This window comes from Aplysia californica, unplaced genomic scaffold (assembly GCF_000002075.1).
Source record: "Aplysia californica isolate F4 #8 unplaced genomic scaffold, AplCal3.0 scaffold00025, whole genome shotgun sequence".
Taxonomy (NCBI): Eukaryota; Metazoa; Mollusca; class Gastropoda; order Aplysiida; family Aplysiidae; genus Aplysia; species Aplysia californica.
In genome coordinates, this window is record NW_004797295.1 from 2,236,558 (window position 1) to 2,308,646 (window position 72,089).

The following is a 72,089-nucleotide window of genomic DNA, read 5'->3' on the forward strand; positions in this document are numbered from 1 at the left end:
CCTCTGTTGTAAAGCCATGTCCTGTCTGCATCCTCTGATATCCTTTAGAAAGCTGCATGCTGGAGGAAAAATGCTCACTCACCAAGTTTCCGGTTTTATTCGTAAGGCTCATTAGCATCTCGCTCTTCCTTTCTCTTGCTTCAACATCAATTAAAGCACCAACACTATCCATTACTCTATCCTTTTATCGATTCAGGGTAGTTTTCATAATGGCCGAGAAAAGAAAATAATTTTGAGTTACTTGAATTACAAATGAGTCAAACAAATATGTCAACTCCCTACATGTTCAAGATATCTGTGTTCTACTGTAAAAAGAAATGGCTTCTGTAGTGTAGCTATTTGAGAAATTCTTAAGTACAGATCATTTCAGTTTACATGATCCTGAATGGTTTGAATCCCAGCAATAGGAGTTTGGGGCCTCAAGAGTGCCAGTTATACTTAAGTTTACTTTATTCTTCCATTTACCTAGCATGGAAGTTCAGTTCATTCTTCTTATTCTTTAAACTCAAAGTTGGATTTTTTACATTAGAGTCAACTGTTTATTTTTTTTCTTGTCTTTTTTCTCTGTTGTTTCATGTATGGCTCAGTCATTTCAAATATGAGTAAAAGTTATCCCGAGCTGACAGCAAATGTTGGAGAGAGCTTTCCATCTACAGGACATAGTGCTGGATACCAGCAAGGCACCAAGAGAGTTTCTGTAAGTATACTCTGTGCTTGACTTTCTTTCTTTGTGAAAAGTTGTACCTAATCTCATTGCAGAACAATATCTTATATAACATGTTAGCCTTGTCAAAGGTTGGAGGTGAATGTGAATTTTTGGATGTCTGTGCTGTTTTGTTTTGTTTTGGCTGGCACTGGTAAGGACAGATGTGGACAAAAATACCTCCCAAAAAGAAGAAACAAATTTTCTTAGATTTCTCCCTGCAGCAGCTCAATATTACACTGAGCATGTTTTACCTTTCCCCTTCATATCTTTGTTTGTTCTTGTCTATCAATTTTTCTCAACTGGTTCATGCTGTTGATATTGTGACGGGTAGGGAGGCAAATGCAAATGGTTTTAAAATTAATCTTTGAGAAAGAAAATGCTTGCTTCTCATACCAAAATTCATGGTATGTATCCTTTGTATGTGCAGAGATTGTCAGTGTATCACTTACTTTATTCTCAAGCTGTTGTATGCCTCATGTCTGAGTAGGAGAGATCAACTAGTTTTACTGGATTGAGTTTTTAAAAAATCCAGAGGTCTGATGTGACATTGCCCAATTAAAGGTGTCCTGGCATATGAAAATAAAAATAGAGCAAGTCTGTCCAGGCTGCTGTGGTAGCAAAATTTCCATTTCAACTACAGCTGATACCTGAAGAGGGATAAAGAGGAAAAAAGAGGAAGACGATGACATGCTGAAAAGAATTACCAGTTTACATTCCTCTCTCTCTCTCTCTCTCTCTCTCTCTCTCTCGCTCTCTCTCTCCAGCCTCAACCAATACGTGCAAGTCCGAACCCGCAAGAGACGGGGACAGCAGAGTCCTCCGTGTTGACGTACCAGACAGCTGGCAGTGTGGTATCCTCTCCCAGCAGCCCGGCCAGCTATCGTCCTCAGAATGTCTTCCTGAAGACCTCCACATGTCGTTACTCCCCCTACACCATACACACAGCACAGGTGTTGCCTGGAGTCACTTTGGTGCTTTTGTCTCAGGTACCATCTCCTTAAGTTTCCTAATTGTAGTGTCCAAGTAAACTTTGTGTACTTTCTGTCTCAGGTAAATACCACTGTGGTTTTTTGTGATTCCAATTTCCTGTATGCTACTTGTGGTATGTCGTGAGTATGTATTTACCTTTTTGGAGTCTGTGAGTGGTTGGCGGGTGCTCTGGTGTGGTTTGCTTCTTTTTTCCTATCAAACATCTATCATCCTTATCTCTCCTCCTTCTTTTTTGTGTTTGTTACTCTCTTGTAACACCTCTAATATTCAGCACTTTTTTGACCTTATTGTGTTTCAAGTGCTGTAAAACACTTACTAAAACTAAAACTAAGTCTGTCCTGGTATAACACTTATCTTCTAACCAGCAGAGAATTTTGTTATCTCCGACTTCTTAATTTTCACTGTGGATGTCCACATTCCACCAAGTTCTCTTTGATTCCAAAGGTCTTTTTTTAATCTTTGAAGTTACCGAGAATGTAGATTTTGCTCATTAATCACCTCACTACACTCAAAGTATAAAACTTGTGTGTGCCAGATTGAAGCCTGCGTGAGTAAGTTACTTCTTTTAAAAGATGTTATTTATAAAATGCTTGACTTGTTCTGGAAAAATAATAAATTTCTTATCGTATGAACTCAGCTTAAATCTTCAAAGTCATCCATAACTGTAGCTATAATTTGATGCTAGTAACAGGGAGTTATAAAACCTGTTCTACAGCTCTTTTTATGACGATATAATATAAAAGTTAGCGTCATTGCTCAAGCCCGTTGGTAATTTTTTTCAAGTTTTGAGAAAATGAAATAAAAAGAGAGTGCTTAAATCTGAACTGTGACCTAGGTACTTGTTATTTTTCAGTAGAAAACTAAGACGGAAATCACGAAACAGAAGCAAACTTTATTGTAAGATGCCTCTTGATGTCGTTATTAATGAATTTCAATGTGGAAAACAAAATGTTTCAGGTGTCAGGTCTGGAGAAAAAGGGGTTGGTAAAACTGATTCTGTGTCACTCTCTGATGGGTGTGCAGAGTGTTGTTCAATGGTAGAGCGTCCAGCAAAGTCGTAAAGTCGTAAAAAAGTCGTAAATTCGGCCCCCTAGTCGTAAAGGTCGTAAATGGTAGTAAATTTGCCTTGAAGGTAGTAAAAATTTGGCAAACGGTCGTAAATTAGCCTGCATACTGAGTGGTGAAGCCAGCAAGACTTTCCAGTGAACCCTAGCCGCGGTACATGACTCAGTTTTTGCCGGTCGCGATTGTGATATAATTATTCGTTCACCTTTTCCCCCTCCGAGAGTACGTTTCACGCAAAAAGCCGGCTATGGCGGCAGGTAGAAGTGTATGTGACGCCGAGGCTCGATTGGGAAAATCAAGATCTACTTTCGCTTTCGTTACCACCCTGAAATTTGGCGTAGATAAACTGATAACGCAACATTTGTAATATGCAGGTTGTACAGTATACCCGCTTTGTCGCCGTGCAAATAAAATCAATAATTACTCGGACTCTTCACCGTGCTGTCACTTGTGGGGGTGGGGGGTGAAAAGAAAATACAAGCTTTGTCCGATTTTTAGATTGTCGGGTTCGCCAGCGTGACAGGTCAGTGAACCTTCGCGCGAGGCACTACAAGGTACGGCATCGGTGAGCACCGGCGTTTGTTGGGGTCGCCAAAGTTCATTAAAAAGTTGAGCGTTGCGAAGTATAGGACTACGGAGTAGGGCAGGGATTATTGACTTTTTAAAAAAAAGAGACACTTGGGGGAGGGGGGGGGAGCGGATGAAGGCAACACCAGAGGACAAAAACTGTAAGCAAATTTCAGAATTTTGATTAGATTTAGAGCCCTCTACGAAGCGCGCGTTGGTGCAGGCCTTGTGTGGAATCGGGATCCTTCATACCTTGTAAGCCGTGTTATTGTAATAAAGTGTTCGCGTTTCATTTGTTGAGTGATAGTAAATTAGAACAATATTGTAGCTTTCTGTTCAAGTCTGGCAGATTTTCAGTGTCACTGCCTCTTGCCCTCTCACAGTTCTTACACCTCTCACACTGAATAGGTTTACTCGAGTCATTACGTGTGTGCGCGTTGTTGTGTAACATGGCCCTGGACAATGGAGAAGCCGGTTTGGCAGTCACCCTGTGTGTACACATTAGGTATAAATCTACCCCCCTCCCCCTCCCACCTCCACCAGGGCAGTGCTACTGACTGAAACGTCTTTAGGCCATTCCCAAAGGGAGGATATTAACATGCTCTTATGCACAGTAGAAATGTAAATGGGCTGATTTATCAATGTCATGCTCATACTGTGCTGGACCAGCGTAGGGGGAACTGCTGCGTTTTCTGTCCTCTTCTTTACTATCGTCATTTTCCTCTACTTCTTTTTTATGTTTGTCACGCTTGTGAACTACTATTTCCGGGGTGCCTTGATAGTCGAAGCTTGATTCCCTGTTTGGACTTCTCTGTTGACATCCACCCCTTGTCGCTCATATCACCTATGCAGTTGCGAGTGCCGTAAAAACCTTACTACAACTAAATCTAGCTGCAAGCAAGCTTGCGATCGTCTGTCTATCCTCCATTTTGTCGACTGGACTTTGTTGTGTGTTCTTTTCGTTCCATATGTTATGTAATAATAATGTATATTATGTTATTGATGGCGCAAATTAACTCCCTTTTTCGAGCTGGTGTGGGGCTTGATTTGCTGGGTAGTAAATTTTTTTTCCAGGTAGTAAATTTGTTCAGGAAATATAGCTCAGGAAATATAGCTTCAGGACATATCCCTGTTATGGTATAGTGTCATGATTCAGTTATCAGTCTCCTGACATCCAAAGCTTGTTTTGTTTTCATCACACTTCTTTTTTCAAATGTGGCAATACTTGCAAGAAATAGTGTTGGTTTGCAGGCTGTCCTTGGGATATTACAAGAAATTTGACACATTTCTGAGTATTTTCAATAAAACCCAGTCTCACAGGATACCCTGAACTTTGGCTCATAAACAAAAAGTGTTGACGTGTCTTGAAAGAGGAAAAACAATTTGAAGTAAATGGAATCAATTTCATACGCTACCTTTAAGAATGAGAAATCTCAGTAGGAAATAAATGAAACCTAAAGTAACTCGGATGTGTGCCCACTGCTATGTTGAGATTTTCCTTTTGTTTAGGGATGTGGAAATTTGGTGAAAAGTAAACCAGATACCTTGGCATGGATTGGATAAATGTTCATTACATGATTTTATGACATCTTTCAACAAAAGGCAAGCCTGGCAGCTTGTTGGTAGCACTTGTGTTCAAATCATAGTCCATTTGTAGAACATTTCCAAGGTGGGGGATATTAACATGTTCTTATGCTTAGTAAATTTTTAATGGACTGATTTATCAATGTCATGCTCATACTGTGCCGTAACAACGTAGGGGGAACTGCTGCTTTTTCTTTCGTCATCTTTACTATCGTCATTTTCCTCTACTTCTTTTGCATATTTGTCACTCTGTTGTGAACTGCTATTTCCGGGGTGCCTTGATAGTTGAAGCAGACTTTGTGCTGTTGAGGCTAGAGAGGTGAGCAGAGTTAGCCTGATTCCCCATTTGGACTCCTCTGTTGACATCCACCCCTTGGCGCTCATATGACCTTTCGCAGTTGTGAGCACCGTAAAACCTTACTAAAACTGAAAGCAGTTTGTAGAAGACTGCCCAAATGTTTGTGAATTTTTTCTGTAAAAGAGTCAAGAAACTCACAGTTTGGAATATCTATCTATGGCTACTTTTCTTAAACATTATATTAGATTGCTGAATCTTTACTCAAATTTTAATGTTCCATTTTTCAGGCTCCAAGACATATATTTGCTGACTACTTGTACCAAGTGATTCACAATGTTCAAGATCTCTTGTACGGCCGTAGGAGTGAGTTACCTCGGTCTAGGAGCTTGTATGTCTATGATATCATCAATTCACAACTGGCAAAACTGCACAACAACTTGAAAAAATTCAAGGTAAGGTAGTTAAATTGATGCTTATTAAATAGTGACAGCGACAGTAAAAAGTTTTATACAATACATGAAATATCTACAAAGAAATTTGTTTTAAGGATTTAGTAACATATTTACCTTCTGACATGTCATCAGGGGGCTCTCATGGCCTAGAGGTTAAGGTGTTCGCCTCTCATTCAGTAGGTCATGGGTTTGAATGTTTAATTTGTCCCACACGCTCATATCACCTTATGCAGTTGCGAGCGCTGTAAAAACTTACCAAAAAAAAAGAGGGACATGTCATCAGAATAAATGCATCATTGCTTCAAGTGGTTGGGGGGGGGGAGGGGGTGAGTGTGCTCAAGTATTATCTGCTCTATGTACACATGGTGTTACTGCTGTCTTAATCTGTTCTTGGCTAATAATAGTATTGGTTATCATGCTTACATGTCATGAACTACAACTCAGTGACTTAACAACATGTATGTCATTGGCAGAGAAAGTTACGAATCTGCTTACACCCTTACTTTCAGTATGACTCTTTCAATGAAGAGGCTGTACGTATATCTCTTAAAGACTGACAAACAATTGTCATTTGTTTATATTGTGAGAGACATGAGCTCAAAATCTTTGTGAACCTGTTGTTGATCTTCAGGGCAAAGTGAGGAACCTCAGCTATGACATTCATGCTCGTTGGGAAAAAGAAGATCTTAAACGCAAGTTGCTGGACTTCCTAGAGAGAGACAAGAGGACGCCCATACCTCCAGAGTAAGTTAAATATCGCCATTACTGTGCTTATTCATTGTGAACAATTTTTTTTGGTATATTTATGTACAGACAAACACGGGTAACTCGAATTCGTCAAGGATTGGAAATAGTGTTTGAGATTTCCATAATTCATCATGTCTGTGAAAGCACCGAATACAAAGAAATAGAGAAAAAATCAAGGGAGGTAAACAAGAACATAAAAACAATTAATGTGGTTAGCTCCCTTGATTAAGGAGTTGACGGTGTGAAAGCAAGAAGGTGAATGAAAGTGGAAAGCAGAAAATCTCATTTGTGCACAGCCGGGTCCTACGTCACTACTTTTCTCTCATTTCATTGGCTTACAGAAAGTTACGCCTCTTGCCATCCGCACCGTGCTTGTCCCACAGCGTGATTGCACGCGTGATGAACCAGTCATTCGAAGCGGTCAACATCTCTCCCCAACTTCCTTTCCCCCTACCCCCTTCCTCCAGCCTCTCATGGTGAGACAAGGACTATGTTTTGGCTGTAGCAATAACTAAGAAACACTTACCCGCAGCCAGAAAGCCGTTAAGCCGGGTCTTTAGTTGAGAATGTGAAGTGGATTCGTTCGAGATTTGAGTGTTGTGTGTTTGGGAACTCCCTGAAGTCAATACAAAGAAAACATAAGGACTGAGGAATATGGTTGGTGCCTTTCATTTTGTTTCTGTTAATGTAGACCATACATATGTGTTCCATTGTGACCAATGCTCTTTACTGTGATTCTTATATTCCACTTTGTCCTATTCTGTCCCAACATGACCTCGTACCTGATGTCAGATCCTTTACTTTCAATGTTTCTTCCACTCTTTCCTTATTTGCTAAATGGTTATTGTGCTGATGCTGACAATCAATATGAAGCAATATTGAAAGCACAGCTTTTGTAGGTGGGTATCCAGTTGAATGAGTTTTTAAATAACCCTGCAACCACCAGCTATGGTTTTTGTTTTATTTTTATTTTAAAATAAAAAATTGCTTAAATTAATTTTTAGATTAAAATTTTTATTTTAAAAAAAAAAATTTTTTGGGTGGGGAGGGGGCATTAGGATTAAAATATTATGTGGTGTGTTGGAACTTTAAAAAGTTTTGTATCCGTGCATAAGCCTTTGTACTCCTTCATTACTAAAGGGGATAAATGAAAGGTGTCTTGTTTGCTAAATTCAGAGGGCTAAGTGGACTGAAAAGGTAATTTCACTTCATAGATAAATTTGTCTTTGACTATAACAGTTGTTATACTTGACCTTAAAATTCCAAATTAATCCAATTCTGTGGAGTCTCCTGTATAACAGACTGGTGTAGAATAAAACATTTGTCACCAAACTGTAGCTCCAACCCCTATTCTATTTTTTTGTAATCAGATAGTTTGGTGACCTCTCTAATATGGTCTGTACTTTCTTCTTACTGTTACCGTTGTCTCAGCTTGTTCCTTGCAACACAAGGCCATCATGGGGTTGGCTTGCCATAAACTGCAACTGGGCTGTCTCTTTTTGCATTGCCATTGAAAGAGTTTGAATAATCATCATTAAAAAAGATATCTATGTTTATTTTGTGTGCAATTTTAATGCTGTCAAACCTGCTCTAACATCCACCTGTCCAAAACAATCATCTGTACTCGTGACTACTTCTCATTTCCCCTTTTACTTTTTTTGGGGGGGCATTATATTATGATTTACACTGTTCAAGATGACCACATGTCTTAGACAACCACTCTTCTCCTCAAAAAATGGGTGGCCATCTTGGACAATTTTGAGTGTACGACTAGTCGAGTTTCTGCATTGTGTTGTAGCTTTATTGTCTCGAGCTCTTCCTGTGTCCCCCAGACTGGAATCTCCTCTGTTGGAACTGTACAAGAGGCTGAAGGAACTCTTCTCTTGTCTTTTCCTCTACCCCATCCCAGAGACCCCACAGTTGGCTGTGACCCTCTCTCAGCTAAGAGTAAGTACCCTACTATGATGGGATTTTCTGTCAAAGAGCATATTGTTAGGCTGTGTATAGATTTCATGAAATTTCAGTGGCTTCTCCTATGTGTATAACTGGCTATGAGATAAAATTCACTTTTTATCGTTCACGAGGAAATTTCCCCAAAAGGGAACTAAGATGCTTTTTATAGGACTGTGACATGTTTTGAATGGTTTATAGCCATACAACAGAGTTGCACGTCTTTGTGGTAAATGTATGGTTTAAGAAACTATTTCTTTTGTCTTTAAAAAGTGAATTTAACTCTATCTGTACGTCATGTTTTACTATCATATCCATACGACGTGGGGAACTGTGTGCCACCACTTTCGAAAGAGGAAATTCACTTGTTAATCCGATCTGAACGCTTTGCATAGCAGTCTGTCAAAATGATTTTTTGAGAAATACTGAAAGTTTCAAAGAGATCTTCGCACTAGAAATATTCTAAAATGTGAATGACCCCAGGCATACGGATAGGGTGAAATAGTTTTTTGCTCGTTATTCTAACAGAGTGATATTTGCATATTTTTAAAAATCATGATTTGTTTTCACTTCTCCTCTTATTTTGTTCCCCAGGTTCGTGTTAATGCTGAACTTCTGGACTATCGGGAGTATCTGAATGTGAAGGCTCAGCGCAACATCACAATGACGAGCTATATCGATGATTTTCCTGGTCTCATTCACTTTATCTTCATTGATCGTCATTTCCACCAGATTACTGCTCCTTCGCTTAACATTTCAATGAATGCAGGAGAAAGTATGAATGCCACAAGTTATTTGAAAGAAAAGGTACAGTGAAATTCATCATTTATTTATCTTAACAGCATCGAGTTCTGTTGATTTATCACACCACAAGTAGATACCTCTTTGTAACTATGGTTAAGACATTTTTTTTTTAAGAGGCCACATGACTGTGAGTTATGTCATAGATGTATGACAAATTTAAAGAAAATGAATAGCTGGGTAAATTGTAAGAAGTCTTAGTTAGGAATACTACTACTTTTTGGATTGTTTTTGTTTTTTTAAATTCAAACAATGGAAAGTGGTGATGACTCTCATTTGAATACACTAACAATTTGAAAGACCTGAACGTCAATACTGGCTCAACTACTACAGAAAGAGAGACACGGAAAAGGGCAAAAGATGAGGTACTTGGAGAATTACCTTGTGTGAAGAATTGTTGTTTGATTTTCATTTCTGTTCTGTTAATGTTCCTATGGCAGAGAGCTTGTCAGCTGATTCTCGACTGTCCTCATTTTGGCAATCTGACATCTAAATTATTTTTCTGTTGTTTCTGTTCAGATCTGGCAGATGTACCAGTGCATGATGAACAAACTAACAGAAGGCTACACCACTGTGATGATGCGGGATGGAGACTTCTACTTCTCCTATTTCCTCTGGTTTGAGGACTATGCAGTGAGTATGAGTATGAGCTCCCTTTGGAAAGAATAGATTCTACTTCAAAATTATATGCAATCACATTGAATTACTAATTTATTTTTATATCACCTTGCATTATAATATATTCACACAACAAAAAATCTTTTAATAGTCAATATTAGTATCTTATGGTGTGCAACTTCACATTTTCATGGTGTCATAACGGTTAATCTTATTGATTGTGTATAATTTATCAAGGACTACCATGTATTGTTTAGAGAAATATTTGTAATAAAAGGCAAACTTGCTCTTGTAGGTTTGGCTTTTCAGGTTTGTAAAATTTGAAAGTTTTCATTTACAGTATTCGTTACCTCAGTTTACCTGAGTGCAGCTCACAGTCATAAGTATTTTAGGCTGCGAGTCCTGCATTATTCCAAAGCTCCACTTTGCAATTAAGGCACTAACATTGTAACTGTAAATTGTTTACATGTGTAGGCCTACTTTGTGCAGTAAAGGTTCTTCTATCACTTTCAGCTTTCTTACATATTGTCTGTTCTAACTTTTGTAATCTTATGATTAATTGGTACCAACCTGAAATAGGTATATAGCATTTTGCAAAGTGCAGAAATCTGTCGTGTATGATACCAGTCTTCAACTTTCCTAATTTTATGTTATCTTGTAATTAATGCACTTGTCTTCTTTGGTGACATGTACAATATTGGTATGATTGGGCAAGTTCTTTCATGCCTGCTACATTTTTGTCTGTTGTCATGAAATATAGCTGTAATGATGAACTTTATGAGGCTGTACAAAATGTAAGCAATGATTAATTTACCAATCATCCTTCAGATGTCTACAAAAGAAATGTCTGTGTAAAGTTTTAAAGTTTTAGACAAAAAAAATCAGCTGTGGAATACTGAGCAATGAGGTTAAAGTTCAGTGCAACCAGTGCTCTGGTGAGGGAGAACAATCTGCATCATTGATAATAGTGGCTGTTTTTGTCAATCAGGACAACAGTTCAGTGACTGGAGAGTGGGAATAAGAGTCATCAAGTGATGATCATTTCTAAATCAATTGTTTCTCCTCTCTTTTGCTACTTGGATATTTATTCCATTTCAAGATTGACAGGTAGTGAATTATTCTCTTTTAAAATTGAATTAGCCTTCTCGAATTACCTTTTTTGTTGATGGTTTAGGGGCTCTACTGGTAAGTCCCTCTTATTTTATTTCCTTCTGTTGTTTCTATCTGTTGTGTCTATTTTTTCCCCAGCATTAAGTGACCATATCATGTGGATGTGCTCCCGTTTACTCAAACTATAAACAAATTACCTTTCTTAACTCGTCATTCAGAGGCCTTCTGGTCTGTAGCCTTCTATGACAGCTACAGTAAGTTGAGTAACATGGCCATCTTCTTATCTTTAGGGGAATGCACTGCCTGTACAAGAGAGCTTCAAACCATCTAAGGCACTGCCTTATCCAGGAATACTCAGTGGCTCCTTCTACAGGTAACTCGCAGCTGTCTTTTGCAGGAGGCTGTAAAATGTTATTGTAGTGGTCTAAAGGAAAATGTAATCCCTGCAAACATTACCTAACCTGACATTTCTGGCAAACTTCAAATATGCAATGACTTAAATTTTATCATGCAATTTCAACGACAAAGTTTTGAATTATTTTTGTAACACCCTGGGTGGTAAGCCAGATCCTATCTTAGATGTTGGTGCATATTTGCATGTTCTTTATACTCTATTCCACTACACAGATAACTATGTGTATGTTTTTGATGCATAATAATGATGTGGTTTCGTTTGAATCTTAGATTTTGAGACTAATGTTCCTTTTCTTACAATTGAAATTATAGCCCAAGTGGTAATTACATGTCATGTAAGTAAGTTGTTTTATTCTCTTAGTCTTATTCTGAAAGGTAAAAAATCAAACCTTGGAAACATATTTAGCTCTATATTAGATTGGCACGCTCACTAAAAAGTAAACTCTTGTATAAATGTTTCTGCTTGTAACAGGCGTGTGGTGATGTAATTACCAACATTTAATAGTTCTTGCTTAGTGTTCTTCATCAGATGTTTTTGCAAACAGTTTATATCAGACAATGATGGAACAGATTCTTGCAGAAGTATTTTCCAACTCTTGTTCTTATCCTGAGAACGGTTCATTTACTTTTCTTCAGGATAGTGATAAGCCTACTTTTGTTGTGTTTTTAGGTTTATTTCTAGTCTGCATTAATTGAACGCTTTTCATTTCCTATTTTGCAAGGATGTCACTAGTAGATTCTGTTTCTTTTCAACATGTGGAATTTTTCTGCTTTACCCGGCTTTTACTTTTATGATTAACTTTTAAAGATGTTTCTCTTTTTATCTCAAGGCTTCAAAGAATTCCTCCCCCTTTCTGTCATTTCACACAATTGTGATATGTCTTTCCAGCAAGCTGTTGCGCTACTGCTTCCCCCAGGCCATCCACGGCTCGGTCCGCTGCTTCGAGATGTTCCTGCTCCACGTGGGTAGTGTCCACCCCCAGTATGTGGCCGCACATTGCAAGAAACTGGCAGCCAAAATGTGGGAAATGACTGGAGAACCCTACACCACTGCTAGTCTCTTCTAATGTATTTCTAGAGGTGTTCACCATCAGTTGTACCTGATCTATACCAGAGACTTTTCCTTATTCCATTTTCTAGTCATAGGAATAAAAACAAATTTTACAAACAAAGCTGTTGTTTTTTAAATACAACTTAGCATTGTTACAATTCAGTTTTAACGTTTCTATATTTTTTTCAAGCTCTCCAGTGCTTTTATGGTGGCTGTTTACTCAGGACTAACTCTTCTTTTTTTTAAACATGACCATTCAGAAAGACCTGAAGTTTTTTGTGCAGTCGTTCTGTTTGAACACTATGGCTGCTTACAGCTTTCACTCTTTGTTTTTATTCAATTCTAAATATTTCGCACAATTTCCAAACCTCACAGTGCAATGTATACACTTTGTATAAAGGTAAATGACAAAGATGTTTCTAAGTCACTTTAAATTGAAAGACAGAAAAATTGTGCTTAATAGTAAACAGACCCCCCCCCCCCTTCCAATTGTTTTTTGTGTTGTTAACCCACCATGCATCACTAACAAATAGCCTGTAGTGTCAGGGGAAATCATAGGATTTCACGATATAGTTTGGAAAATACTGGAGAACAGGCAAACCAAGCAAGTAAAGGCCATAAACCTATACATTTATGAAAACAAGGATGTAAATCGGAAATTGAGCTAATTTGTGAAGAAATTGAAATGTTTAACAATATCAAAGACAGGATATGAATGAATGGAAATGGCAACTCAAATTATGGCCAATTAAATAAATTGGCAGCGACACCATAAAGCAAAACCTCCAGCCAATTTAATTGGCCATTGACTCTTGAAGGATTAAGGCTAATCATATCCTCAAGGTTCTCATTCTCATTTTCTTTCAAAATTAGCATAGAGCCTAAAGCTATAAATAACTAAAAGCTTTGGTCTATTTGTTCTTGGGCCTAGCAAAGATGACATCAGCATCAGTTCAGTAATGTACTCAAGGAGCCCTTAAAGTGAACAAAAACATAAATTGAATTCTGTAACGGCTGTTTGAAATCAAGTAGATCTAGACAAATTAACATGTATACTCGTATGTACTTAAATGTCATCAGAACCAAAGTACCTGAATAATGAAAGGAAAAAAGAAAGAGTTATGGATTTGATAATTGCCAACAGTGCACTTCTTGTCTTGTAAAATGACTTGTGATGGAGAAAAGTTTGCAGAAAAGTTTGTGCCTAGCATGTCAGTTACCCTCTGTGAGTTACTTTGTTCTGATGGCTTCAAATCCTGCTTTTATTTCAGTTTCATGTTTCTGCAGATAGTAGTGTCTGCACCGGTGCTATCCAGATGGCTGTGCCTGCACAGTTGTGTTCTTTCCATTCCACAATGTCTTAAAATGTGATTCAATGTTATAATTTATGTTCTTAATCAGGAGCCATGTGTCATATGTCAAGAACTTTGATCAAATAAAGAACTCTGTAATATTTCAATCTTTATATTTGTTTTGTTATTTTGGTGGTCTAAGTTGTTTCACAACAAAAAAAGGTTGTATGTACCATCACACAGTTATAAGATTACAATGCAGAAAAAAAGCCCCATGTTCTGTGTGACTGTGGATCAGCATTGTGTAGTGGTTTTGACACATGTATCTTAATCTGGAGGTTCCCCATTCGATTTCCTCTAGAATCCAACAAACTTTGTATGTCAGGGTAATCCTATTTTATTTCTATATCCTACTGCACTGCAATTGAAAGTTTAATGTATGTGGTTCATTGTACTTCTAAAAGAATCAACAGGGCTTAAAAAGTACATTGAGCACTACCAAAATCATCATAAAATCTTATGCGACCTGGATGCCCAGACAAAAGGCCATAAGACTCTGAATAATGAAGCAAAAAGGGGCTAAACAATGTAAACGTAAACTAAGCCTGAGCACTTCTAGACACCACAAACTTAAGGTGAGGGGGAAGTTAGGGAGAGAGAGAGAGGAATATCAACTTCTGAATCACCAGCATCTATGGTGCAGCAGTTGTGCGCTTTACTTTGCTGTCCCACCCACAAGACCCAAGTTCAATTCCCAAGTGGGGATACATTTTTTATCAAGTATCTCCGTCTTTCTGCTGGGATGGTGTATTAGAAAAAGACTTCTGAATCTATAGAATAGCCTTGAAGAAGCAGGATAATTCTCTTGCAAGTAATATAAAGTAACATCCCATATAGCATCATTGTGATACTAAACTTTTCAAACAACAATCAAAACTATGATCAGGAAAGGTAATATCACTGCTAATCGCAACCCATGTACATTATATTTCATTCTATAGAGATTTCTTTCATTAAAATTTAAAAAGCTGAGTGCACATGTACCAGGCTGAAATCAAATTTTACAGAATATAATGCAAAACTGATTCTTATTGTAATGACCTCTGTTACCGCTTCTCAATCTGACTAAAATTAACAAATAATGCTCATTTTAAAAAATTATTAAAGTTCAAGTTATCTGTCAGTAGTTTGGCTTTACCTTACTTCAACAGAACTATCGAAACGGTGCATTACAAATCTTCAGGTTTGCATTTTTTGACAGATAGTATGAGGGAAATATGCAACAATTGCAACATCGATCAACGAAATGCCTTCAGTTTCAAGACTTATTCTATATGTTCATTTTCAGAGCTCGGAAGCCCACCTTTAATAACTATCACACACCACCAGACAAAATGCTATCACGGATATTCTATTCCTTTCGCACAATTAAGCTTACTTCAGATCCCGAAGAACGGTTCCAGCTTTACTCACAGAACTTAGACCAACACAGTGTGTTTGACAAGCAAAAGCAAAAGTTCCAAATATGAATGACAAACCATTGCTCCTTGCATAAGAGCAACATCTTTCACCTCTTACACACCACTGAGCCAAGGAGACAGTAGAGCAAAAAAACAAAAAGTCTTGCCGTATTTGATTTTTCCTCTAGCTGTGATTCAGAATAATCTCGATGAGAATATTCTATTGAGCATGAACTCGCAAAAACTATGATTACATGTACTTATTTGGAGCTAACTATGAGAATTCTTGCCAGAACGGCTCCCACCCTCACACAAACGACAGATATTCTCCCATTTTGTTTATTTTGTCCCTGATTTTAAAAAAACTGTTCCAAGTTCAAACCAAGTGACTTGGCCTAGGCCTGATGCATTATGGTGATGGTGAAGGAGACATTCTTACATAATAGATATGAGCCTGCAGTCTTTGATTTGATGAGAAATTTTGCATTCAAAATGTTGGTCCACTTTTATTTGAAACCTGCAACTCCAAAGTGTTATAAGAATAGAGAAGTTACAGATGTTATCTTTGATTCTGACCCAGAAACTCATTGTAATAGTGATAGTTAATAAAGAGAGAAAACTAGACCAATACATTCTGAGGGTGACATTGAAAGGGGGGGGGTGTCAGCTTTGGACACCTTTTGATCTCCCATTTACAGGTGACAGTGGGATTTGTGTAGACTGTATCAATCACAATGCACTAAATGCTTGGATTATTAGACTTGGACTTTCATTAACCCCTTCATTACGTTATGATGTACCTGCTACATCATGAAAATGGGTAATTTTTAGCGCTGTGCCATACCATGTACGTCATGGAAGTTGGCAAAATTTGCCACTCCTGGTTGCCTGATTACATGCACAGCATGCTAATCACCCGGCTTCCTTCCTTCCTCTGGCTGGCCTCCGTTAAGAGGGCGGCAGTCTGCTGCAGGCAGACAGGTGTAAGAGGCAACCTCGTGTGGCCTCGTCCAGAGTACATGAATAATCACCTAGCTTCAATTCTTCTGTACAGAGTTCAACCACAAGCTCTGCATGGATTCGTATTTGTGTATAAAAGATGCAGTACCACATTTGCTAATATTACTTCACTGCTAGGTTTGCAAGTGATCGATACACCCAAATCTAGGCTTGTCAGCGGCAGTGTAAACACCAAAATGACTTTAACCCCTTGACTGCTAACTATAAGTCCACCACGTCTGCTAAGGAAATTTCCACTGTGGCTGTGTATGACACGGTCTGCTTTTTGAATGGCTATAGCTCGCTTACTATACTATAAGCACTAGATACAGCAAAGTCTATGTCAAATAAAAGAGAGATGAACATACAATCCAATGGCGCTACAAATTTTTAGGTATAAGTATTCTGTAGAAGAATTTGGCAGGTGAAAATGAGATTTTTAAAATTCCATCTCCACATTCTAGATCTCTGTCATCTCGGAGATAAGATTTACGACAAAAACTTTCTTTGGATGAATTGAAATCTTCATCATCACTGTCTGTATTTCGATAAATTTCTGCAATAACCTGATCCATAGACCTAGTCAACCTTTGCGAAGCCATCCTGGCGAAAGTAGGCTGCACGCAAAAACCTCAGAGAGGCAGACTGACTTCGTCATTCACGCACAACACTACACACCATGTCTCTTTGTTTTAGCTACTACATTCGAATCCTGGGACTAGTAGCTTAAAATAGGCATGATCGCATCGGCAAGTGGACAGAGAATGCACGGATGTAACTCTTGTTATTCAAAACTGTGTAGAAGTGAAGATATGCACAAAACAAAAAACTTTCAGGCGTACCACATAGCGCACACGGGAGTAAATTATTAGGGCGTACCAGGTACACCGACAGAGCAGGCAAAGGGTTAAAAAGGCCCCAAAAAATCACCTTTTGACTTAGATTTGAAAGTTATTTGAAATTATGGGGGGGGGGGGGGGGGGGGGGGAATAAGGAATGACAGAAGTGAGAAAAGTGACTGACATAATGGAAGACCTGAAGACTGCTGAAATATGTCATGAGTTGGCTAGATCTTGACTGTGCGTTTTGAAACAAGCTCAGCTGAAAACTAGTGCCGACAGAAGGAACATATACCCCCAGGCAACAAAAGAGTAAAGCAATGAAAAGAAGAACTGCATCCCAATTGTGTTTAGAGTTTTTGTTGCGCATTTTTTTCCCTGAGAGTGTAACTATAAGTTTCTTTAACAGAACTGCCCAGTATGGGAGGGAAGTTTGTCACCGTAAATCTCCGCATTCATTGGGTTAATGACTGTAGACTTTTGAAAATGACTACAATTCTATAGCACTTACAAACAGAACCAAAAGACTTGCATATGGAATTTATTGTACAAAATATAATCGTACAATTTGAGTTCATGGCATAGGCTGAAAGCCACAAATGTGACTCCTTTTGTACATCAAAGGCAGCAAAAAGTTGTTCATCTCTAAATAAAGAATACATTTCAAGAAAAATATAGTGGTGTAAGGAGTGAAAAGAAGAAATACTTTAACAGAAAAATGTGTGTACAGTTCCAATGGATACATTTTATTAGCAGTCATTGAGAAACATTTTAAATCAGCTCTTGAAATGTACAACAACATTCAATCGATGACAATTGTAATCCAAAATGAAGTAGAACAGAAAAAATAAAAAAACTCAATAAAATTGACACAAAGAAATTACTCCAATCAATTGTTTAAAAACATAATTCCCAAGAGAATTCCCATTGCCGAAAAGCCACTGTTTGAAAGTGTTTGCCTCTACACTTATGCTTCAGTACTATAGAGTAGTTCATTGGCACTGATGAATTTTTCTCTACATTCTTAAAAATCTGTCATTTATTCACCCTTCTCTTGATATCCCAACAATCACAATGCAGCAAACCACTGAAAAGGTTGGCCACAGCCAAATTTTGAGGTGATCACATAACAAGTATAAATTCAACCTACTCATTTAACGCAGACATACATGGGTTGGAAAGTATTAGCCTACATTCCACACTGATGTCTTTTTCCTACAGTTTTTAACTTAAGACATAGAATTCACGACTGACTTTCGTTAAAACCTTTAGAAACTTCACAAATTTTCATTATGTGCAAGGAACATAAATTACGGTGATATGCAAACCAACAATAACATGGCCGACTGTAACATTGCTTACTCCAGCGGTTTCAAAGCTAATTCTGAGCGGCAGGTCTCTCGGTAAGTACAGAAAAATTGTTCAGCAACTATTACTATTAACTCCGTCTTTTGCAAACAAACCATAACCTGTGAGAGTAATAACAAAGTAAAAATAGATACAAAAAAGCCATAAATTATCTATATTCATAAACTCCCTTGAAGATGGAAGCACCAAAGAGTCCAGAGATCAGACAAACAAGTAATCCACAAAAGAAAAAAAAGGAGAAAAAGTGGTTTCCAAAGATCCCAGCAAAAGTCAAAGGAAGCCAAAAATGTAATATCATATCATGTACTAAGTTGTTTCCTCAGTGTAGATCATAAAGGTTTCCCAACAAGGAAAAAAAATTAAAGACACTTTCAGTTTAGCTGCTCTCTAATAAGAGTTAAAGGAACGTCTCTAATGAGTATTCCTGTATTTTCACTTTGATTAATCTAAATGCAGTGTCATAACAGAACAAAAGCTGTGCTTCTTTTTAACATAACATCAAGCTGATCAATGTTTCTAACTACTGATCCTCTGAAAGATAAGATAGGAAAGAGAGGTGCACATAAACTCTTTCCATGCTACTTGCTGCACACTGCACCACCAAACTATATGTGAGGCAGCGTGGTGAAATCAGGTGCTTGTCAAAATAATGAAAGTGAAGAAACTGGCATTTTTTCACAGGTTTGGGAATTTTTATAGAATTTTTGTTTTTTGGCTCAACACCTTTTATGTCCTTTAAAGAACACATTTCTGTATGGATTTTATTGAAAAACATTGATTGAAGGCACAAAAAATGCAAATTCTAAAAGTTTTCACCAACTCTCAAGGTATACAAATAACTTTGGCGGTCATTTTCTCTCTAATTTTACCTCTGAAACCAGGTGACCCCCATCTCCTTCAATCACCAATTTTTTTACTTGTACCCAACCTACCAGCTCGCACCCCTCCTATCTCATCCAAACATCTCCATGGACACAAAGAGACAGCTTATCACATCAGTATTCATACCTATATCATGTTACCCCAGTGCCAGACCTGGACATTAAGTAAAACCCATGAAACAAAATTAAATGTCTCTGCAAAACCCTCAACATCACGAGACGTGACAGGCAGAGAAATGAAGAAGTAAGAGCAGTTATCGGCATTGAGTCCTGCCTGCGTTACATAGAAAGACAGAGAATAAAATGGTTTGACCTGTTACGTTTGTCACCTGGCCAGCCAGCCTCAAGAGCCTACAATACCAAGCACTAAGCCTATAAAGGAAGAGGAAGGCCACGCAAAAGGTGAATCAAAAGTGTCAAGGAAACCCTGAGAAAACATAACATCACAACTGAAAGAGCTGCGGAGCTGGCCAACCATAGAAAACTGCATCTCCCCTTGATGCTTAACGGCAACGGAGGATGAAAAAGTAAAAAGTAAGTAATATCCAAGATAAATGGATATATTTTCACCAAAAGCAAGACAAATTAACAAGCTTTAAGATGATACCAATAACTCCACATGCGCCAAAATTGACAAGCGCCTGATTCCACCGCATCATGACACATATAATACATGGAAGGGAGAAAATAATTGCGTCTGGAAAGAGTTAAGAAAAGTAGAGAGAGAAATGGCAGTAAGAAAATAAAAGGGAGCAGAAAATATACTCAAAGACCTGGCACAAATCAACATCATTTTCAACATCCATATATATATATATAACACTGTTTTTGGTGTGCAGTTATCCTGTAGTCTGAGGGCTTTCAAAACAATTTAGTTAATAAGCTCCACATAGTTGGCGGGGAACATGCCATAGGAGCCGTCGGGGGCAAAACCTTGCCACCAGCCATCATCTATCTTCTCGATATTTGTGATGATCTCATCTGGGTCGAAGGTTATCTCGGTGTCATCCGCTGAAACAACAAAAAAATAGACCGCCCATTAATGGTAGCAAGAACTTAAAGAATACATTGAACAGGTATAGAACAAAAGTGTTGTTTCCTCTCACATGATCAGAGTTAGAATTTCTGCTCTTCTCAGAAGTAATAATAATATAAATAATAATAAATAGTATTTGTATAGCACATATCCAGGCTGGACAGCAAGCTCTTTGCGCTTTACCTTTACCCTAAGTTATTACCCCAGCAGACCATAGAACACTGAGAAACATTCTCAGCTTACCGGGAAGCATACAGTGCAAGCAGTTGATTAAGCGCTCAAACACTAACAAACAGACAAGATCTTTCACTGTCTAAAGTAACAAACAGAGCACTCAATTACCCCTGAGGTAAAGGGTTCCCACCTGTCAAACCAAAGAATCTTTTTAATTCCCAGTCCATACAAGCAAGACAGAAACTGAAATCTGAGACTTTTCTGCAACCTTGATTGTTGATAGGTGAAATGGAGACTATCACAGATAATGACAAACACTGAACTAGTTCAAAGACAAATAGAGTCAGCCTGTCTCAGAAAACTTCAAAATTTACCCCTATCCAAACTATAGTAGATTCTCATGAGTATATGTCTAACTTCAGAAACAGCATAATACTGCCTGCAAGGCAAGAAAAAAAACCTATATGTTTTTATTTATTCCACAGAAAGTAATATCACTCTTTCACGCACTGTATACTGTAAAAAAAAAAGGATATTTATACTTATTTTGACTTAATCTTTTCTTGCAAAGAACAGAACAAGTATCACGTAACAGAACGATGACATCGAAACTTCTTTATGCACCTTGGGTATTAATGCTATTCGTGAAAATAAAGTAACTTCGGCAAATACGTAGCACAAGCAAGTATAAAACAGAATTAACTAATTTTTGGTTTCCTCACCTGCTTGGTAGTCGTACAAGGCGCGAGCACAAAGTCCCTGGTCTGCTGTGACTTGGGGGGGTGGGGCCGCTGCCTCCTCCTCCTCTTCCACCTGCTCCTCCTCCACAAAGTGCTGTGTGCTGCTTATGCGATGGGACTGGCTCTCTGCACTCTGCTGCTCTGCAGAGTAGTCCTCATGGAAAGAGGGAACACGGTTTTCCCGGAATGTGTAATCTTCTGTTGATGGCTCTGGTTTAAAAAAAAAAAAGAAAAGAAAGAAAAGAAGTAAGATATGTTTCTAAGCTTAGTTTTGAAAAACGATATATTTCACGATTATCACTGACTTTTTAAATTAGATAACAGCATGCCTGAACACCCTTTACTAAAATTAGAGTAGATTTGACCTAATGAACCAAGAACTTGCTACTATTACTAATACAATGAGCTTCTGGGTCAGAATCAAGGATAACATCTGCCATTCCATCCCAGGATCAACACCTTGACATTTGCCAGAGCCTACATACATCTACCATTGACATCGATTACAATCCCTGTGCCATCGATACCCAGAAGTATCCATCCATGACTAATGTTCTTGACAATCCATCAAATACTGATATCCATTACGATCCATCCATTACTGATATCTATCGTATTGATCTATGACTGATATCCACGACTATCCATCCATCTATCCACAGCTGATATCCACTACTGTCCATCCATTACTGATATCCACAAGTACGTATCCAGCACTGACCGTCCCAGTCCTGGCCCTCTTCCTCAGCGTCAGAGTCGTTTCTCTGCGGCAGGCCCTGTCGGAGCAGGTCTCGGGTCACGGGGGACGTCGGGGATGTCGGGGACAATGGGGCTGGCTCAGCAGCAGGCACGGGCTCTGGTTCTGGTTCTGGCTCCGGCTCGGGAACCTGGAGGGACGAAGAAAACATGATGAACTTTTTCCATTTCTTCACCCATCCCTAGCTAGCACACCTCTCACTGTGGGACTACGGAGCGGACGGACCTGGTTCGAATCCCAGACACTAAGCACTTTTTGGGGGGTAAGTGTTTTACGGTGTTTGCAACTGCATAAGGTCATATGAGCATGCAGGACATGTTAAACATTTTCAGTTAGTAGGAAACTTTTTATTTTGCCCGGGTGGCGGCTGGAGCCTACTCTTATCGATTTTTGACCACCAAAGGATCTTTAAAGTGCACAACTTGCACACTGGACCTCCGAGATTTTTTGCCCTTGTTCGAAAAAGCTATGTGTAGAGCTTACCTACCATATGATCAGGGGTGTGGCTGAAAGACAGCAGTAAGAAGGAGCCAAGGAGTAGCAGTAGAAAGGCGGCAGAGAGAGTCAGGAGCCTAGAGAAGGGGGGCAAAAGAGGTGAGGGGTGGGGGCAGAAAGTGGATACGAAAGCAGGTGACAGAACATTGTTAGAGAGCAGGACAGGATGTGAAAGGAGAAAATTTTAGAGAAGATTTTGTTTTAGTAGGTTTTACTGTGCTCGCAACTGCATAAGGTCATATGAGCGCCAGAAGATTTGAGGTGTTACAAGAGAGTAACAAACATAAAAAAGAAGAAGGGGAGATAAAGACGATAGATGTTTGATAGGAAAGAAAAAGCAAACCACACCAGAGCACCCGCCAACCACCCACACAAAGACAAGTTTGAGTCGAGGTAAAAAAGAACAGTGAACTATTACTTCAGCTTCAGTTTATCATCCTATATCCAGTATGAAATTATTTCATTACGTTCTTTCCTCTGCAAAAGAGTCAGCACATTACAGGCCAGGTTTCACCAGGAACAGACACAAACCACAGAATCACTGACAATATGAAGAAGAGAAAAAAATAACCTGACACTAGAACAAGATCAACCATATGAAGTGTTAAATTTACATGATTTCAATAATGCTCTTGAGTCTCCACTCACCATCTCAGGCTCTGGTTCGGGTTCGGGTTGTGGTTCTGGTTGCCTGGCAGGTTTGGAGGGTGGTGCCTCCTCTCTGGGCAGCTGGATGGGCTGTTTGGGGGCTTGGGGCTCTGGCTGACTGCTGGCAGCTCCAAAACTGTGCTGGAGTTTCCTGGATCAACACAAGACTATGTTAATAATAAATAGCATTTGTTTTGTGCACACCCTGCTCAACAGCAAACTCTGTGCCATTTACAATCGAGGCAACTCCCCCAGCAGACCCTAGAACACCCAAAAAAATGTTATAAGAAAATAATATGTTGACAAAGAGGGAGGGGGGGGGGGGGCTGAGCATCGTAAAGACTTGTAATCAATGTTAAAAGTTTACTGGAGGCAGCTAGTTCAGTATACATCTGATGATTTGCTAACCACTTTTGGAGAAAAAATATTAAAGATTTTTGTCAACATCAAATGACCTGTAGTTCAAACATGCCATAATTACCATTATAGACGGTTAAAAGAGGAATAATAGTTGACCACAGCCTTGAGGGAATAAGATTTATTTTCTGTTTGCTTTCTTTAAAAGTCTAGTATAACTATAGTCTGTTTAATTTGACATCTCTCCTAAGTCCGTAAAAGGAGGGACCAAGAAACCAAGACACCTTCAATCGTTTGCAACCATCATACAAAATAAAGTCAAACTATTGTCAGCTAAACCTTCAATCGGTCCCGGCAGTACCTGGGAGGAGGAGGGCCTCTCTTGGCGGCAGATTCTGGACGTTCCACAGACTTCTGCTTAAAGAAATCTCTGGCACTGCTGCTGCTTTTTGACACCAACTGAGCTGCCTCCTGTATATGACATGATGAATGCTTAGACTCAATTGTTTCAACTATGACAAAGAACTGAGAAAAAGAGCAGTTAAAGTTAAAATGTGTGCACCAATGATAAATAGAGAAAAACGAGTGCATTCTAATTTAGTGAGGTAAATTTCTTGGAAAGCAACACAAGTCACAAGTGAAGTAGTAGGATTTATCTCAACGTTTTATAGCACACGTGCAACTCAATCTTGTGAAACACACAAAGCATAAAACAGTGTATATTAGCACAGATAAGATTACCTATCTTTTTTTCAACCCTTCTTTAATTACAATTCTGCACTTAAAACACAAGACAGTAATTTCTTCAGATATTATGTCGAGCAAACATTCTAGATCAAAGATAAGCAGGATAGCTGGGGAGAAGACAGACTCACTGCAGCTCTTTCTTTTCTCATCTGGTCACTGCGATGACCCCGTTCCTCTTCATCTATGCTGGATTCCTTCTGAATTTGAGCCTAGTGAGGCAAGGAGGGGATATGGAGGAAACCATTATTAGCAGCAAAAGGCAATAAGACACAGTATGCAACTGGACACAGTTAGAAATAGAGTGCAGCACTTTGTATGCCGCAGTACAGTACAGGTGCCAGTCTCCTGGAGAAGATCAGAGGAGTGGACAACTCATCTACAGCATGGGTCTTCACATCTTTTCAGTTTCAATTCAGCATCAATCTTATGACCTGCTTCAATAATACTTTTCACTTACATTATCATCTGCTCATTAATTCAAGGTTAACCTAATCTTTTGACAAACTGAGCGAAAGAGAAGCACACAGTCAGAATGACAGTGTTTTAAAAAGATAACAAACTGATTTTACTCCAGAAAACAAAAGTTAGATGGACCGGTCAGTAGTGCACTCTAATTAATCACTGTGGAAACACACGTGAAGACATCATTGCAACAGCATTGTTATACATTTTCACTGTGGGATTACAACTAACAGTTAGGTTGATTTAACAAAATTACCGACAATTCTGTGCTAAAAAAAGCCAGCTGAAATCAAAACCATTAATAAAAATATAATCTCAATGAATCCAGTGAACAAAAATTCCATGATACTCCCACCTCGAAAAACAAAGTGACTATGATACATTTTACACATATCTGTAGTTATAACTGTGGTAACAAAATGGAATTCTTAAAAAGTCAAGTCAGTTCAAAAGAGATGTCCGGTGCTTTACACAATGTGAAATATAACATTAAAACAAAGTTACATTTCCTCCCGCTACCTGTTGCTATCACTTGTCAGTCACTTTGAAATACATTCACCTCTACCCTGAGAGAAATATGTATTTTTCATTAAAAAATATTGAAGTGTTTGTAAAATGATGATTAACACACAGCTTTGGTCCTTTTTTGTGAACAACATAAGCATTTAAAACACAGATTCTATTCTAGTACACATAATGCTACATTTTTTTAATAAAACAATAGTTTATAAACAACATTTCTTTAGGTGTCTATGGAAATCTATGAGTAAAATCCATTAAATCATCATCTTATTAACAGGACAATTATTTTTTCCCCCAAAGCGTCAAACAACCACCTAATACAAGTACATCAAAAAGGCCATTCATTCTATCATTTATCTCACCCACAACTGTGTACATTCTTCACATTTTACAACTAGTAAAGACAGAGAGAGCTTAAGTAAAGAGTAATGAGAAGCCTTTCTTGACTGATCACAGTGGCATAAAGCCAGGACATGAGGCAGCAAGGTTTTAGAGAAAGTGTTTGTAAAGCAGAGACAGACAGAGAAACAAACAAAATCAAGACAGTCAAATTCTGACATTGACACTGGCCGGCCACAAGTGTTCTGTTTGAGGAAAATACTTCATAAAAAGAATAGCACTTGAAGGTCTCAAGTGAAGCCGTAAGAAGGATTAATCAATTAACCACATCTTTAGGCAGTTAAGTGCACCACTTTAGCAAAGGAAAAAGGGCTGATATCTGTGGAATCTTTAATTTTCTCTCTTTACAATGCTAGCTACTCAAGGTCTAAAACTTCTCTAGCTCCTTGGATGTTAAAGGTAATCATCACTTCATGATGGACGAACTATTATAAAGAGGGAGCATTTGAAATATATTTCTAATCTTATAAGAGCACTGTTTAAGTTTACCGAAATACACAATAAAGCATCCTCTTATTCGCTAGATTATCAGTATTCAGTCTAGATGAAATATTAAGTGTAAATTTTATCAGCACTACTTGACAGAATAAATGTTCCAACAGCTTCATCTTTGTGACAAAATATTCAATTGCTTCTAAATTGAAACTTGCAACATGGTGTAACACAATTATAAACACAGACAGTAACAGACAAACAGGGATGGGTAGGGTGAGATAAAGGATGACCAGAGGACAGAAAGTATTACATGCTCCTGAAAAAATAACATTTAATGTATTATTAAAACTTAAGTTATATAATTATCGGATTTGCACAGTCAGTACCTATACACTCTGTTATAATAAGCACCTCAATTTACTTGATGTGAAAGAAAATGATTTTAGACTTGATATATTTTCTAACAGGATTAATATTTAAAAGAGCTGACAAGGAACATTTTATGCTAAATAAAAATAATTTGAATCACAAAGAAATCCTATGTAGAATGTTAATGGCAAATTATCAGTTGTGTTGGGCTGAACAAAAAAAAGTCCCTAGCCCCACACTGGCAATGGCCACTCTAGAAGTGAATTTATTTCAATTTCTCAACTAATTCTAATACAAATTTCTTTGAAAACTTCTTGTAATACAAAGTCATTATTTGGTCACTATTGTTTCTTGTATGAACACAAAAGAGGGAGTCTGGGAACAATGGCAAACACACAATGAAAAATAGATGTGAAACTGTTGGACAGGTGCAAGATTGGCATGAGCATGGACCACTGAAGACATAGTTGACAGGTTCACACTTCCATGAAGTTTAAAGGATGGGATGCACTCAACAATGATTGGGGAAAAGGAAAACAAGGGAACAGACAGACATATATGCCTGCAACTCAAAACAATAACCTGAGATGTCACCCAGAGTGTGAACTATACTCTTCCAAACATGTATTGCAAAGAGTGAAAAAAAAGTGGATCTGAAATGCTCAGCAGCTCAAGAAGATACTGGAGAAAAAAAGAAGTTTGCTTTCAGTAAAAATCAATTAATCACAAAAGCTAAATTTTGTACAGCTTCTCGGTCTAATTTAAACCCCATGTAATGAAACTATCAAAAAACGTTGACACATACACATAAACTTATTGGCCAGTTTATGAAATAACCTTCCAACAGGATTCTTGGGGTAAACTCAAGAAGTCACAACATTGGGTTTTTTTGTTTGTTTTAGAAGAGGTTTAAAGGCGCTTGCAACAGTCACAACATTAAGACAGTCACAAATTAAATGCTAGCAAAATATGTCAACCAACATCTGAGTACACATTACACAACTGATGAAAAGTCAATAAAATAATGATACACTTTGTCACTATGTGTTAATCAGGAAGACACAGAGTACTCAAGACACAAGAAGACAAATGATCTCTCTCGGCTACCCAACACAGTTCAACAATGGAATTACTGAAAACATTGACAAACATTCCACACCACTTTCACACAAAAAAACTAAAAACCACGCACGAGTTTCTTACCCATTTTTGTTTCTCCATTTCTTTATTCTGTTCAGCAGCTTTTTTCTCGGCTTGTCGCTGTTTGCCCACGTCCCTCATGTGCTCTGAAATGCGCTTCTCACGTTCTTTTGTTTCTCTTGTCTGATTACAACAGCAGATACAAACAGATAACCATGATGAATGTGCTGACAACTGATAGGGAATGATCAAGAAATTTACACACAAACTTCAAACAAGCAAGGCATCCAATGTGGGGAAGGAGAGGAATAGGGGGTTTGGTGAAGGGCAAGATGTGAGACTTGGGTATAATAAGGACTGAAATGTGGGTCTGTATACTTTTATCATCCACAAAATATAAGCTTTTGACATTGTTGATAAAAAAAAAACATTATAAGCTGTATTTGAGGAGGGTTGAAGCATGGACACAAAAACATTTTTTTTCTCGTTCAAACAAACTAAAAACATGGCAAGGATGTGGGAAGGTGGAAGGGCATTCAAAGTTAAGGCTTCCACCTCTGGACTTGCTTCTTGGGGTTTTGCTTCCTCAGTCACCTGAAATTTCCGCGACATAGCTGCTTCAATTTATAACATTCAAAGGCTGACACACACAGGCATATGATAGATAATATATTTTGAAAATATCGTTAATGAAAAAGCTTTAAAGAACAAAACAACTGCAGTCTCAGGCTAAAACTTTAGAGGAAAGAACCTAGCACACACAAATAAGAATTCATCTACCATATCAACTTATCACATGGTAATTAGCAAACTTTATAAAAAATCCAACTGCTATCGCCTACTGAACAACATGGCTACATGCACAAGTAAATAAGGAATTTTCCTTTCTACAATTGCCATAGGCTTTAGTTGTTAAAATAAATCTGTAGCAAAAGGATCATAACCATCTTTCCCACACATAAGACAACACTATCAACCTTTGTTGAATGGAGTAACACAAGTCTTCAGGCCACAGGTTGAACAGAATTGCACAGCCTAGGTCAGCTGAGTCTTATTTGTTCAAAACAATCAGAAACAAAAATACACACAAGTACAACCAAAAAGGAAAAATAAGGCATTACACTTCTCAAACATTTGGCTTTCCATCTTCAAGAGTCAGAATAACAAGGGACAATGATAATATTGTTGCTGTTGCTACTGATCACATTATGCCCAAGCTTTCACTCCTTGATTCATTGACACTAAATGACACTTGCAGGTTCTCTTCAATTGTTTAGTAGTTTGATTGGGAGCACTCTCTGGGCCTGATAAGCAAAGGAGCAGGGAAGCTCCCAAATAGAATAGTACTAGACCAAAAAAAACTGAGAACCTACATGAGTATTCTCAAAGCAGGAAGATTATATATTCGCTTTGAATGTCCAACCTTTCAGAGAAAAACTGCAGCAATTACTTTTGAAGTACTTACCTCTCTTTCTTTCCTCTCTTCCTCTAACTGTTTCCTTTCAGCATCAGATCTCGATTTTTCTGCTTGCTGTCTTGAAATTTCATCTTTCTGAAACAAGATTTCTTCAGCTAGGATTTACAACATAAATCTGTCGTACAGGCATCAATGGTAGACTGTAATAACAGCTTGATCATAAAAAGAGGGGGAAAGATTAAATACATTTGAGCACCCATCAACGACTAGCCTCTAAACTGACATTCAATAACAAAATAGTGTTGTCAATAAAAATGCCCAGACACAGCAAAAATGGTATTAAACTGATAGTGTTTTCTTACATAACACTCTCTCACAAAATGACATAACATGCAAAAAGAGTTACCAAAAGCAATCATAAATTATACCCTTTAACCCTTTGAGCCCTGATCTCCTGAAGCTACCATGCCTCTCTGCCTGAACTCCTGAGCAAATATTACGAATATATATTCATATGATGGTGAGATCTCATTCCATTATATCCCACTCAGAGTAGTCCTCGTCATTACCAGCATCTAATTTAGAAAGAACTTCAAAATTATTAATAAATTCCTGTGTAGTAAAGTGCGCGTTTTGTCACAGGCGAGCTGGTTTGGGGAGAGGGTCTTGCCCACTGCTGTACCAGTGGCTAGGTATATGGGCAATTTTACGCTCCACTGGTGCTCAAAGGGTTAAGGCCAGATGAGTAAGACAACCAGTCCTGAAAGGTGCTGTTACTAAAGGACTGAAAGCAGCAGACAAACTAATCAGGATAATGCCTTAACGTAAAAGTAAAAAGTAATCTACACCACGAAGAAGGAGAAGAACCAAGTAAAAACATGTTAAGTAGATAGATCTCTTTAGCACACTATGCAAACAATATATCAAGCACATTTAAGTTATGTCTACCATACCATAATGTCTATTCAAGCTAGAAAATCTCAATTACTAAAATTAGAGACAAAACATTAACAAATTCTCCATCAGGGTAAAAAAGAAAAACAAAGCAAAGAATTATAAGTGACAAACCTCTGCCTGAGCCCAGAACTGGTCTCTATTGTTCATGTTGATCTCCCTGGTAGGAATGATTCGTTTGTAATCAGTACCCTGTAGACAAAGAGTTTCAAAGCTTTAACACGAAAATGTTTCACAACAACTCTTTCTTTCAAGTATGAAAAAGTATTCAGTTGAATCGGTAACCTATATATAGGAACAATGTAGAACACTTTTAGTTAACCTTACCATTTATAGATTAAAGAAACATGTCTTAATGTGGCTTTATGATTAATCCTGAATAACATACTTGTCTATCCTTGTGATAAGAGGGACAACAACTAAGAAGAATAACAAGGAGGAGGAGGTGAAAGAGTTGGAGGAGGAGGAGGTGAAAGAGTTGGAGGAGGAGGAAGAGGACAAAAAGGAGAAAAAATTAACTTTTACCAACCCCAAAGTCTTTTTTCTAAGGATCACTGTTAAAGCTACCATGTCAACATCTCCCTTGCGATATCTATATCCGTGCTATGAACATATCAGATCTGAGTCAATAAACTACAAACTACTCACCACTAGATCTGGAGCTTGCTGAGGCCTGGCCTTCTCTTTGTGGAAACTGTAGTTTGCCCCAGATGATTTGGCCACTCTCTTCATGATGTCATCAACATCAATGTCCTCTTCACAGCGAGCAGGCACTGTGATGTGAATACCCTGCACATTGAATTAGAAGGAACATCTTACATTGCAGGATGGTTTAAAAGAAGACAGCCAAAAGTTTCTGTAAAATAATAAAACAAATACAATGTATATCTTATTGTACTATTTCATTTTTGCATGACTGTAATTATGCTCTAATAGACAAAGTAAGGTCATGTTAAAGGTGAAGTACACTTGGCCTGGTGGTTAGAGTAAAAGAAGTAGAAAAGAATGAAAGCAAAGATCTCTCTCTCTCTCTCTCTCTCTCTCTCTCTCTCTCTCTCTCTCACATTCAATCAGTCAATCACTGACACTCACTGACACACAGACAGATATATATAATATTATATATATATATATATATATATATATATATATGTGCGTGTTCCTCAAAAGCCTTACTGCCACACATCACAGCTTTACACCCCTATGATCAGTCGAGACACAGGGTTTTTCCACTAATCCACATCAATGGAGCAATCTTTCAGAGAGTTCATGTGTCATAATGTGGTGGAATCAAGTGCTCGTCAATTTCGGAGCATATGGAATTATTGGTATAATCCTAAAGCTTGTTTATCTATCTTGCTTTTGGTGAAAAAAAGTACCTATCTGTCTTGAAAAGAAGTCAAGACATTTGCGATTGAAAGAAGTGGGGGTCGCCTGGTGTTAGAGGTAAAATTAGCCAGAAAATGTCTGCCGTAGTTTAGTGACTTGCAAAGCTTGAGTGTACATGGAAACAGAAAATGTACGCTTTTTGTGCCTTGGATCAATGCTTTTAAGTAAAATCTTACCAGAAATCTGTCCTTACACGGACATAACAGGTGTTGAGCTAAAAATAAAAAAGTATTAAAAACTGCGCTTGGGGCGGAAAGATGTCAATTTGTTCAATTTCATTATTTTGACAAGCACCTGATTTCACCACGATGTGACACACATACCAAAGTAAATCACATAAGGGTATAGTATATAGACGTTCATGGGCATCATTCCAACACTAAAGGGTATGAAACTCCTAGAGAGTAGTAAATACTGCTATAATTAGTATAAAACTGTTATGTGTTCTTGCTTTTTAAAAAGGTGAGAATGTAGTACATACTTCCCTTAGCTCAGACTCCAATTTATTACTTACACAACCAATCTCATCATTCTCTTCTTTAAAAATCAAAAGCTGCAGCCACATATTTCAAAGAAAGTGAAAACAACTACTGAAATTTACCAAGTTCAACTTATCAATATATTATCAATGTCTGTTGGTGGGTGGGGGGGGAGAGTGTTACCCTTCCACTCAGAGCAGTAGTGGCAAGTACTCCTCAATATACATGATGATGGAACCAAGAAGAAACAAAATAAAAAATTAATAAATTGATCCCTCCTACATCTATTCAACCTTCAACCAAAAGGCAGCAGATATCAATAAACTTATACCTATTGTTACGGTGATGCGTGGAAAGGGACATGAGAGAAATGAAATGAAGCTCACTTGGAACAAGCTTGGAAGGATGGCTCAGGACAGAGATAAATGGAAGGAGCTTGTATGTGGCCTATACCCTGCCAGGGGTGAAAGGCATTGATGATGATGATTGTTACGGTAACCAACTTACTCTCAAGAATGCTTGGACATCTCGCAAGTGGGATGTATACTTCAATTTCAAGTTTTCAGGGACACTCTCACCAGTCTGGGGACAAAAGTTGCAAAAACTGTGTCATATTTCATGGGTTACATTCTTTATCATTAAATATAAAAATAACAATCAAAATGTTGATCAATCTGTTGGTAAAAAAGAAGAGCCTGCTGGATATGAAGGTAAAACAAAACAATACAAAAATAACCTAAATATGGCTTCTCCGTTACTATGATAAATTATTTTGCCATTTAACAGGACCTTGGACTTAAAATACAAACAGATAATTGCTACAATTGTAAATTAATATTCTAAATACTAATACTTTTTACACACATGATGCTTCTTTACTGTAGAATCTATTAAATGTTTCAAACAATACACACATACCTTAGGAAACTCGAGATAGTACACTTAAATATGAATGAGACTGAATGAAGCAGGAAAAGTTCCCACAATAAATTGTGTCAGGTATACAAAGAGTAAACTTCCACTAAGACAAAGAGAGCAGAGCAATGCCTATTCTACCAAGGCATTATGATATCTCTTAACAATCTAATACTAATACAATGAAATCATGTTTTTCGAGTCCACTGTATACAACATAAATAATACAAAGTTACAGAAGAATCATCAACTGATGCTTCACACTTTTAAAACTTGGTATTAGTACTCACCCAATGAATGAGCACATATTTCGGCAAGGAAGTATTTGGGTCTGTCACTCTGCAGTATGCATACATCATTTTTCCACTGCTGAGGTCCTCAGCCATTTCTTCGATGCCTCCATCTTTAAAACGAGACACAAAAATAATTTCTGATGAAAGTGAAAAAAAAAAAAATTTTTTTTACACAAATGTTTTTACAATAAAAGAATTATAATCAAACAAAAAGAGTATGACATGGCTCTGCATACTTCAATTGATTTTATTTTTACTTTCTAGCTTAATCAGCTATATAATGCTACATGTTGCACTGGCCACTACATATCAGAGAATGAAGAGCAGGCTGTCAACTGCAACAGCAGAGGTGTAGATAATAAATAAAGTAAGAAATAACAATCAATATGTTGGAAAAGAATAGGAACAGCAATCATTTCAGTACTCACCCCCTGTACCAACAAGTTTCAAAACTGGAGTTTGCCCTTCATATCCATACAAAGCCCTGGAGGAAAAAAAGCAGTTAGAACTGTTTACTCTGTTTACAACACAGAAATGATAAGGCCACAGTAATTAGTCTACTAACAGACATTCAAAGGAATATGGGGAGGAAGAAAACAGGGGGGGGGGGAGGGGAGAGGTCGGGGATTGACTAACTGTCCTTGTAACTGGAACATCTGATCCAGCCTTTTTAAGAGTTCTAAATCATGTAATTTATATGCTGGAAGCAGAAGTATGCATTACTGAACAGTCTAAGTTATGGAGGCAGTGTTAAGAGAGTTCAATGAGACATGTGTTTTATTCAGATATATAACAATATAAGTATGTCACTCTTTAGGAAGAGGCAATCCTGTAATTCTCTGGTCGTCTAGGCATGGTTTTTCAGGCTTTTTACATGCTCCGACGACCACAGAAGTGCCTCGGGACCGGTTGCGAACGACGATAACGATAACCTGTAAGCACACAAGTTAGTCTGCTTTGACTATGAAAGTTAATTTTTACGAAGATTATTGGCCACATTCCTTTCACTGTTTTGAAAATATGATAGCATAGACGTAGGGTAACAAACACACTAACAATGTCATCACTTAGAAGCGGCCCCCATGTGATTTTTCGGCCTACTTTTATTAAATGCTAGGGATGAAGATGACGAATTATTTCCAAATTTTTGGTTACTCTATGCGAGGAGTTGGGAATGAGGGTTGTGTCCTGCCCCCCAGGACAGCCTGGCGGGGATCTAGAGTAAGCACCAAACAAACTTAACACTAAGACTAACACGCATGTCATTTCCTACATAGGAACATCATCATCGCCAACATAAATAATCATCCTCATGCTCACTATCACAATTACCATTACCGTCACCATCGCCAACAACATCATCATCATCAGCAGCATTATCATCATCATCATCATCATTACCGACTCAACAATTCCCCTTTCATATAACAATCTGCACCATTACTTTCTTTTTATGTAACCAACAAAAACGGGCACCAAAATCAGGACACGGGGGAAAAAAACAAAAAAAACACAATATAAGTATGATAATTTTATATGCTCATTTACCTAAAAACCTCTACTTCTCAAGCCTAAATATCCCAGCCTAATTTTGCCCTTGTATAACAGTAAACAGATGGTAAAAATAGACTTTTTATAAAGTCATAATCACTACTTATTTGAAAAGACAAGAACTGGGGTTCAAACAAAGTCATAAAACGGCAAAGTATGAAAATTAAAATTAAGCTCGGTCATCACTCAATTTCGTTTTTTTATTTAGGCTTTTATAAAAAATCAAGTCTTGGTTTTTTTTAATTGGTCTTGCAAAAAAGAGCAACGACTTCGAAGGATGTGGTGGCTTCCACAGTCTAGAAGTTAGTTTGTTACTGGTTTTAGTTTTAGCGTCAATAAAATGGCAGCCTGCGTACTGTACTGTGTATAGTGTATGCTTCAAATGCTTCCCAAGATGTTGAGACTGATTCAGAATGCTATTTAATCTGGTCTACTGTGGTAATAATAGGCCCTATAGACTGTACAGCACATAAATTGCTGTTGAGTGAGTGAGAATTTGCACTATTAGATTTTAAAATGTCACTTGTTATTACTAGATCTAAGTCATGAGTACCCTCAATATGATTCTATGAATTGTTGGCTCTCAGCTTTTTCATATTATGGTCCATAATCGTAAAGGGCGAAGCATGCAGAATTTTTCCATCACACTCAGTGTCAGTGTCATTGAGATTTTAAAATGTCACTTGTTATTACTAGATCTATGTCATGAGTACCCTCAATATGATTCTATGAATTGTTGGCTCTCAGCTTTTTCATATTACGGTCCACAATCGTAAAGGGCGAAGCATGCAGAATTTTTCCATCACACTCAGTGTCAGTATCATTGAGGTAGCAATTATAGATAACATAACATCCAACTCATGGCCATTTTAAAAGGTAAAATTGACATAGATCTAGATCTAGTCTATATTGAGATAGAAATTTCCAAGTTGGACGTACAACTTTAGAATCTGGGTCCGATCTGTTTAGACTTGGCATCATCCACACAGAGTACTGGATATCGATACTGATTTAGATATTATCGATGTTCTATCAGTAGATCTAGCCTACAAATTGAGCAATAAAATTGTACTTGCTTTTAACAAGGCAAGGGGGGTCTTGCCCCCCTGACTCTGACCTAACAAAAACATGGAGGGGGGGTTTGAGGGGGGCATGCCCCCCGGAATGAATGTGACCATAATTTGATGTTTTTCAATTAGGTTTGATAGGTTATCTCTCCATGATATCAGCACGCACATCAAAAAGTAATCGTTTAGAACCAGAAGTAATTGTCATAGGAGTCAAAACTATTATCCTCAAACGGGAACCAGATTCTTAAGTAGAAGGCCCTCCCCAAGGTGAAGAAAAGAAAATGTTTTTTGAATTTGTGTCTAGATCTAGATCTGATACTAATATCTAGATCTAGATCTAGATCTAGCTAGATCAAATCTAAGTCTAAACTAAAGTTGATTTGGATAAACAAATTCTGAGCAGCCATTTTTCAGAGAAAGTGGCTATTCTCACCCGCCCGGAAGTTCTCGCAAGATCAACTCTTCCCCTCTTCTTTCTCTCTCTGTCTCTTTCTGAATACTGTCTATCGGTGTGGACGATCAAATTGACCAAAACAAAGTTAAAAAATGATGTTAAAACACAAAAGTAAATTAATTTGGTTGTCTACAAAGATGCTACGGCTATTTAACTTTTCGAATCGAGCCGAACTACGCGGGTCGCCATTTTGTTTTGCCCCGAAATTCTCGCGCTACTCCTCTCTCTCTTTCTCTCTCTCTGTCCACTGCCCACAGTACAGACAAAATTGTACGCTTTTAGTAGGCTACAGTTGAAATGGAACGTTTGTTCACAGCACAGAATTCTACATTTTTTCCTCACAGTGTAGAATTCTATGGTTTAGGGTGAACGCGCACCGGGTGAGAATAGCCACAAGACTCGCCTGCACTATTCTCACTCCGGGTGAGAATAGAGGTGGCCTTTTTCAGACTGCTAAGCCCTCCTAAGCCCTAAGCTAAAAAACATCAGTGTCATCAGCAATACTCAACAGAAGACAGATAGGCCTATCCGGAAAATGAGACTCTATATATAGATCTATGTCAAAATCATTGGACACAGTCAGCACATTGGGGAACATCAAAGTAAACAAGGAAAGTTTACCAAACCTTAGAACTTAGAAGTCTAGCAGAGTCGTCGGAGTCGTAATTTGGAGGTGTGGCAAGGTGCCGGTTATTTGTTGTGCATGTCTTATTATTATAAACACTAGGGCTATTAGACAAAACAAGTTTATTTACAATCATTAGCTAGGCCATACCAGTCAGTGTCGTCTTTATCATCAAAGACTTGTTCGTATGCCTTGAAAAGGGAATCTTTATTCTTCTTTAAATCCACAGCCATGACTTCCTTGTAAGTACCCCGCACTTCCTATTCGAGGAGTTTGGTAGGAGTAACATTTACGAACGCCCGACCCGGAAGTGGTATAAAAAAAACATGCTAACGACGTCACGAGTATGTGTGTACACAAATAAATTACACAAGGAAGATACACAGAAAAGCTTTTATGCCAATTAGGTCTATTTCCCCCAGCCCTTTACACGACAATAAGCTGTAACTTTTTACATATTAAAAACTCATAGTTACTACTTCAAATCCTCAAAACGTCAAGGTAAACATAAAGTAGCATGATGAGCAACAAAACATTGCATTATATGGTAAACTCTCTGTCCATTTTCCAATTTCTTTAAAGATGAAAAGCTTTCGCGTACCTGGAAAGTAATTTTCGCGAATGCTTGTTGACAAACTGCTTTACGCTTGTTGGGAGAGAACCAGGTGAATTAGGCCTAGCCCTGATGGCTTCTGTTTCTTTCATTGAGAATCATTGGACGTTGTGGACTGAGAGAACTAACGAAAAAACCGTTTCACAGATAAGAATTTTTAAGCCTTAGGCCAATGACTGCTGTTCACCGCTGAAAGGTTTTTTAGTGATGAAATTAATAAAATAGCGTATTTTTATTTGTGCTTTTTTTTGTTTTTATTGAGGTCAGCTGTTTCTTTTGATTGAGTTTGAGAATTGAGGGGTTGATTGTTTTGTTTTTATGTTCCAAGAAATATGCTAGGCTTACATATATGTCATGTCACATGTGTACACAGATAAATCTAGGTCTAGAATCTATTCAATTTTGTTGGTTGTTTTTGTTCCTTTTGTCATTTTTCAATCTTGTTAGGCTATAAAAAGTCCTACCAAGTCGTGTTTGTTGTGTGGTTTTTGTTGTTGTTTTGTTTTTGGTGTTTGTTTGTTGTTGGTTTTTTTTGTTTTTTGTTGTTGTTTTTTGTTGTTGTTTTTTTGGGGGGGGGGGTATTGACGATGTTTCAATTGTCTCTTGACTCTTAGAATGTCCCCATCATGCTCGCAAGCTCCAGACGGCCAGGAGATTCTAGAATGATCTAGTCTGCATTTGTCGCGGCCACGATTTTTTTGGCATTTTTTGTGGTACGCATACGCATATATATAAATATACCAGCCACAATTTTTGCATTTTTCCCCACAAAAAAAACTCATCGCGGTGGAATAAAAAATCCTGCCCCCCCCCAAAAAAACCAACCTTTTTCTCACTTGTTGACAGCTCGTTGATTTGTTATTTTCATGTTACGAATGTAAACAAAAATTACATTACCTAGGCCTACTAGTACTACATGTATTTATAGTGCTGTTTCTCTTTTATTTTTCCCTCTTTGTTGTGTTTTAATTTGTGTGTTAAATTTTTTTTCTTGTTATTGTTCTGATATATATATATCTATATGTTGTGTTTCTATTTTTTGTGTTTACATATCGTAATGTCATTTAATTTGATGTTGTTCCTATCTTTTTTAAAAATACAAATGTGTTATGTTAGAGCGTGTCCCCACCAAAACTGAATACTGACTCGGGCAAGCCCCTTGTATGTGATTCCAAAATTTAATATGCAATGTCCTGTACTTTTTCTTGAATTACTATTACACACGTTTAGGGTTAAAACAGCCAATCTTCGGATAGGTGGATGCATGCCTTTATTTATTAATGTTTGTGGTTGTGTACGTAGATGCTGAGACTAGGTGAGACAAGGTGCCCGGTTACCGTGTATGTAGATAATGAGACAAGGTGCCTGGTTACCCTGTACCGTGTCCGTTATTCTTTTTACAAGTCAAGTGCTTTGTTCACAATTTACTTCTATTGTTTCAGTGATAAATTTTTGTTTTCACTCCCGTACTCAGATGCACTGTTTTGGAGGGTCACAGGGCTTTATTTTTTAATATGCTTAACTTATATATATATTTATAACTATGGCAGTCTATGGCCACTAAGGCTGACACAGTCGCAAATCAGCCTCAATCACCCCCATCCTCCCAATTTCATCAAAAGGGCAAAATATCAGACAATTTTTAGGCTTAGTGTAATAATATATGATTCAATTAAAACCCTCCAATATTTTTTTTAAAACTGATAGTAAAAGACAACATAAAGTCAATATTCATGTAAAATTAATTAAAATGGACAGTAAAACTAGACACTGTACAATACCTGAGCACAAGACAGAAGTGAAAGTACAATATAATACAGTTATTTATAGCAAATCATGCTTTGCTTTTTTTCAGATCCAACTTCATTTAATTGAAATTGATTTGAACTGTTAAAAAGGTTACCTGAATTACTAAAAAGATTAAAAAAACAAAAGCTCCAATAACTCTATATGCTATTTCTGACATGTACGGAGCCGATAATTCAACCCATAGTTATATAACTGTACGTCAGCTCTAGTCATCAGTCTGGTATTTTTTCAAACCAGAAATAGTGTTGTTTTTTGGGGAATTCCATGATGCAAGTTTTAAATCGAGCAACTAAATTTACAGCCGGGCTTCCGCTAAAAAAAATATATAACTTTTTGTGTGGCCGGTGAATACCAATGGTGTGCAAGCAAGAGCAAAATCTTGTTCGAGTAAGTCTAACAATTTCTTCAATGAAAGAACAGTTAAATCTCACTGGAACAGTGGCATGAGACAATTGTCAGTTTGTTGACAGCTACTTGCATGGTCTCTACTAGAGGCCTATTGTAGGGTTAGAATTGCAATAGGTTGAAAAGTTTAGAGTAGCTACTCTGTTTGACACCTGATAAGATTTCCAATTTATATTCATAACAGAATTAACCTAGTGTTGATGGTTGATTATATCAGCTGTAAGTTTCATCCTCTGGTGTTGCAGCAGATTTTTAAATTGGGCATAATTTGAGTTGCTTTTCACGTTTGTTTTTATTCTGTTTTATTATATCACCAAACATTGAGTGGGCTCTACTTCCCATTTACGTTTAACTTTCTAAAAATGTAAAGGTTTATTTGGCCTTTACTCACTTAGTTTGCATGTTCTAGAGCTTTTGCCAACATAATATGGTGAACATATTTTTCCTGACACCACAGCACAGGCTATTGCTAATGGCAAGTGGAGGGTATATTCCTGGATAGCTGTTCGACATACAGTAGCCTCCGTCTAAACGCACGGTGCTCGGAAGAGCTCTTTAGCATGTGTTTATACGGAGCGTGCATTTACATGAAGCTGTGCAAAAGGAGGAAGGGATGCAATTATCTCAATTCCTTGATATTATAGTGTGACCTCCTTTGGAAGTGGGGGTCAGTTTGGCAGAAAATGTGATGATATGTGACTGTTTTGTGAAAGATTCTCCGACTACGGTTAAGAATACAAAGGTGTTGAATGGTGGGGGGGCAAAAAGACAGACTCTATGTAATGATATGCACCATAAAATGTTGGGAACAGATAGCCTAAGAGGAAACTGTTGGTGATAGTTATAGAGATGACAGCACAGCCACGTGGCTATCCAGGCGACTACCCCCGACCATAAATTCATGGACGACATCTGAATCATAGATCTCTACATTTGTGTCATGACGTGGTGGAATCAGGCTCTCGTCAATTTTTGAGCATGTAGAATTATTGATATCATCTTAAAGCTTGTTCATTTGCCATCCTTTTGGTGAAAAAAATATTCATCTATGTTGATTTAAAGTCGAGATATTTGCAATTGAAGGAGATGGGGTCACCTGTTTTCAGATGTAAAATTACGGAGAAAATGGTCGACAAAAGTTTGTTTTTTCCTTAGCTTAAGAGTCCGTGGTAACTGAAAATTTACATTTTTTGTGCCTTCAATAAATGTGAGGTGTGCTGACAAAATGAGTTACTTCTCGCAATCCAAGAATGGAAATATCTGCCAAAAATCGACACTGGGGGTCAGATTTACGGATTTTCAATTGACGCCATTTTCTTCAAGTTTGCAGTGTCTTTTACTATTTCATACTTACAAATTGTACAAACTTCACCTATAAAGTTGATAAATCAATTTCCATAAGGTTGAAATCCGAGAAGTAACTCGTTTTGTCAGCACACCTCACAAATGTTTTTCAGGCAAATCAACACAGAAATGAGTTCTTTAAAAGGGCATGAAAGGTGTGGAGCAAAAAACAAAAAATTTGATAAAAATTCACAAACCTGCGGGAAAATGCCAGTTTCTTTACTTTGACTATTTTGACGACAGCCTGATTCCACCACGCTGCCTCACATTTAGAGAAATATTTTTCTTGTGATTTATTGAACAAAAACATTTTAAGTTCTTCGAGCGCAGCGGATTAGGCTTACTTGACTAATCTTTAATCCTATAGTGGCCTATCTAGTGTTTTACAGTCTTTTATTGTAAGATTACAAAGCTCTTTCTTTTTTGATTTGATCCTTTTTCTTCTTCATAATTCAGTTCCTAATAATATTGTCTAAAAAAAAATTCACAAATTAATTTACAAACTAAAGCATGTATATTCTTGAAAGTGCATGAAGTTTGTTATATTTTGGGTTCCAGTTTTTTCTATAAATGGATTTTTTGGTAGTGTCAGAGTTTGGCAAAGTTCCCCCCTCCAAAAAAAAAAAAGAAACTTGATCTTTCGTAAACACCTTGAATGTCAAGGTCATTGTTATAATTTGCGTATGATCATTGTCATTATCTACTGATGTATACAATAATCTGTCAGAAAATTTATAACCATTGTGTTTTTTCAGTGTTCAAATCTTGAATTTTACATCTTATACTTGTTTCCTCATGAACACCTGAACATTTTTGGTAAACACATTGATAGAAATAAGGTTAAGAAATGGATATCATCATCATCAATGCCTTTCACCCCTGGCGGGGTATAGGCCTCATACAAGCTCCTTCTATTTATCTCTGTCCTGAGCCATCCTTCCAAGCTCGTTCCTAATGAGCTTCATCTTTCTCATGTTCCTTTCCCTGTATCTCCAGGTTTTCCGTGGCCTGCCCCTGCCTCGTGCTCTTGTGGGTTCCACTACAGTGACTGTCTTGTGATGTTTCCGCTGGGCTTTCTTAATGTGTGTCCCATCCATCGCCACTTTCTTAGTTCTATTTCTACTCCTATATATCCTTTTGTCCTGTACTTTCCCACAGCTCTTCATTTCTTATTCTATCCTGCCACTTTATTCTTAGAATACTCCTCATACATCTGTTGATGTAAGTATGGACTTTATTCAGTACTGTCTTTGTTGGCTTCAAAGTTTTGCAACTGTAGAGGAGCAGAGGCTTGACGTTGGAGTTAAAGAGTCGAAATGGATATGGACAGCACAAAATTGCAGATCCAATATTTATTTTGTTTATAATTCTTTTATTGGTTTTTTTTTTTAATTTGAAGGCATTCTTTTCAAATTGTTTTGACAGCTGAAAAATGGCCTTCGTAGGCAACAAATATACTATATATCAAGACAACTGAGTGACTCTAAAATGTCTGTTTTAGCTAAGCGTGCAATGAGCAGTAATGCACTCTTCTATTTTGTTGCTCAGGTTTTGTTGAAATTTATTTGAAATCTAATTTTCAAAGTGTATCTATTTAACAATTTCTTAAATTTTAAATATTGTTAGATCCCTTCGGTCTTGGAAGTCACAGTCAAAGCTCAGGTTTTTGCCCTGAACTTAATCTGAATTGTGTCGTTTTCATCACTGAAAAACCTTCTTGAACCATAGTTAATATATGCCAAGTCCTTAGAGTTTAAGAACTGGGAGTACTTCCCTTGGCTAGCTGGCTGGGATAAAACTGGAATGTGTGCTGAAGGAGCCTTGGAGAGGCATGCCTTCGCTATGGTGGTCTTCATGAGTACAAGCTCTCCAGTATGTTATCAGAATATCAAGTATTGTTTATTCCTGGCCTTGACCTCGCTTTTTATTGTATTTTCATGATTTCTGTCACTACTAGAAAAGAAAATAACTTCTTCTTTGCTATATATTATATAATATATATATGAACCAGGAAGAGTTACTCTTCATTCACTGTGTCACCTTAGACTTTAAAATATTTTTTTAAAACAACTACAATATACTTACATTCATGTAGAACTTTTTTTTAAAAATCACACATATATATATATATATATATATATATATATATATGTATGTATTTTTAAAAATTTAACGCTTTTTGTCTTTTGGGGTCTGCTAATTACACATGCTTACAGAAACAAAAAATGTGTACCCATACAAAATCTAGGTGTGCAAATAACAAACTTTGATTGGACAATACTTTTTCAGAGAAAAAATAACTTTAAGTCATTCATTGTCAGCAGAGCAGAACAATAATATGATTATATAAAGATATAACCTTGGAGTAACCAAAATAGCCCTAAGTGTTCCCTTTGTTCCGCTTGAGCGATTCTGTCCTTTATATCTTGCTGAAGATACTAAGCTGGACAGATCAGGGCAAGGACATACTGTCCCTCTTGCTTTTCCCTATCTTCTATCTGTGTTTCTCTGTTGCTCTGTCTCTCTCTCTCTCTCTCTCTTTCTCTCTCAATTTTATGGTTTCTCTATCTCTCTCTCTCTCTTTCTGAAGTCTTTGTCTTTCTGTTTCAGTCTGATTCTCTCAGTCTCTGTCTGTGTCTGCCTGTCTGTCTGTCTCTCTCTCTCTCTCTCTCTCTCTCTCTCTCTCTCTCTCTCTCTCTCTCTCCCTCCCTCTCCCTCTCCTTCTCCCCTCCCTCCCCTCCCTCCCCCACCTGTCTCTCTCCTGGGTAGATTTGTCTAGTGTGACAAGGAAGATTAGTTTACTTGGCCCTGTGCACGACCTCCCACTTCTTCCACCCCTCCCCTTCCCCTTTTTTTCCATGGCTCTGTCAAGTAGAGACAAAGAGTGTGCCCAGGAATGGTACTTCATGGCAGGTAGGTGAAAGGGAATGGAGGAGCAGAGAAAGGAGGGGTAGCCTGGGGAAAGATACAGACCAGGAAGAGTTTAGACAAGACTTCTCTTACCTATTGTGAGACCTGTTTACACTTGTTGCCTACAGGGAGAATGCCTTTGTTGTGACTTGTACACAGGTGCTCCCTCAGGGAAAATTACCTACTTTGTTTTATTCTTACTTGCCTGTGTGTATTCAGTATCAAGTAAGTGCATCCCAGATCTCATTGTGTGCTTGATGGCTGAACCTACTTGTTCTGTTTTCTGTGTGTCTGTGCATCTATAAACAGCTATTATTCTGCTATAAATTTCTGTGTGGAGATTTTTATGGTGTTTCTGTATCTCAGTTTTTACATCATTATTATTCCTGTGTCTGTTACTTTGGAGGATTTTGTTAGATTTTTAGAGTTAATCAGTAAGAAATGTAATGTTATCTTCATTTCTAAGTACATTTTGTTATATATTTAGGTGAAGGAGATGGGGAGAGTGTGTGTATGTGTGTCTATATTTATTATTGTATACCTCACATTTTGTATTTCCTTTTGTCTAGACAGAGCTGTGGAACTGTGTGAGTAAATAAACTGCGGTTCAAATGATCTATGAGCGCTGCCCAATGGGATGAGCACCAACCATGGTCAATCAAAGTCTGACCGGCTTTGAAGAGGTCATCAAGTGTGTTATTGTGGGAGATTCAGGCGTTGGAAAAACATGTTTGAGTTGTGCGTATGCCTGCAATGCTCAATACAACTTGCAGAAGTTGGTGAAGACTCACCAGGCAACGGTGTGGGCGACTGACCATTACCAACATGACAGGGAGGTTAGTTGAGGTCTTGATTGTTTTTGAATGATGTGTATCTTCAGAGAACTCAGCTTATATTTGCTTCAAAGGCCATTGTTTCACATGGTACTGTCTCTCTTTAGTTTTCTCATATCTTTGTGATGCATCTATCTTCTTTTCAGTTTTTTCAGTTTAGTACAGGGTTTTACGGCGCTCGCAACTGCATATCTATCTTCTTTTTTGATATTGCTCTATTTGGTCCTCTGTCACACTTATCAGCTGTCTACAGGGTCAGCTTTAAAACCAAAATCCAGGACACATTTCTAATCAGATTTGAGGATCCTATTACCAATTTTTCCAGACCCTTGTTTTTGAAGTTTCACACGGTCTCTTTGGAAATGAGGAATCGTTTTTTGTTTGTGTTTATCTGCTAAATGAAGGTTATAACTTACTTTTTCTTTATCTCTGCACAGTCATAAAAAGCACATTAGCTTTTAAGTTTGTGTATCACACAATTTGATAGCTGAGGCTTTGTTAGCATCAAGTGTTAGAAGACAAATTGGCTGAATAGAAAGGAGAAATAACCTTCTGTATATTCGAAGAGTTAACAATACTAAGAGAGGTATGTTTGATGAGCACCATGAGTAGGAAACCCTTAGTGACCCTTTTCAGACTTTGAGAGCCTTTTAAATATTACTTTGAAAAGGACTTCATTTTCACTATCTTTCCTTCTTTTACTTTTAGCCTGACTTTTTTCTCACAAGTACAAAACTGCAGACCAATCAGTTGCAGATATCTGCACAATGCATGCTTTGACAGCATAGACAAAGTGAAGCTACCCCCACCTTCTCTTCTCTCTTAAAAACAGAGCTATATGTCATTGTGTTGACAAGGTAAGCTATGGTTTCTGGCAGGTTGACAGCTGAGGTCAAGGGTCACTTTGGAGATGACAGATTAGTCCGACTGGGTCAGGGTCAGGGTTTGCCTACCTGGACAGTTACTTGTCACAAATACCTTCATCCAATGTTTTCATCCTGGTTAGCTGACTTCCTCTAAGTGCAGTTAATAATATGTCCCAGCTTTTTTTGTGTGTATGTGTGTGTGTATGTGTGGGTTTTTGTGTGTGTGTTTCAATCTATCAGCTGGGGGTCCAATCGAGCAAAAAGTAGACCCCTCAAATCTCAGCATTCAAATATTAAAAATTCATATCTTGTAGGGCAATAAACTCATGTAAAGGGTTCCCCTGTTCTCACTTACATCTTTCACACACACAAATAAGGTCTCCACTGTAAAAGTTGACTTATTTTGATTATCATATACTCAAGTGACATCCAATCATTGCAAAGCTGTCAATTCTGACACTTGTGAAAGCTCTTTAAAAAAAAAAGACTGAAAGTTATCCACTGACCATGGTTGCTCATGAGCCTAACTCAATCAACTGAGAATAGGAGGTAAACACCTTACTTGTTTCTTTTTGATTGAGAAGCTTTGCCCACCCTGCCCTCCTACCCCGACACTCGCTCAAAAAAGAATTGCTCATGATCTTTTGTAATATTTTCAGAACCAGCATCTCATATGTGACTGCAGTGTGTGTTATTCTAGAAGACACAGTTTTCTGTTGTAATTACCAGGCACAGCCATCTTTGTGATATATGAGCATGTCTGTGTGTATTTTTCAGATCTTGGACAGATCGTGGTGTGATATAGATGGCTGTCAGGTGTCGATCCGGTTGTGGGACACCTTTGGCTACCATGACAAGGACAGGAGATTTGCTTACAGGGGGTAAATGATTTAGTAGTTATTTTGCATCAACAAAAAAAGACTTGGGTAGAAATATAGATTACCCCCCATCCCACTATAGCAAGCACGGTGTAACAGTTTGTGGAACAATATACAAAACACAGAATTGATAACGTAACTTAAATTTACTCAAATCTGTCCTGAAAATATTTCCTTTTTTTAAAAATAGAATGAATGAGAATGTCAGTTGCATTTTGACAGTAAGTTGTGTGGTTGTTTAAACCTTGTCATTTATTTCCAAAGTGTAAACCATAGTCCACAAATTGTCATGATTTATCTCCCTGTTTCAGAGCGGATGTCATTGTGTTATGCTTCAGCGTCATGTCTCCTGTTTCTCTGAAAAACGTGCACCGCATATGGCACCCAGAGATCCGTCGCTTCAGCCCTGGAATCCCGATTGTATTGTGTGGCACACAGGCCGATCTACGCTACATGTGCCACGATGAGAATTATCTCAGTATGGAGAAAGGTTTGCTGTACAGGTGAGGCCAAGTCTTAACAGGGAGCAAGCAGAAGAGGGCATGCTATACAGAGGCTTCACTGTGAACCTTTTTTTGTGTGCATTGTTTCTGCTTGTTTTTTGTTTTGTTTTTCCACGATTGTGTATTTTATTTTCTTACAACCTCTTCTGCATTTTTGTTATATTCAAGAAGTTATCTACAGACTGGGCTGGTAGCTATTTTGCAGTTACTGCCCCGAGTCTTATAAAAAGTGTCACTAGTGAAGTTTTCTATTCACCTGGGAACTGAACCAGACATGATTTTTTAAGTTGTATTCTCAAAGCAGTTTGGAATATTGGCCTTGCTCCTGTCATTTTGCAGCCATGATATCCCATTGCTGAAAAATGTTTCTTCTGCATTTTATGTGATATATAATAGCTGATGACACTGAGACAACATCTATTGCATTCTATTTCATCCTGTTAACCTGTGAGCTGTAGTTTCTAATAGCTTGCCAATAGTGTGTATATATTGCTATTGGTGAGGTCAGACGCCACGTCATGTTTTTCATGTAATAGAATACTTTCCTTTCTTTTTAGCCCAAGTTTGTTAAAGAATGCTGATGCACATTTTTGTATGACTACCTGAGGTCAGTATTTATTTCAAGATTCTGCAGCCCGGAAGAAAAACAGTTATTTTTTGTTCACTGGGACATCCAATTAAAATTATTGCATTTGCAGATAGAATATTGGTACCATCATGTTTCAAAAGGTTAATAACTCTAATTCTGAGAATGTGGGCAAGGATGACAAGAATGGTCCTCATAGGGACTATGTATATCTTCTTCTTGTAGCAACAAATAATAATATATGGCTTTTATGTAGCACTCAACCACAATTAAAGTACACATTATGGAGAAAAGAGTGCTTTACAATAGAACAGTAACATACAATCTTAGGACGTATCTGTTTGTCTCATGGACGTCTCCTCTCTATAATTACATTTCCCAGGCATATTTCTCCAGAGGACCTCATCACACCAAGTGTGGGGCGTGAGGTAGCCAGAGACATTAGCGCCCCCTATTATGAGACAAGTGTTTTGACACACTTTGGTGTTCAGGATGTGTTCATCAATGCAGCCAGAGCTGCCCTTTTGGAGCGGCGCAAAATAAAATTCTGGAACACACAACTACGCCGCATACAGCGACCTTTGCTGCAGCCACCCATGAAGATGCCGATTCCCACCGTACCCCGCATTCAGATTGCGAAACCCCTGCTCAAGTCTGATATTTCTGCTCTGCTCACCAACAAGTCTGAATGTGATGTGACGTTCTTAGTCGGTCATGAAACCATCGAAGCTCACAGGATATGCCTCACCGTGGCCTCCACGTTCTTTCAAGATCTGTTCTCCCTGGAATCACTGGCTAAACTGCCAGCAAGACGGAGGAGGAAAAACTCACACTTGCGACGTCAGTTTCCAAAGAGGTTCAGTCATACAGACAGCGAATTTTTGCTTGACAGTGATCAGGAGTCCCTAAGCACTGACACCGATTACGACTCGAGTGTGCAAGGTTCTGCAGGTGACAGTTACCTTGCCAACAACTCAACCAGTGGCTCTCGTCTAAGGCTTCCCTTGATTATTCCTTACGATCACCGAGCAGTGGAGCTTATTGAGATTCGTTATGAGGAAGACGCTGTAGACCCGAGTCACCGTTGCTTGCAGACGTATGTGCGGATGTGTGAAGAAATCTCCGCTCGATCCTTCCATGTGGTTATTGAGTACCTCTATACAGGCAGCCTTCGACCATGTGAGGTGAACCTAGCTCAGGTCCGGAAAACTGCTGATTTGCTACAGGTATGTAAATCTTTAACTAGTAACATCTCAATGCCTTGCTGGAGGTCACTGTCCATTTTCTTAATTACGTGATGAGATAAAGAAATTCTCAAGTATTTTGTTATATATCAAAACTGACATAGTCATACCCTCCTGGGACAACTAGATATTTTACCACTTCAGAAAAACTGATTCACAGGTTTTTTACATTTGTTTTAATGACTTTAATGGTAAGGACAAGGAAAAGAGAATCATTTGTTGGTTGTTGTGTTTTTTTTGTGGGGGGGGGGTGTTTTGTTTTTTACTCGAGCTCTAAGTTTCTTCTCAAGAGAGAGTGTAATCTAAAGTTGCTGAAAAAAACAAAAGACAACTAAGTCTTTGAATTTGAAAAAGCTGACTCTGAATACTTTCAACAAGCTAAATTTTCTTTAAAAATCTGTTAAGCTTTTAGAGAATGGGAATTCTCTATAAATGCTTTCTCACCCCTGGTGTCTTGAGCTCTTTTAATTTCTCCTCAGCCTTTAGCTCTTTAATGTTTCATTCATATCAAAGATGAATGTGCTTGTATGAGGGACAATCTTGTTAATTCTGGTTGGAATGTATCTCTTGTTTAGAAAGCTAACTGGAACAGAATTGGGCATTATATGTTTTGTGGAATAATAAGTTTTGAATTCTTGTAAAGTTTTGTTGGTCTTTGCAGTACAGACTTGATATTTGGAGTTGTACTTTGTATAACTATGGTAAAGGATGATAGACCCAGTTCTCTAGCCCTCTCTCTTCGTTGTTTTTTGTCAGTGCATGTAGAAAAAATTATGGGTGATGGACACATGAAGCATGTGTTATCCATTCAAAATTCTCCATTGTTCTTTCTAGAATAATTGATTTCAGATGTCTTGTACAGTGAAACTCAGATACAAGGAAGGCTTTGGGTGGGGCTCATTGCGGGTGAAAAATATGAAGCCACATCAGTAGGGGCTGTTTGCTCTGCAAGCAACTTCGATTTCATTGAGTAGGGAGTTAAATCATTTACATGTTCCATAAATAAGAGTTATTTTTGTTGATTGTAAATTGATTTTTTGAATTGGGGGACTGTTTTCCTTTCATTGAGTCTGAGTTTGTTGAATGGGAGTTAAACTGTATGAGTAGTGCATTTACAATTCAGTCGAACGTGCCTTAACGGAAACTTGTGTAAAACGGAAACCTGTCTTAACGGAATCTCCCCGCTCCCCCCCTTGATATATTCCTCTTTAATTACCTGCATAAAACGGAAACCTGTCCAACGCGGAAACGGAAAGAAAAATCCGCTCCCTTCTGAGGGTTTCACCTGTCTAAGACGGACAATGCTTTGCCCGCTCAGCCCTGATTTGAATCAAAACTTGCAAGTTTGGTTCTGCTGGCTCTAAACTTAACACCATGGCCATGCGGCTGGGCAAGGAAGGGGAGTAGGGGTGCAATGGGGGTAGAAGTTACCCCATCTTGTGAGCCCTGAGCGATACAGATGGTCAGTGTAGTGTGGGTGTGATATCTCACGACTGCCCGTGAGAGTGCTCAAGTAGCGAGCCTCTACGGAAACTTTCCTGGGTAGCCAGAAGCCAGAGGTGTGAAATTAGATTGACCAATGCCTGCCACCCTGATCATACGGCCAGCCGAGAAAAGAGTTCCTCGAATTGTTGTTACATTGATGGCAGTGACGGGTGGCTTTGATGGGTGGGACTACGGGTGGAAGCCAAGGAGATGTTCAAACATTTCTGTTTTTAATAGGTCAAACAGTGGTCCTATGAAACGCAAGCACTGGTGGTAATTGGATACGTAAGACTGACGCATGTCACTATCAGACAGGATAGCAGCTGAGAGGTGTGAAGTTTTGACCACTGCTTGCTGATCGGACAAGTGATTCTTGATCCCGCCGGCTGGGCCTTTGAACCCCCCCCCCCCCCCTCCACCTCCCCCCTAAATTCCCCTGTCTAAGATGGGAAAATGTCTGAGACTTAATTTTTTTCCCGCTCCCTTGCGATTCCGTCTTACACAGGTTCGACTGTATGAATAAATGTGTTTTGGGACAGGCCACATTTTGCCTTTGGAATTGAGACAGGCGACTGAATTATGTAATGCTTGTGGTCTTCAGGTAAATATTGAGAGAGTTTACATGCTCTGAAGTATTTTGTAATGAAAGATGATGATCAGTTTGTCTTTATATATTATACATATGTATTATGTGAGTCATTCTGAATGTGATGAGACGGTAGGGGTTTTGACTGAGTAGAAAAAGGTAGAGGACTTACCTCGGAATCGGCTTGTTCACAATCCAAAAAAGTTGACCCTTCTCCAAACAATCCTCACTAGTCACCAATCTCCTTCTCCCCACCCATGTCTATAAAATTTACTTCTCAGCAGTAGAATTTTACTTTTCCCTTAACAAGCACAGCTACTTCTTTTGGGGGTTTTTTCATGTGCACATCTCTGTATTCACCACTGAAATGAGAATTTATCAGCACTGATTTGTTGTTTGTGTACCAGTTGACAGATTTGGTAGTTGTCATTGATAACGTGCTATCAAGCCAAGACTTCCTCAACATCGAGATGGACAAACAGTTTCATGAGAAGAGAATCTTCAAACTTCGAGAGCTGGCCTTGCACAAGGATTTTTTGTCTGGTAAGGAAAAGTTTCTTGGGTTTTGTCTCCCCATCAAACTCCTTCCTCCTATCCCCCTCCTCAACTGTCATTACCATTAGTCCAGCACACCAGCTCTCAGGAAAAATTGTTCGGTTCTTTTCAGTTGTAGCAAAAATCTACGAAACTCCAGCCATTCCGTGTTGTCTATAATTGAACTTAATGTTCATTTTGATATTTATTTTATGCAAACAGGTTGAATAATTGCCGTGTTATAGGGAAATTTGTGATGCTGAAAAATTCAAAGACAAAATAATCAGCACACAGATGTAGAATAGTCTTCTGTATACTTAAAGTTAAGGGAACATGACAGTCAGTGGGGATAGGATTTACACAAGTTTATGCAGTTTTTACTTAAATGTCAGCTGTGCAGTATGTGCCTCCCCTCTGCTTTATTATGGTAACACAGAATTAACAAGCCATCCTAGGAGTCATTATGTTTGTCTTCTTTGAACGGGTTCCCACAAAGAAAGATTGTAAAGCTTCATGTTAATTCATAGATTTCTGTCGTACAGATATCACTTTTGAAGTGGACAATGGCTTGGTGTCTGCCCATAAAGCCCTTCTCATGGGACGCTGTGAGATGATGTACGCCATGTTCAGCAGTGATTTTATTGAGTCGGCGTCTGATGTTGTGAGTGGTAGTTAGAGTATTAATATATACATATATAATACCCAATATTTGAAAATAACAATATCATGCTGTTTTGTGATTTCTAAAACTTGCTGTTTTCAAATTCAAAGAATGGAAAAACTGTGTGTGGAGTTTTTTTATAACTTATATTAAATGCAAAAAGACAAAAGTATAATTCAACTAATTTGCTGGAAAGAAAGAGTAGTAAATGTTGACCATAACAAGGCTGAAAGTGTTTTCTAGCTGACATTAAGTAAAGAACAATGAGCCTAAATTCTTCCTCAGTTTCTTTCAATTGCTGTCCCTTTATTCAAATTTTAAACAGTATGTTAACTTGAGATGGAATGCAGTTTTCATCAAAATTTAGAAGTGGTGTAGGGAGAGTTTATATATAGTGCATGAAACTGTAGACTGGCCACTTTTACTCCCTATTGCAGGCAGTTTAGGTCATTTCAAAGGCTGAACTGTTGGTCCTCAGTTTTGACTCTAAGCTGAAAGAAAAGGCATCATCCTCTTAGATTCGAACCCTGGAACTCTGCGTGTTGGCCAAGCTGATCTCTCATCCTGGTCATAATTATAAGTTGCAACATTGGACTTGCAAACAGTTAATAGTTATTCAGCACAACATGCACTAGTAAATTTTCAATTGATCAATCACAAACTTGTGTCTCAAAGGGAAATGCTTTGAATGGTGTAATTTCTTTATGTTTCCTTTATCAGTGTCTTACACTTTCACTGGGTCAGTACACTTTTCTTCTACTTAAATGAAAACTTTTTTTCTATCTCTCTATTCTTTGATAAATGCTACCAAAATGTTCTTAGTTTGATGTGCATATCATAATCAGTTAAACTGTGATAGCATGAATATGAATGTCTGCGGATGTTGAAGGCTTAATCTATCAAAGAATAGAGAGATAGAATATATATATACATTCATGCACATGTATTTTGTGCTAAGATGAAGATGTGGGAGGTTGGTGGGTGCTCTGATGTGGTTTGCTCCTTCTTTCCTATCAAACTTCTGTCTTCTTCATCTCTTCTCCTTTTTTTCGTATAAAACTCTTAATAAAACTGAACTAATGTATTTTTAAAGTGTCTGGAGATGTATTGTACAGGAGTGGACACTATGGAAATGATCTACATTATCACTGTATACAGTATAACCCGGATAGGTCGAACACAGAAAACTTAAAATCACGCATCCATCGAACTGTGCCTGCGGTCGCGGGTTGTTTTTTTCTTTTTTATCTTTGTAAGAAAATTACTCTAAGCTCGAACACAAACACGGAATAGTCTAACTAATTACGCCGCCGTAGAGGTCTAAAGTCAATGTCCTTTGTGTGAGGTGCACTTGAAACAAAACAATGATAATAATTTTTACAAAGGGTGCTACTTGACACGCATGCTTAGGCTTGTGTGGAGCGGGCGAGAGGAAGGGTTGTGCATCACACGACCTCTTGTTTTTCCCCTAAAGTAGCAATCTTTGTTGCTTCCCTTGATTCTCTGACACAGCCGATGCCATAACATTGTACACGTACCTCGAACTACGGATCCCTCGAATGACTGAGGCCGGTCCCGACAAATTCAAGCTATCCGTGTTCTACTGTATTATGACTTTTTGCTGATCCTGTGTCTGTTCCTGTTTGTGTAGATCCCGTTCCCGGGCATCACGGAGGAGACTTTCCAGGCCCTGCAGGAGTACCTGTACACGGGGGAGTCGCCAAACATGGACAGCGTGGATTGTCTGGCTCTGATTGAAGTGGCCAATCGCCTGTGTCTGCAGCGTTTGGTCAACATGGTGGAGGCAAGGGTGGTGACTCAGCTGGCAGCGTGTGAAGACACGGGAGAGCTGTTGACAGATGCCCTCACTCTGATACAACCTGCTGAAGTAGGTTCACGGGTGTGTCTTGTGTATGTTGTGTGTTTGTTTGTTGTGTGTGTTAATGTTATGCTTTTTTGTTATGAGTGTGTGTTTTTGTTGTTGTGTATTTTGTGTGTGTTAATGTTATATTCTTTGTGTGTGTGTGTGTGCTGTTGTCTACATTGTTTGTGTTTGTGTTATGTTCTTTGTGTGTGTGTGTACTATGTTCTTTGTATGTGTATGTCTTGTGTTGTTATATGTATGTATTGCATATACCATGTGCAGTATGCGTTTTGTCTTTAATTATTAATTTATTTATGTGTTTTAGTTAGTTTTAGTAGAGGTTTTACGGCGCTCGCAACTGCATAAGGTCATATGAGCGCCAGAAGATTAGAGGTGTTACAAGAGAGGAACAAACATAAAAAAGAAGAAGGGGAGATAAGGACAATAGATGTTTCATAGGAAAGAAGAAGCAAACCACACCAGAGCACCCGCCAACCACCCACTTTTTATGTGTGAGTATCAGCTAATAAGCAAGCTTTCCTCCTGTGCCAAAGTACTGGGTTTGCTTTTGAATTCAACTCATGGGACAAAGAAAAGGAGGGAAAAATATTATGTTGGGAGAAAAAGAGATCATTGAATTAAATTATAGTTTCGATAGGAGCTTGATTGGGAGAAAGAGATGTGCATGGTTAAAAAGTGTATTTCGACAAGGGTGCATGAACTTGAAGTTGAAAGATATTCTTGTATTTCTCTTTCTGCCAGCTGTACAATGCATCTCAGCTGTCGCACTTCTGCCAGCACATCCTGTGTGTGAACTTCCAGGAGGTGGTGCAGAAGTATGCCTCGCTCTTCCATGCTTTGCCACAGGACAAGCAGGAAGCAATAGAACAGAAGAGATGGCCGCCTGTCTGGTGAGTGGGCGTGTCTTAGCAAGGATGCCAAGTTTTGAGATTGGTCACTATTTACTCCTGTCTTATAGTGAAATTTCGAAAATGTGGGGGAGTGTTTGTAAGCAAAGGGATGTTAGTTTTGCTCACTTTCTCTGTTATCAAAATCCTTGATTTTCAATATGGAGTCATGCTACTTAAAAAATCCTATAAATAACGTTCAAGATCTGCCTATCAGTGTCGTTGTTTAACCAGAATGATGGAAATTGATAAAGCAAGTTTCCTGCAATGTGGGCTGGAGCCAGCTTCTCAGTTTGTACTATTAGCAGAGTACATAAGTGTTCAAGAGTATTTATGTCCTGCGATTTCAGATTGCTTAATTTAGAAGTTTTGTTTCAAATTTTCACGTTCACATTAGTGGCCAATTTATGGTCCCTTTCAAGAATGTCCTAATTATATTGCTATCAGGCTATGTTTGTACCCACAATGGGCCTCTGTGGGTAAAGTGAAATCAAAAGTGGCATGTTTATTTTTGTGTACTGTGTTCATTCGTTTTGCACCTCAGTCCTATTCACTGAGACAGATCTAATTGCATATTTATAATGATTCAGCCTCCCAATGAAGACAAAATCCTACACTCATAATGTTTTCTTTTAAGAGAGGAACTCTCAATCTTTTTGGTACGGTAGGCAGCTTAGTGATGTTTGTACCTTGAAGGATCAACATATTTTTTTTTCATCGTATGTATAATGCTTAGCCCAGGAAGTTGTAACACTGTCAGGGTCTGTCGGTCCCCAGGTACCTGAAGGAGCTAGAGCGCTACGATCGTTTGACACAAAGCCACTCTCTACATGGCACACGACACGCTGTGCAGGACTACAACTCCCGCTGCGGCTGTCTCTGCTTCTCTCGACGGCGAAGACACAGACTGATCGACCCTGTGGAGCTTCCAATCTGAACCTCATCAATGAGTCATGGCTCTGGTCAACTGTGAAGTAAACTGTAGGAGAGTTACTTCTCCCCTTTGATGCATTGAGGCGAGGAGTGTTGCAAACGGGTCTTTTCATAAAGACGTACATAATTTCCAGAGAGAAGGAAAATATTTTTGACACAAAAGACAGGTGGAAGAACTAAAATTTAGTCCCCAGCCTGTCCCCAACTGGTCTACTTCACTGATGAGTTTTTGGTGATAAAAGTTTCACTCCCTTCTTGACACAATGTAGGTCATTTCAAAGTTAGAGCCCTGGCTTCCCCTATTAACACATTACACCCTAAGGGCCTGGACGGGAAGTCCATTGTTAGATCCTAAGCAAGGGGAAAGAACCCACCTCCCGTGAATACAAGCGTTTAAAAAACACATTTTAAAATACTAAACAAATTCCCAAAATCCTGAAAAAATAAAAGTTAAAAAGAAAACTGAATGTAGTTTCAGAAAAATATAACTTTGTGTTTGCGCAAATTGTTGGAAATGTTCTAACTTTAGTTCAATCGGGGTGTCCGACCCCGTCACTCTCACTCTCAACCTCGCGGTCGGGCCCTAGATCTAAATTCTAGATTTTCTACGTCTGATCGATCTGAATCGCCCCAAACTCTTGCTACAACGTTTTCATCAAAATCTGAGCCATCTGATTTGTCACACAGGGTTCCCGCGGCCTCCTTGAATTCAAGGAGTCCTTGAAAACTGCTTGAATTTGCATTCAAGGAAAAATCTCCTTGAAAACTCCTTGAATTTACATTCAGGGAAAAATGTCCTTGAAAACCCCTTGAATTTTGCCCGATCGGACAGGAACACAGGGTGACTGCCAGGCCCCGGGAATCCCGGGGGCACCTGAGTTCATTTTTGCCGGTCGCGATTGTGATATAATATTCATTCGGCTTTTCCCTGCCCGAGAGTATGTTACCCGCGCACAGGCGGTTATGGCGGCAACTAGTTGAAGTGTATGTGCGATACCGAAGCTCGATCGGGAAAATCAAGATCTGCTTTCCCTTTCGTTACCGCCCAGAAATTTGCAGGTAGGGCCTATAGTAGTCTGATAACGCCACCTTTGTAACATGCAGGTTCTGCTTTACAAACGCGGTGTCATGAAAATAAATCATTTGTCCTGTGCTGTCGCTTGTGAAAAAAAAAAAGAAAGAAAAAAAAATTATACAATAAGCTTCTTGTCAGGCTCGCCATCGTGACCGGTCATTGAACCTGTGCGTTTTCGTCACATCGTGAGTATCGGCGATGGTTGAGGTCACCAAAGTTCATGCAAAGTCTGAGCGCTGCAATGTATAGGACTCGGGAATAGGGGGATTATTGATTTTTTTTAAAGACGCACGCGGGGGAGGGGGTTGGCGGGATGGGTTTGAAGGCAACACCGGATGACAAAAACTGAACTTGGAAGCAGATTTTACTTTCCAGAATTTTGATTGCTATTAATCTAAATCTAGATCTTGATCTCTCTGCAAAGTGCGCGTTGGTGCTGGCCTTGTGTGGAATCAGGATCTGTCTCACTCAAACCTTGTAAGCCTGGGGTTTTTTTTAACTAAAGGGTTCCCGTTTCTTTGGGCAGGTGATAGTAAATTATATGTATTGTACTATATTCTATATAAGCTTTCTGTTCAAGATTCGCAGATTTTCAGTGTCACTGCATCTTGCCCTCCCACAGTTAGTTCTTACACCTCTCACACTGAATAGGTCTAGATCTACTTGAGCCATTCATGTTGTTACTCTACTTTGAGTTTGAACTATAATTTTTGTCTTTCACGTTTATTATATAATTTCTTTGACTCCCAAACTGGTTCTTGACGGTCGATATTCTTGTTTTTTTAAAAATCTTTTCTCAGGGTCAAAGCAAGATTCATTTTTATATAGTTTATATAGGCGAATATGATGAGGGGAAAATATAAATAAGTATAAGAACAGACTGAAATACTTAAGTCACACAGTATCCCAGTGCCACACTGACATGTTGTTGGCTGGATATAATGTGCCTACATGTGTGTGCGCGCGCGTGTGTATATTATATTATATATAAAATATAAATGGAGCATGCATGTTTTCATTGTTATGTAACATACCCTGGAGAATGGATGAGCCCACCTGGAAAATTGAGAAGCCGGGTTGGCAGTCACCCTGGGAACAGTTTTTATTGGAAATCGAAACTATGATATGATTCCTTTCCGACAAGTGTAGGCCTATCGAAAATAGGCTTTCGTCGTGAATATCTTGACCAAACCTCCTTGAATTTTAAAAATTTCTCCTTGAAACCTCCTTGAATTTGATGGGAAGTTCATGGCAGGAACCCTGGTCACATGCTTGTTTTTGCTCAAATCCATCGTTATTTCCGTTTTCGAACTCAATTGTGTCGCTTTTCAACAAGTCAAGACGCTTTCGAAGTTTCGGTAACACGATCGCACTTCGATCAGCTCTAATACTAAAACTACTGGCCCGAAAAATTTCGTTTCAGTATCAAACGAAAGAAGAAACTTTTTGCTATAACTATGCAGATCAAAATCTCGGCCCCAGAGTCTCGTCAAGGCGAGACTTCGTTTCTAAAGACGCTAGGTCGGCGCGGGCGGTTCCGGCCGAGTCAGGGTGGAGCGCGTAAGGGAATTCGCTGGCGATCCCGGGCGAGTTAGGGTGTAATGTGTTAAATCAACTCAAAGAGGAGAATTATTCCAGGAAGGAAATCTAAAATACTTTGAACATAGAATATCTGCATGACAGATCAAGTTCATTACCAAATGCACCTCAGAGGCCAGCATAGATGAGCTTTTTCCGAGACCGTTCAAACAGTGAGTAGAGAACAGACAAAGGAATACAGTACGCTAATCAGTGTGCAAGAAGATGAGGGCTAAATTTTTGTTTTGCCATGACATGAAATATCAAGACTTGTATCATTCTGCATCCCTTGTTGAACAGTTTATGCTTACTATATCCCTTTTGTTATTGCAAAGAAAAAGCATTGTCTAATGATTGCGTCTCGCACTCGTTCTTCATGGTGTGTGAAGTCTTGCCTTATGAGTTGTATCCTGACTGATTCGACATCTTCATGAGCAGCACGATGGGTAAAGAGTTCTCTCTGGTACAGCTGTTGTAGACTGGGGACCTGTTGCACTTCTCTTGTATTACATAACCCTCCCATGACGCAATTGTCCCCATTGCAGCGTCCATTCTTGTACCCTCTCTTGTACGGTAATACAGCACAGGGTCTGACGCCTGCTCACACATGTTTGTGAGCTGTTTAGTCTTTCAAAATATGACCACAAAAACCATGGGTGGGTAATGGGTGCTTCTTTTTTAAAATTATTTATTGTCTGTTGTCCTGCTTTATCCCAGCATTAAGTGACCAGTATTGTGTTTTTCCTTTACTGAAGAAATTGCAATAATTCAACTTTTTACGTTAAAGGATGCTCAATCACTGTGCAAAGTCACAAAAAGTCTCCCAAATAGCTTGCAAGTCAGTGTTGAGCAAGACATGACTTATAATAATAAGGCATCTCTTAGAGGGTAGAAATAGAAACCTAATAAAAAAGAAATGAAATTGATTCCACCCTGTATTGCTAATGCCATGTTGCGTTAGGGTATTGAATAGAATGTAAAGTCGGATGGAAATGGAGAGAAGGATTCGTACTTGTTGAAAGAGCTTAAGTGATCAGGACTTGAGCTGTGTTGTATCCTTGCAGCGATATGACATGAACATTGGTAATGTACTTGGGTTGCTCTGTATTGATTGGATTATATTCCGATCGTTTAATGCACAAGCCCTTCTTTCTTTCAAGAGTACCCAATTTGTTTCAGCTTTATTACTTTTAAAAACATTGCTTTAAAACAAAGAAATATGACTTCGGTGGCTTCAAGTGTCTGTGTGTGAAGTTTCTATCATGCTAGTTACTTTTGATCAGCATTGCTTGGGTTAGTCAGTGGTACCATATGTACTAAGATTATGAATTTGAAATAAAGTTCTGGGCCGGCGAAGTAAGAAATAGTACATCATGTATTGTGCTTTTGTTCTCCATGGCGAGTGAAGTCTTGTGTTATGAGCTGTAACCTGACTGATTTGACATCTTCATGAACATTGTTGGATTGTAATGTCCAGGCAGGGGTCAGTCTTGGAACTTGATCAAATGAAAGGAAAAAATGAAAATGAACTGCAAATAGTATGTGATAAGCAGTTATGTTTTACTACATGTATATGATTAGCTGCCTTTTGTCGGGCTTCTGATTTGGTTGATGGCTTTTTTTGTGATTTCACCACAGTGAATTTATTTGTAGTTGTAGAATATGCAGCATAGTCGTAGAATATGCAGTACAGTGGTATGAGTAAGCGTTTGAAAATACTTCACCTGTACAAACAGAACTTTGATTCACACTCACAGGGTAATTTTTATGGAAAGGGTAAGAAAAAGATCTGAACGCATTCCTTGCCACGATCAAGTTTATCTGTTTCTGTAAAGGAATTCTTTTGTTTGTTTCGATTTATTGAAGCATTTATAAGGTATGCATTTGAGATGCTTGGGTAATATTAGTAATAATAATAACTGTGTCCATGCTGTACTTTTCATTCAGTCATTCATTCCCGTTACAAGCCTTTTCATCCCACAGGGAGACAATGTGGTGCCAGATCAAGGTCACACAAAGTCACTGATTGGAAAATTTTGTGTCAACACTCAAATTTTATGAATCCACCTTTCCCTCTCCCTTTCCTGAACATACAGTATGACACACCAGAAAATGTGCATACAAACAACTTAAGCCTACTTTGGGTCATGAAGGTGCAATTCACTGCTTCATTTGCTATTTTTCTGCTTTTTTGTTCATTGTTTTATGATTTTGTTGATGGCTGGACCACTGTTGTAGCAGAATTGTTTGTTCGAATGCTTGTTTTTGAAAGAATTTTTTTTTTACTGTACATTACGTAAGATTAGGCTTGGGGGTTTATCATAAATCTGCTACATCAACATGTATAGCCAATATCCTGTTATTTTGAAACTGTTTTAAGTGGGGCCCACTGCCCCACAATGATGTGTGAGGATTGATAAACATTGAGGCCTATATGTGTGTGTGCCGGGGCAGCTGATCTCTGTGTATCTGTATATGCGTTCATATCAGGTACTGACAATACTTACAAACAAGTGTTACTGCTTTTATTTTACCTCTTTATGCATGATTTTGTCAGCTCATCTACCCATATATACACATATTCTATACTTGTGCATTGACATCTTTTGAATTCAGTCTTGTATTAACAACTCTTGAGAGCTATGTATTTGGTGTGTAGGAGTAGAGTCAACTTGCAGTGACTGGAGTTTCACACCATATATGTCAAACTATTCATGATAAATTCAAGTATTAAAAATTCACGAGCATCTACCTTATACTGCCATCCTAAGGCAAAGCGACGTGAGTGACAAAATCACCTATTTTTTAATAAAAATTTATATTACGGGTTAGCTACACTAGTCTTGCCCATATCCATCTCTTGTGTCAATGACGGGAAGTTGAATCTACATCCACAATTAGTGTTTTCAAAGTGGTAAAGCTACGTAAATGACCCATCTCAATTCCATTATGGATGGCAGAGTGACATGTCTGCACAACCATGTTTAGAAGCATTCATAATTTTAGACAAGCTATGCGTCGACATTTGCTTGCGTTTTGGTCAAAATCATGATGAATAATAATATGGAGTTACGTCGATCTGCCTTAGAACGTCTGCATAGTCCAGTATTTACACTTAAAACTAAAATCAGTAGTTAAATCTAATGTAGGCTTCTTTTTTTTTTACTACTTTGTTGCAGTGAGTTGATTCTGTTTACACTACTCAATGTTCAGATGTAAGTATGGGGGACAACTACTTTAATGTGAGCTTCTCTTGGATTTTCCTCCATATGAAATGTGATTTCACCTGAAAGGGCCATTATTACCTCATTTATTCTTTTATTACCTCGTTGTTTTTACTTTTTCTGTTTCTGTAGTTCATCTTGTTCTGGTGCATAGCTTTATTTAGTCTGCATATGGGAGGTTTTGTTGTGTGGGTCTTTGAGTTTTGACCCAAATTCCTATGAGGTTTTTTTATTGTTTTGAAATGTATCCTGAATAAAACTGTCAAACAGTCCTTTTGTTGCTCAACCCTCTTCTAATGGCTATAGCAGCTTTGACTGTCTTGTCCAGCAAGTGGCAATACTGGTGTGGGTTTTTTTTTGTGTAGGATCACCCCCAATACAGAAAGAACAGCTTGTACCACTCCCCAAATACAGAAAGAACAGCTTGTACCACACTCCCCCAATACAGAAAGAACAGCTTGTACCACACTCCCCAAGCTCACACCCCAAGATCACCCCCAATACAGAAAGAACAGCTTGTACCACACTCCCCCAATACAGAAAGAACAGCTTGTACCACACTCCCCAAATACAGAAAGAACAGCTTGTACCACACTCCCCCAATACAGAAAGAACAGCTTGTACCACACTGGACCACGCTCCCCCAATACAGAAAGAACAGCTTGTACCACTCCCCCAATACAGAAAGAACAGCTTGTACCACACTCCCCAAATACAGAAAGAACAGCTTGTACCACACTCCCCCAATACAGAAAGAACAGCTTGTACCACACTCCCCCAATACAGAAAAAACCGCTTGTACTGTACCCAACTAATACTTTGTTTTGACTGATGAAAAAAGGGACGTTCCACTCTTCATTTTGACCAGAGTTCACTGCCAGCATCATATTCATCTATCTACAGTAGTTCTACTGGAACTGTTGTTACCATGACCAGAAGTAAGGTGATGAATGCTCCCTTAAGTGTGATCTTTAACAAAGAAACCCGTTCCTTCAATCTTGATTTTAGTTTTAGGATTAGGAGACGGAATAAAGGAAAATTCTGTTGTTGAGTGTTGAGTTGAATTTGAGCTTTTAACGTTGGAATTTGATTCCGATAAAACGAAAAAATGTTTTAAAAAGTGCTTATGTGCATGCTTATGTTATAGTTACTTTGTAGTCACTTGACACAGAGCAGTACAAAATGTTAAATCATACGCTGCTCTAAATATTTTCACAATATTTTCACAGAGAAACAAATGTTAATTTTCAGTGGAATGCAACTCTCAAAATTCATACGAAAGGAAGAGCAGCATTCTTTGCAATACCTTATACTTATATACTGCTGAAATCTATCAAATTCAGTGCTTTGCATCTCCCAAGCTATCTGCTATACATATATATATATACAGTTGACCCCGCTTGTGTTGAACTTCAGTCAAGTTGATCTTTTTCTCGGGTCCCAGCACCTCTTCTTCTTTACAGATCCCTATGGTTAAGTATACCTTCGGATGAGTTGATCTTTTGTTCACTCCCCCGATGACGATATAATTAGCTTATATTGAGTTAACTCAGTAAAACAGAGATACAGTGGACTACAGATGAGTTGATCTTTTGTTCACTCCCCCGGCGACATCAACTCATCTGTAGTCCACTGTATCTCTGTTTTACTTGAGTTAACTCGATATAAACTAATTGGTCGCTTTTAAGGACAAGCGGGCTAACCCAGATTTGAGGGGTTTCCAGAAATCTTGACCTACACCAAAAGTGGGCATTGCCCTACCTATAGGAGAACTTTAGTTTCATTGGCGGGTATATGTGTTTAGTTATTTTTATAGAGAAAACTCGCCTTGTCTTTTTAAGGAACTGAACAAAAAACTTTACCTTCAATTTTCTCAAAACAGCATTTTTCGGGATAGTCCCCTTGAGCTTAAAAGTAAGAGCGACCAATTATAACCGAGAGAGTGGTAAGAAGTAGTCTTGTAGCATAACTCAAGTCCCGTGAGAACATCATTTCAAAAGAGTAGGCTGTAATTTGGTCACTTCTAAAACGTCGCACTGATGTAATTAACTAAAATTGTAACAGCTGTGTATATAGTATATCCCATGGAACGGAAGGCTCACACAACAACACGTCAACTCCCATGATTTGCCAGTTCATTCCAATTTATCATCTCCACCCTTGAGGAGGACAAACAGCATTGCAGCCTGTTAAGCACACCCCAATACCATTTCTGTTTCAACCTGTTGTCAAAACTCGTTTTCAGCCTGTGGAGCTGAGGAAACCCAGTGGAGAAAAGTTTCCAAGATGCAACACGCCTGTAGATGAACTAAAATTTTTGTTTTTGGAAACTGCTCTTTTCACACCCAAATCAAGACAAGAAATTGTTGGGCGAGGTTTCAATCACTTTAATGAGCCAAAGGTATGTAGATTTAAAGCAACTCTTATAGATCAAGTGTGCAAAATAAAATTAATTTATCAACAAAAAATGAGGGACCATCAAAACATCTGATACTGAACAGGTGACCAGAGAGAGTTTGACTTATGTGATCCTACCACAAAATTCAGGAAATTGCAACAATCCTCGGGGCTGTAATCTGTTTCAGCTTTGTGAAGTTATTTTGAAGATGAAAGTTGGCCAACTTAGCCAGTGGAAGAATTGAGTGCCAAACTTCACAAGTTTATTGATCCTGAGATTCCAAAGTTTTTTTAAACTCAAGTCCAAGTCTAATTTAATGTGCCATCATGTAAGAAAGATACAGCGAGTCAATTTAGAAAAACTGATGGAACCACAGACCATGTGAGACTGTGAAGTGCAAATTAAGGGAAGCTCTGAACAACAAACACAAAGATCGGATGTCACATTCTCAACATGCCGAGGGGGCCTGGTGGTGGGGGAGTGTCCAGGTTTAGTATTATAATTGCCCAGGCCAAGTGCGTTAAAAGCCAAGAAAACTCACACGAGGTCAAGAATGCCTTGTAGATAGAAATTAAAACCTGGATAAGAAGCACCTGTGGCCCAGCGTGATGCCAACTTAACTAACATAAACAGCCATTGTCACTCCTAAATTATGAGTGAGTAAAACATGTATGAGTATGAGGATTCATAACATGTTTTTACAGACACATCCCCACCCCAAAGTAAACTCAAAATGCACACAAGCACAAAAGCAACAACAAAGATGTAAACCAACCAACACAAGTAGGACATGTGACAATCTTTCTGGCACAATAGGCGTGATACATACTTAGTTTTAGTATTGATCTCGTCCACATCTCTACTGTTGGATATTGGAATTATCTGACAATACAGCAACAGTGCCAAGAACAATCATGTGTGCACGGCACTCTTGGGCACTAAAGACTAGAACTGCCTAAATATAGACACTTGAGTCCAACAACAAACTTGACTGTACTAGAGATGCTGACTTGAACAAACTGAACCAAGAGGATTCAGTACCTACAATGCCCAGCAGAGAGCACAAAATGGAAGAATAATAGGTTTTTTAAAACATTATGACAAAATACCTCACTTGAAACGATCAATAGGCATGGTACCAGCAGTGCTGGATATACACAATTTGAGAACTTAGCACTAGCCAGAGAGCTGCATAAAAAGGAGCTGGTAGAATAAAGACAACCGATGGTAGGACAAAGACAAAAAGTTTTACCAAAATGGACTCACAAGTGCAACAACAAATGAAAATTCCTCCTGAACACCATTTATACGAGGGAGGGGGGAGACACAATTTATTCAACAAATTTAAATCATGCCTAAAGCGACCAACAAAAACAAAAAGCACAGTTATCAAAGGTACCACCTAAACCTACAGTGATCTCCAACACTGCAGGAAATGTTCAAAAAGACACATTGACTGCTTGTGCATAAATCAACACAAATTGGTAATTGAAGTACACACATGAAAGATTTATACGGAATTCCAGTATGAAAAAAAGAGTACCATTTGTAAATTAGCTCTGTAAATCTCATTTAACTGAATACTGATAAGACTGACAAGAAAAGGGATCATAAAAATCATTGTCAATTTAGCTTGGGGAGAAAACATTTTAAAGCATTCTTTGTAAGTTTTCAGCAAACATGTAAACAAACGTAACATCACAAGGTTCTTTTTTTTAAAAAGGATACTAAAGATGTAAACTCAAAGTACATTCTCATTAACCATCTTATTATTCAATTTAATTTCTAGAAGAGGGAATGTTGATTTTCAACCAACAATTAATTTGCACATGAAAATTCAGAAGAAAACACAAGCCTTGCAATGAGAGCCGAGTGCTATGAGTATTTTGGAACCAAACACCCACATTAAAACAGGAAAAATACTCCTAGTTAGCACAAACAACAACAATAAATTATGTACAGCACTCTAAATGCAGCCCTGTAAGTATGGCTTTAAACTTCTTGTAAATTTGAACACACAATGAAAGGTCTGTTCAGTCTTCCATCATGAAAGATATCAAACTATCTTTTTCAAAAAGCTTTCCATTATCACAGGCAGGCAAGTGAAAAAAAAAATCATATTTAGTCTTTTTTTTACAGTTAAAATTACTATCTGTTGGTGCAACCACTAAAGAGAAAAATTCATTTAGCTGCATAATGCTCCTTTCAGAGCAAAAGTAAAAGGAAACAAAGGTACAATGGTTGATAAAATTATCACCTGTTTCAACAGAAAGATCTCAGAAAAATTTCTAATTGCGAATAATACCCATAACATTTATTTAAAAATTGACACTATTACTGTTCTTGTGAATCTTCCAAAATTATAATATTCCATAATACGTTCCCACATCCTACATAAATATAAAATCTAAAGACAAAGAGATGATGAAGAGCATTCTGACAACAAAGAAAGAGAGTGGGTGACAGAGGGCTATCCCCATAAAATAAAGCTCAAAAATGGCATCACATACTGAGATTTGGTGGACAATGTCCACATTGTGTTCAAGAACATACAACATGATGACGCCTAATTGTACCACAACCAAAACTTTTTGTTTCCTGTATGTCAATGGTTGCTGAACATTTTTGTTCTTCAATTTGATCATATATAAACACTACAGTAAAACATCACAAATTACAGATATGTCTGTGAATGAATTCCATACATCAAATTTTTTAAGTTAAAGCTGTAAAAATTATCTGCCAAATCCAGAAAAAAAACCAGCCTGTGAGCTGTACAAGCTAGATTGATTTGTCAAAACAATCAAGACCCCAGGAACGTTGGTTTCATTTTCTATCACTTCTGAACACGTTTTTTTTTCCCCCCCAGTTGCAACCTGTGTAGGCCAACATCATGTAAAGAACATGTCAACATTCTTAACTGAGCTAGGTCTTTGCTTTTGCTCGCAAGTCATGAGTCATAGAGAGCTCAGCTCAGATCTCATCTATTTGAAAGAACTAACAACCCTAGAAATAATCTCAATACACTCGTACAACTGCTGTTCGTTGATTGTCAAGGGTGGGGCAAAACGAATGATGTCTCCATGGGTAGGCTTTGCAATCAGTCCATTGTCTCGCAACTTCAGACACACATCCCAGGCATCATGACCTGCAGAGAGAGAATGAAGGGCAACTGAAAACTGACAGGGAAACATCTTTAATGATACAGAACAACAGCAACTGAAACAAAATAAGTTATGAGTAAACAAAAACATCAAATCTTCTTGGAAAAAAAAGCATTTCACTTCCAACTAGAAAAGGATAATTTTTTATAACAGGCAGGCAGCAGTCAAAACAGATAAAGAAATAACTTTGACTGTATTTAAATAATAAGGTGCTTCCCCTTCCAGTAACAACTCTCTTAAGATTTCCTTCTTTCAAGCCCATACCCCTTATCCCTCAAAATCTCCTAGTTCCATAAATATTACAGGAAAATTACAATAAGCAGAGAATTATACTGGAAGTACACCCCAAACAGTAGCATTTGTAACTTTTGACAAGTCACAGGACCTGTTTGACAGTCAAGATTTTTCTTTACTTTTAGATGTCAAATTTTCAGTTTCCTGTAGATACTGTAATGCAAGGTTCATACAGAGTAGGATATATTTTATGCCAAGACTTTTCCAAGAGTTTCAAAACCAGATTTCTTTTTTTCCAAGACAAAATAACATGTCATTTCCTAAGAAAATTTTTCGTTCAGCATGTAAAAATACACTATGGTACGTTTCAAAATGCGTGAAGTCGAAGCCTTCTAAATTTTGAGGAAATATTTTTACATTTACAATGCTTCCACCAGCTGAAGCTGAAAAGTTAGGAAAATTCTATGGGGGGTCTGGGTGCCGCAAAGGCCCCCAGCAGGGTCCAGGGACAGGATCCCAATGGGGTTTCAGGGGGCGAAACCACCGAAGAAATTGAAATTTAGTGCTTTTAGAGGGTTGAAATGGCATTTGGGAGCCTCTTTGAAGAGATTGCCTACAACCCATAACATTTATTTTTCCGCCAACATTTTGTCTTGTTTGATTTCTTCCCCTACATATTTTTTATTATCTTTCCATTGCTGGCAATTTCTTCCCCTACATATTTTTTATTATCTTTCCATTGCTGGCAATGTTTAAAAGCAGGTTCCCCTTTCATTGCTACTATAATAATTCAATTAATTTGCCATCGCATTATTGACAGAAGGCAAACCTGGGAATAATGAATAGATATTCATGTACCTTCACAATACAGTTACCCAGCATATACCCTAATTTTCCTCAATTTTCACGCCTAAATGTCGCATGTCACAACCTCGGAACACCACTTCAAATTATTCTTGATTTTAATAGTTTTAGCATAAATTTCTTTCATCGCGGCCCTTATCACGTTCCTGTGCCGTTGAATCTTCGTATTGATAATTTCTCTAGATTTAGATTTCAAGACAAATTTGCAAAAAAGTTTCTTTCTGACAGTAATTTTCTGTCTAAGATCACAGGCAAATTAACTTGATCAACACGCAGATTTTCCAACCGCAGCAACAATCTGAAGATAGGCAGAATAAATGAGTGAATGATAGAAAGGAAAAAATTGGCACAAAAAGTTCTCCAGATTTTGATCAATCTGCAGGTAAAAATGTACTGCCGACCAAACCGCAATGAATGCATGGGGCACAGCGGAATAATTGCCAATTGCAGGAAATGCGCAATCTGGCAGATTTCTATATATACGTTGACTTATTGCCGAGAGAATTACCGTAAATATCCGTAACTATAAATTAATACAAGACGATACGAAGGCGAGTACGGATCTTTAGCTACGGAATTTCGTCAGTCCTACGCTGTCGCAGGTTTTTACGGAGGGAGTAGATCATGATGGAGGAACAAGTACGGAACTGGCAGAAAGCACGGATTTCCGTAAAAATACAGAATAGTGGAAGCACTGCATTTAGTTGCCCCTCTATAACAACTCTCTATAACTATACTTTTTTTCTGGTCCAAACGATGTTGTTATAGAGAGGCTGCACAGTAGTTAGAAATTTTGTTTTTCCAAGACTTTTCCAAGAATTTGGCCAATTTCTCAAAATTCCAAGAGTTGTCCATGCCTCGGAAAATAAAACAAAATTCCAAGAGTCTTCCAGTTTCCCCAAGACCCGTACGAACTGTAGTTATGTGAAGTCAGCAACTGAAATACCCATAGAAACCCGTCAGCATTCAGAGTACAGCCCTGTGGTAAAAAGCTCGTTGGACTTTTTCTCTTTTTCTCGTTCCAGCCTATTTGAAAAACAATGAGGAAATAAAAGTAAAGGAAAACAGAAACCCAAGCTGTACTCACCAACATTGATAACAATAGCATCAAGCAGTCCCTTCCCCCGCACAACACTGACGATATCTTTTGGCAACTTAGACAGTTCAGTACGCAGAATTTGACCAAGACGTTCAGCATTCTCTGCCAACTTCTCCTCTTCCAATACCTGAAGAGTAACAATGAGTTCACAGAAAAATGAGAATATTTTGAAACCTTAATGATTGATGTCCAAAACTCTGGAAAGAGCTTTTAACCTCAACTGCAAAATACAGCTTAATAAAGGAAGGCCTCAAGCTTGACACTTTTTAGAAAATATTAACAAAACAATGGGTGCAAGTTATGACGACTTTGCAAACAACTAAAAGTCACCTTTCCTTACTGATAGCCCACATTTCCTGTTACTCTGTACCATTTGTTTCACCTTCTACCTTGAATTATTATATTTTATCAATACAGCAGAGCATGTCACAAAAGATAGCAAAGTACTAAAAAACAATACCATTATAAACAGACTGAAAGAATGGTTGGATATAAACTTGCGTGAAAAACTGATTTAGACTAGATGTCACCCTGAGGGAGAGTTGTCTGAGCTCTAGATTAGACACATGACACCCTGAAGGCGAGTTGTCTGGGCTCTAGATTAGACACATGTCACCCTGAGGGTGAGTTGCTGGGCTCTAGATTAGACACATGTCACCCTGAGGGTGAGACGGCTACACTCTTTATACATGTCACCCTGAGGGTGAGACGGCTACACTCTTTACACATGATACCCTGAGGGGGAGTTAGCTAGACTCTAAACACATGATACCCTGCAGGGTGAGCTGTCTGGGCTCTAGATAAAACATGTGATACCCTGATGGAGAGCTAGCTAGACTCTAAACACAAGATACCCTGAGTGAGAGTTGTCAGAGCTCCAGTCATGTGACGTCCCAACACTTTCAAAGCCCCAAAATAAATTTAAAGCCATCCAAAGTCAATAAGCTTTGAGCATTGACAGATGTATATTTGTCTGTCATAAAGCTTACTGAGTCAAATCACAGCTGTTGCACTCACATTCCAGGCCAAGAGGAGAATCTTAACAGATTAGCACAGCTTTCAGAAGCTTTAGGCCTAGCAACCAGAATATAAATGTACACACCCACTATTCAAAATGTTCATCTGTAAAGTAATACTGATGTAGTAGTAACCTTTCAACATTGGCCCCGTAAACTGAGTACTTAAGATTCAAAAAAGAAAAAAAAATGGTTTTGTTTTACCTTCAGAGCTTCAATAGCCACTTTGCAAGCCAGGGGGTTCCCGCCAAATGTTGAACCGTGTTCGCCGGGCTTAATGGTCAACATAACTTCATTATCAGCAAGAATGGCAGATACCTGTAGACACAAAAAAAATGCAAATATGACTAGTTTTCAGTAAACTTTTCATTTTCTTTACTTAAGTTGCTAGATTTTTTCTTTTCCAAACCAATAGGAGTTTTGGGCTCGATTCTCTCTCTACTTTTTCAGAGTACAGTTAATTTAACTATTTCCTCTTATCTAAATTGAGTAAGAGATGGTTGTTAGACACTTTTTCATTTTCAGAAGAAACGAATAAAAAATTCATTCACGCACATTAAAGCTTGTTAAACAGCTGCGTACACAAATTCCAGGAGCAGTAAAAAACTAAAAGAGAAAGCAAAGATAAATGACCTAGCTCTCTGGAAAAATCACTGGGCCCACCTCCAACACAAAATAACAAAGGCGACTAATAACTGGTACAGCACTGCATGAAAAACAAAGTAGACCACCTTTCTTTAATTTTTGTTAAAAGGCCACCAAGAGCAGGCATGGAAAAAAAAAATTGTCCACACACACACACACACACACACACACACACACACACACACACACACACACACACACACACACACACACACATGTAGAACTAGCGGAGCTGTACTCACAGGAAGGACTCCACCAGAGAGAGCTTTTCCCAAAACCACAAGATCCGGCCGCACATTCTCATGGTCACATGCCAAGCGCCTGGGGACAGACAAATGTAAGACATATTTTTCGTTGCGGGTCTTTTTGCTTGATGTTCTAAATTATAATCTGCAAGCCACTTGGAATTGACTCCCCACCTCCATCCATTATCATCCCAATAATATTCTTGTTATCTCCTTGTAAATTTTAGTACAAGTTTTACAGCACTTGCAACACAATAAGGACATATAAGTGCCGAAGATTACAGGTGTTACAAAAGAGTAGCAAACACAAAACAGAGGGAATAGAGATAAGGACGAAACATGTTTGATAGGAAAGAAGGAGCAGACCACACCAGAGCACACACCATCCACCCACTTGTTATCTCTATCATAAAAGAAGAGTGAAATTTTACAAGACTCCCCTAAAAAAGAAAAAAGTAGATAAAGTATTAGCAAATAGGACAGCGTAAACCTGGCACCGATAACTCTATCAAAGCTTGAATATTACTGCTGTTAACAATACTCAGGTTATCACAAACACAATAAAACCCTAGCCGCTACAATAACTGACAATAATGGAAATCTCTTTGAAAAACGATTACACCCTGAGACAACAAATTATGTATATGTGGTTAATATATGGTTCTTTTTATAATGATCAGTCAAGGATGATATGCCTTGCTATACAGCTAGTAAATTTTTATGTCATTAGGGTAAATTTAGAGAGAAGCCCAAAATGATATTCAGAAAGGGTAAAAACGTACAATTGTCCTGCAGGATAGAAGCAGGACTTATCTAAGATAGAGAATAGAGTAACACCAAACAAAACATAAAACTTAATTATCTGATGTGTACTGACAAGATCCAGAAAGCTGCTAGAAAGAAAAATTTAAACCAGTCAATGTCCATCTTTTCAAAATCATATTCTAAAAAAAAATAAGTGAAAC

The 72,089-nt window shown here is 38.3% G+C and overlaps 4 protein-coding genes across 18 annotated transcripts in view; 2 read left to right on the forward strand and 2 right to left on the reverse strand.

The window, feature by feature from the left end:
- Positions 1-13,813, forward strand: part of LOC101857223 (Hermansky-Pudlak syndrome 1 protein) — a gene marked incomplete in the record, with an annotated part of 22,741 nt that extends 8,928 nt beyond the window's left edge. The window contains 9 exon segments of the mRNA XM_005091067.3: positions 588-697; positions 1,471-1,692; positions 5,498-5,662; positions 6,294-6,406; positions 8,242-8,356; positions 8,954-9,166; positions 9,680-9,793; positions 11,179-11,261; positions 12,192-13,813. Of these exon segments, the coding sequence (XP_005091124.2) occupies positions 588-697; positions 1,471-1,692; positions 5,498-5,662; positions 6,294-6,406; positions 8,242-8,356; positions 8,954-9,166; positions 9,680-9,793; positions 11,179-11,261; positions 12,192-12,369 (1,313 nt within the window).
- A 5,971-nt stretch (positions 13,814-19,784) lies between these two features.
- LOC101857621 (drebrin-like protein B) lies at positions 19,785-36,937 on the reverse strand. The gene is made up of 14 exons (XM_005091069.3): positions 36,771-36,937; positions 33,349-33,404; positions 32,918-33,030; positions 32,220-32,294; positions 30,493-30,633; positions 29,959-30,036; positions 28,939-29,025; positions 27,537-27,656; positions 24,275-24,355; positions 23,761-23,870; positions 23,043-23,193; positions 21,864-22,029; positions 21,125-21,352; positions 19,785-20,203 (listed from the first exon to the last, which is right to left on the reverse strand). The coding sequence occupies exons 1-14, from the start codon at positions 36,851-36,853 to the stop codon at positions 20,064-20,066; spliced, it is 1,629 nt and encodes a 542-aa protein (XP_005091126.1). The 5' UTR covers positions 36,854-36,937; the 3' UTR covers positions 19,785-20,063.
- Positions 36,938-37,196: 259 nt separating this feature from the next.
- LOC101857853 (rho-related BTB domain-containing protein 2) lies at positions 37,197-55,715 on the forward strand. 4 transcript variants are annotated; one of them, XM_005091075.3, is made up of 10 exons: positions 37,197-37,285; positions 44,271-44,537; positions 46,178-46,281; positions 46,590-46,781; positions 47,750-48,593; positions 51,090-51,225; positions 51,759-51,877; positions 53,529-53,765; positions 54,504-54,652; positions 55,427-55,715. In XM_005091075.3, exons 2-10 carry the CDS (start codon positions 44,352-44,354, stop codon positions 55,584-55,586), a joined length of 2,127 nt encoding a protein of 708 aa, XP_005091132.1. In that variant the 5' UTR covers positions 37,197-37,285; positions 44,271-44,351; the 3' UTR covers positions 55,587-55,715. The 4 variants fall into 4 exon arrangements, with proteins under 4 accessions (XP_005091132.1, XP_035828876.1, XP_005091128.1 ...); XM_035972983.1 differs by having other exon boundaries at positions 37,217-37,285; positions 44,275-44,537; XM_005091071.3 differs by having other exon boundaries at positions 37,237-37,429.
- Positions 55,716-63,829: 8,114 nt separating this feature from the next.
- LOC101858990 (ornithine aminotransferase, mitochondrial) overlaps positions 63,830-72,089 on the reverse strand; it is a 17,321-nt gene continuing 9,061 nt past the window's right edge. For all 12 annotated transcript variants that reach the window (XM_035973009.1, XM_005091084.3, XM_013089379.2 and 9 more), the window contains 4 exons: positions 71,122-71,200; positions 70,439-70,552; positions 69,207-69,345; positions 63,830-67,005 (listed from right to left, as the gene is read on the reverse strand). In XM_035973009.1, the coding sequence (XP_035828902.1) occupies positions 66,842-67,005; positions 69,207-69,345; positions 70,439-70,552; positions 71,122-71,200 (496 nt within the window). In that variant the 3' untranslated portion in view covers positions 63,830-66,841. The remainder of the gene's footprint in view (positions 67,006-69,206; positions 69,346-70,438; positions 70,553-71,121; positions 71,201-72,089) is intronic.

Bases quoted from the DNA above. Each gene is read 5' to 3' on its own strand.
- LOC101857621 (XM_005091069.3), bottom strand. From the start codon at position 36,853: ATGGCTGTGGATTTAAAGAAGAATAAAGATTCCCTTTTCAAGGCATAC. The intron at 33,031-33,348 runs GTGAGTACTGAA...CTCGTTTTAAAG, and splicing joins GAAACTTGTTGGTACAGGGG to ATGGAGGCATCGAAGAAATG. The intron at 30,634-32,219 runs GTAAGTTGGTTA...TTCAATGTGCAG, and splicing joins ATGTCCAAGCATTCTTGAGA to GGTATTCACATCACAGTGCC.
- LOC101857853 (XM_005091075.3), top strand. From the start codon at position 44,352: ATGGTCAATCAAAGTCTGACCGGCTTTGAAGAGGTCATCAAGTGTGTT. The intron at 44,538-46,177 runs GTTAGTTGAGGT...TGTATTTTTCAG, and splicing joins ATTACCAACATGACAGGGAG to ATCTTGGACAGATCGTGGTG. The intron at 53,766-54,503 runs GTAGGTTCACGG...TCTTTCTGCCAG, and splicing joins CTCTGATACAACCTGCTGAA to CTGTACAATGCATCTCAGCT.